Raw genomic sequence first — 72,089 nt, 5'->3', positions numbered from 1 at the left:
AATTACAGTAGCACAAAAACAGCCCCCTGATTTTGTGGCTTATGAGTCATAATCATTTATTTTCTTATTCAATATTAAGAAGTACCCTGAAAATTACTATTGTATTAAGAAAAAGAAAATGTACTTGTGTAATCTTTGAAAAAGGCAATGTCCAAAGCCACGTGACTGCTTCTGTTTTATGAGAGAAATCCAAAATGTCTCATAGGTCTCTTCCAGACACACTGGAATAGAGCCACTGTAAGAATATTAACAAAGAACAAGCACTGAGCCAAATGATTTAATTATCACTTGTTGACTTCTTCCATCTAAACTACATGAATCTTTATCCCAATGACACAAAGGCATCATTTCACTAAAGCTGAGGAATAACTGCTTACATATTTTCCTCCTGAATACTTAAATTTTGTCTTGTTCATTTGCATGGCTTTTGTTGTTTTGGTTTGTTCTTGTTGTTTTGTATGTTAATGGCCTTTAATTCTTGTCTATCAAAGTTGTGGCAAATATTTTCCTAGACTGCTGATTACCATTCTGTTTATGGTGTTTTTGTAAAATACAGAAATTAGTTTTTTAGAAAGTCATATCTATTAGTGTTTTTCTTTGTGAATTCTACTGATTGTATTAGTTGATTCAACAAATGCTTATTACATACCATATGCCAGATACTGCTCTATGTGATATGATGCAACAGTGATCCAAAACACCAAATACATTTGCCCTCATGGAGCTTGCACTCTTATAGAAGGAGAAAGACAATAAACAATTAAAGTACCTCCAACTTTTGTAGCTCCTGAATCCTGAATCAATTTGGGGGCTGTCTTTAAGAAAAAGAATACAGGACCTTGGAAAGGGACCATGGAAGTGAAGGGCTGCTGAGCATATCACATGAGAATGAGTGCTATGGAGACAAAGACAAGGAGAAAGATAGGAACTGCTAGGTCAGAAGTAGAGATCACAAAGGTTTCAAATTTGAACAAAGACCCAGAGAAGGGACAGAAGAACATAAAGAGGCTAACTGGGGAAGAGCATGGTGGGAGAAGCAAAGAGACAGTGCTACATCCCTACAGGGAGAGAATACCTGTAATGTTCCAGGAATGGAAAGGAGATGGATAGGCTGAAACAGAGAAAGCCAAAGAAAAATAATAAAAGATGAGTCACAGAGGTGCCAAATGAAATTATGGGAAATGGAGGGGAGATGATGTAGGGCCTTGCAGGCCCAGTCAATTTTCTTGACTTTTTCTCTCTGAGAGTGAGAGGAGGTCACTAGAGGTAAAATGATTTAACTTATGCTTTCACGTAGATTGATAGGTTAAGAATAAACCACAGGGAGAAAGAATGCAAATAGGGAGATAGATAAGGAGGATATTGCAATATTCCAGGCAAGAGATCATGGTGGTTGAGTATGCCTGGGGGATGTGAGGAAATATAATTTGTTTTTGAATATGTCTTGGAGACAGAACTATTAGGATTTTCTGGTAGAATGGATGTAGGTTGTAAACAAGGAGAGTCTATGGGTTTTGCTATAAATAAATAAGAAAATTTAAGTTTATTGAAATGAGAAATTCTTTTAGAGAATAAGCTTTTGGAGACAATACAAATGAGAAATTCCACTTGGGATATATTGTATTTGAGATGTCCATTGGATATATGAAGTAAGATTGTCATACACACAGGTGGAGCTCAGGAGAAAAGTCCAGAATGAATATATACCTTTGAACATCATCAGCGTTTACTTGGAATTTATAAGCCATAATATCAGATATGAGTCACATAAATCACTGTAACAATTAACACGAGGAATAAGTGTAGAAATGGAAAAAAAAACAATTGGAAGATTGAGTCCCTGAAAGATGCTAATGTTTAGGTTAGAAAAATGTGGGAGAACCAGCAAGAAAGAATGTGGCCTTCCAAAGATGCCCACATCCAAGCCTTTCAAAACCTGTCAATATATTTTGGAGGGATTGTTCTGGAGTATCCAAGTGGACTCAATGTAGTCAGAAGAGTGCTCATGAGAGGGAGGCAGGAGGATCAGAATCAAAGACAGAGATGTGATGACAGAAGCAGAGGTCAGTGGGGTTATGTAATTGCTAGAAATTACAAGTGCTAGAGACACAAGTCAAGGAATTCAAGTAGCCTATAGAAGCTGCAAAGGGCAAGGAAACAAATTCTCCCCTAGCACCTACAGAAGGCTTGCCACCTTCGTATTAGCTCAGTGAAACTTCTTTTGGAGTTTTGACCTCCAGAACTATAAGATAAATTTGTATTGCTTTAAACCACTAAGTTTGTTGTAATTTGCTACAGGAGAGATAGGAAGTAACTGCAGAGACTGTGAAAGGAATAGTTAGTAAAGTAAGTAGATAGGTAAGAGATTTTCATGTTCTGGAAACCAAATAAGAAGTTTTTCAAGAAGGGAGAATAATGGCCATTTGATCAACTATGTCAAATGCTTCTTAGAGGTCAAGTAAGATAAAGCCTGAGAAATGAACATTATTTTTAGCAACATGGAGGTCATGGGTGACCTTGACAGGAGTAGATATTGGTAGATGGACTAAAGAGAAAACCAAATCAGAATTGGTTTCAAGGGAAAGTGGAGGGTCGCCAGGATTGGCTGTGTATACCTGTGGTCCCAGATACTTCGGGGGCTGAGGTGGGAGGATGGCTTGACACCAGGATGCAGAGCTTACAGTGTGCCAAGATGGCACCACTGTACTCCAGCCTGGGGGATAGAGCCAGACCTTGTCTCAAACAATCAATCAATCAAAAAAGTAAAATATGGGAGACCGGAAGGAAAGAACTGGAGAAAGAATTGCTGTGGAGCAGTGACAGCTAGGTACTTTCTGTTTTTCCCCTTTTTGAATGAAAGTGCCTCTTATCTCCATACCATTGATTAATAAGAAATAACTATTAATACATACAATCATTAGAGTGAACCGGCAACCAACAGAATGGGAAAAAATTTTGCAATCTACCCATCTGACGAAGGGCAAATATCCAGAATCTACAAAGAACTAAAATAGATTTATAAGAAAAAAACAAACCCATTCAAAAGTGGGCAAAGAATATGAACAGACACTTTTCAAAAGAAGACATATATAAGGCCAACAAACATGTGAAAAAAAATGCTTATCATCACTGGTCATGAGAGAAATGCAAATCAAAACCACACTGAGATACCATCTCACACCAGTTAGAATGGCGATCATTAAAAAATCTGGAGACAACAGATGCTGGAAAGGATACGTAGAAATAGGAACACTTTTGGCTGGGCGTGGTGGCTCAAGCCTGTAATCCCAGCACTTTGGGAGGCTGAGGTGGGTGGATCATGAGGTCAACAGATCGAGACCATTCTGGTCAACATGGTGAAACCCCATCTCTACTAAAAATACAAAAAATTAGCTGGGCATGGTGGTGCATGCCTGTAATCCCAGCTACTCAGGAGGCTGAGGCAGGAGAATTGCCTGAACCCAGGAGGCGGAGGTTGTGGTGAGCCGAGATCACATCATTGCACTCCAGCCTGGGTAACAAGAGGGAAACTCCATCTCAAAAAAAAAAAAAAAAAAAAAATAGGAACACTTTTACACTGTTGGTGGGAGTATAAATTAATTCAACCATTGTGGAAGACAGTGTGGTGATTTCTCCAGGATCTAGACATAGAAATTCCATTTGACCCAGTAATCCCATTACTGGGTATATACCCAAAGGATTATGAATCACTGTATTATAAAGACATATGCTTCATCGAGGCACTATTTCTGTTCATCGAGGCACTATTTACAATAGCAAAGACCTGGAACCAACCCAAATGCCCATTGACGACAAGGAAAATAGCACATATACACCAGGGAATACTACACAGCCATAAAAAACTATCAGTTTGTGTTCTTTGTAGGGACATGGATGAACCTGGAAACCATCATTCTCAGCAAATTGACATAAGAACAGAAAAGCAAACACTGTGTGTTCTCGCTCATAGGCAGGTGCTGAACAATGAACAGGTGGACACAGGGAGGGGAGCATCACACACTGGTGTCTGTTGGGGTGGGCTAGGGGAGGGACAGTGGAGAGGGAGGGGGTAGTGTAACGTGCAGAAATGCCAGGTATAAGTGATGGGGTGATGGAGGCAGCAAACCACCTTGCCATGTATGTACCTATGCATCAATCCTGTATGATTTGCACATGTACCCCAGAACCTAAACTACAATAAAAAATATGTATACAATGACTTTGATGGTGTATTAGTCCATTCTCATGTTGCTATGAAGAAATACCCAACACTGGGTAATTTATAATGGAAGGAGGTTTAATTGACTCATAGTTCCTCAGAGTCCAGGATCTTGTGAGAACTCAATCACTATCATGTGAACAGATAGGAGAAAATGTCCCTATGATTCCATTATCTCCACCTGGTCCCTCCCATGAAATGTGGAGATTATGGGAAATTCAATTCAAGATGAGATTTGGGTGGGAGCACACCCAAACCATATCACATGGTTCTCAAGCTATTTATACTGATTGAAAAAGACCAATCTCAAAAATCATATACACTCTATGATTCCACTTAGGTTAACATTCCCAAAATGACAAAATGATAGAGACAAACAACAGGTGAATGTCTTTAGGAATTAGAGAGGGAAGTAGACAAGGAAAGGATGTGAACAATGAAAAGAAACCTTGTGATGAAACTGTTTTGTATTGACTATGGTTGTAGTTACACAAATTTACACATGATAAAGCTACATGGACCTAAATACACACACATGTGTGCACACACACACACACACACTCTACATGAATGCATGTAAAACTAGTGTAAATGGAATTAGGCCAACAGTTTATATCATTGTTAATTTCTGGTTGTGATATTATACTGTAGTTATGCTATCACTGGGGGACCCTAAGTAAAAATCAGTTTCATATAAATATACAATTATCTCAAAAAGTTTGAAAGAATGGTAGAAATACATCTAAAGTAAATTGACTAAATTTGCAAGTTAAATGGCAAGACTTCTTAAAGTGGACTTAAAAAAAAAAGTAGTCCATCTGTATATAGTTTACAAGAGACCTACCTAAAACATAAAGACACAAAAATGTGAATGTGAAGAAATGGAAAATTATATTGGAGGTGAATATAAGCAAAGCAAGATGGTGTTACTTCCTATAATGATGTTTAAGAAATATACTTTAAAGCCAAAGCATTATTAGCAAAAAAGAAGCTTACAGAAACATAATAAAAGCAGCCATTCACCAGTCTGGATATACATTTAGTACATATGAGGACTGTAAAGAGCAGGTACACAGGATATTATGAATATTTTTAATTCCACTGAACCATAGGCTTAAAAATGGTTAAGATAGTAGTATTATGTTTGATGTATTTTTTACCACGATAAAAAGAGCAATTATAAGGTTGATACATAAGAAATCTGTACTCAAAAATTAAAGCATTTTTATATTTTAAACATGTATGAAATTATTAAGAAATAATATATTTAGGCATAAAAGTCATACAGATCATGCTTCTGCTGATAGTTCAAAAAATTTTTAAAAAAGAAATAGCAAATAGTATCTCTATATATTTAGAAATTTTATTTACTTCATGCCTTTAATTTGAGACATGATGGAAAAATATTTTAGGTACACATGGAAAAGTCATGATCACTGCTGAGTAAGAACAATCTAACTGGAAAGCTATAATGTTTGTCAGCTAATGTCAAAGCTGAAGTTATGGAAATATGACAGCCTGCAGGACTGAAAGGAATGGAAAATTAGTGTTTTTCTTATTTTTCTTCAACAGAATCTATATCAACCTCCTCATAATCCTTTTTAAGGGCAGCCTGCTTCTCCCATCCCCTCACCCATGTCCCAGTGAACAGAGGAACGGTTGGCATAACTCAGGTCAAACTTGTGGTCCAGGCAAACCCAGGCCTCAGCAATGGCTATAGTGTTGCTCAGCATGCATGCAGCTCTCTTTACATTGGCCAGATCTTCAGCAGGTACCACAATGGGAGGCTGGCATTAATGCCAACTTTGAGGCCAGTGAAACACCAATCCACAAGCTGGATGGTCCATTTGGTCTTGATAGTGGAATAGTAGTAAGTATTGACATCTTTGGGAACCACGTTACCACAGTACAATAGGCAGTAAGCCATGTATTTACAATGGTGAGAGTCACATTTCACCATCTGGTTGGTTGGCTCAAAGCAAGCACTGGTGACCTCTGCTGTGCATGGTAAGCTTACTCAGCAGAGATGACAGGGCATCTGTGACCAGAGAACAGGATGCAGGAAGAGGAAACAGGTTGGTCTGGAATTCTGTCAGACTCCATGAAATCTGAGAGAAGCAGTGATGGAGGAGACATTCTAGCTAGCAAAGCAGCTGTGGAAATCTGCAGGGCTGGGTAAATGAAGAACTCCAGCTTAGTCTTTGTGCCATAATCAACAGAGAGAAGTGAACCCAGAACCAGTTTTTCCACCGAAGCTGTGGATAACCAAGAAGTCCTGAAGACTTGTGCACTGCTGAACCAGCTTGCGAATTTGGTCCAAGATGAGGTCAATGATCTTGCCAATGTTGTGATGCCCGTAAGCATACTCAGAGTGAAAGAGCTGGTGGTCGGTGCCAGTGCAAACTTCGTCAATGACTATGGGTTCCAGGTCTATAAACACTGCCCTGGACACAAGCTTGCCTGCTCACTGAAGAGATGTAGAAGAAATTGGTATTTGGCTATTGAGCTGGATGCTGTATTCCAGATAGTGGATCTCCCAGAAGGCATTGCCAATCTGGACACCAGTCTCATCAAGGTGGATGAAGATGCATTCACACATAGTGGCTACAGATAAGAAAGCAAAGGTCAGAAGTTCCCGGGTCTCTGTTGCCATACCTGACATGCTAAGAGTCAAATAGGTAACACACTGTATTTGGAAATTTTTAACAAAAAAAAAAAAAAGGGCATAAATAACTCATTTAATAACACTTTAAGAAGAAATGATAATGGAAATTAGAAAGTATTTATATCTGAATGATGGTGCAAATGCTATAAATCAAAATGTGTGGGATTTGGCTAAAACCACAATTATAAGGCAAGAGCCTTAATTGCATATGTTAGGAAAGAAGAAAAAAAAATCAATCAGCACAACTTCCAGTTTACACAGGCAGAAAAAGAATAATGAAACCATCCAAAGAAAGTAAAAAGAAGGAAAAAGCTAAACATGAGAACAGGAAATTTTTTAATGGAAAAAAACTAATAGCTACCCCATCCAGGGCTGAAGGGAAGAGGAAATGGAGAGCTGCTGTTCAAGGGGTACGTGGTTTAGTTACACAAGATGAACACCTTCTTGAGGGCTGCTGTACAATTGTACTTAATAATATTGCATTGTACACTTAAGATTTGTAGGAGAATAAATCTTAGGCTAAGTGTTCTTATCACATAAAAAATACAGAAACAATAGTGTAAAAAAAGCTCAAATTTAATTCTTTTAAATAAACTAATACAATAGACAAACCACTGGCAGAATAAGAGAGACTTTAATGAAAACTAGACCACATAATCACAAAATAACATTTTGCCAATTATTTTGAATTTTTTTTTAGAAAAAATATACTTTACAGAATAGATTCAAGAGTAAATAGAAAGTCTGAATAATCCTATTAAAATAAATGAAATTAAATCAGTAATCAGCAATTTAAGCATTGGTAGAAAACACAAAAACAAAACGACACTAACAAAGCAAAACGAACAATGACTGAAACAAGCAAAAACATGTATTCTAAATATATTTACAAGATAATCTCAATAATAAAAGGTTTGATAGTATCTACCTTATTCATATTGTTCTAAAGAAGAATAAAAAGACAGCTCTTCGACTATTTTATGCTTTGGTAAACTATGCTTTGATAAAATCTGTCAGGGATGTTAATGAAATAAAATTTCAGACCATTATCTTTTATAAACATAGATATAAAAGTAACAGCTTAAATATTACCAAATATAACAAAACTATGCACATTTAAATCATGACAAAGAATGATGAATTTTTTTCTTAAGAATGCAAGCATAACAATGTTAAAACATGCATTCGTGTAATTTAATCACAAAACAAATTAACAGTTTTAAAAACATGATTATTCCAATACATGCAGTACAATCATTCAGTAAACTCAGTATTCCTTTACAATATAAACTTAACAAATAGGAGTAAGAGACACTATTTAATATGATAAAAAGTTAGCTACCAAATATTACCCATATTAACCAAGATACTTTATAATAAAATATTAAAAACATGCCTTGAAATTGAGAACAACACCTCAATGCCTTCTTCTATTTATCATTGAATTGGAGTTCCTGCTATATGAAAAAGGTATGCAAAATAAATATGCAAGGATTAGGAAAAAATAAAACTGTCATGATTTGTAAAGGTTATGATTATGTTTATGAAAGTCCAAGAGATGTTACAGTGAATGATTGTTTAAAATTTAAAGAAATTCATATATACAAACAGCAAACAATTAAAAATATAATTTTTAAATATCACAATCACAGAAGCAATGAGAGTACTATAAATAGATGTAACTTCACAGAGGCAAGGGCTTTAATGACAAAGTCATAAATCCTTATTGAAAGACATTAAAGATTTAATTAAATGTAGAGATATATTAATTATAAATAAGATAGTATAACAAATATATGAGTTCTTCCTCCTATTTATCTATAATTTCAAAAAAAATCCCCAAGATTTTATCACTTTTATGGAGCATGATAAACTCAGCTTAAAATTTATATTAGACCATAAAGTACCTAAAATGGTTGAGACTTTTCAAAGAGCAAAAATTATAATGGTCTACTCATTCAAAATATGTCATGAAACTATAGTAAATAAAAGTTTAACTGAAAAAGTAATAGTCAGATCGTAAAATCTATTTACTGAACAGATTGAGCCGTGTATATGTGGGTCCTACCCATGTATATCTGGGTTCTAAAGCAAAATGACAGTAGGATACTTAACATTTGATACCATTTATAAAAAAATTTTAAACATGAAAATAATATTGTATATTGTGGTGGTTATATTTATGTATATTAAAAGTATAAAAACACAGGTGAATGGAAACACAAACTATAAAATAGCATTTATGAGGTGTGAGTGGTAAAGAAGAGTGTGGGGCAGGAAGGGCTTTTTTCTTAGTTGTAGAGTTTTTTAAAAAGTAGAGAAGACTGAGCCAAATGTAGAAAAATATTAATATCTCCTAGACATCAATGGGACCTATAGGTTTCAGTTATTCCTTTGTAATACTTTGTTATTAAAAATTATAAGAATACATGAAATATTTTGACTACTTTAGCATTCAGGTTCTATAGGATCACTGAAAACTACATAAGAATTATTTGGTTTCCGTGAATGTGTGAAATGCATTTGGATTTGGTGTCATTGATATACTGTATTCAGGAGGAAATAAATTTAATACACAGGAAACTGATAAGTGTATGATTTTTATGGAAATAAATATTAAAATTTTTACTTATGAAATCTTATTCTCCCATTTCCTTCCCCATTACTCAAATAGAGAAATATATACCTGAAATCACATATTAAGTATATGAGAAAATGATACAAAGCACAGATAACATCTCTGTGTGAGTTTTCAGTAATGCTGCACATGTAAAAAGTAAATAGTTATTCTTGAAAATAAAGTCAATTTAATATGCCTGATAAATACTGCCATATGCCATGGTCTAAAAATTTTTATTATTTAAAATGTTACAAAGGCATGATGACCAATTATAATCAATATTTCTCATATTACATTCCATTTGAGATTAGTAATGTGAGATTAGCTTTTTCTTCTGAGTCATTCTGCTTTACTTACTATCTCATCTTCCTTCAGCAGTAAGTATTCCAATTTGTCATGGTGTTACAGCAAAAATCTGAAAAATATAGACCTCTTAGCTCATCTTGAGGCCCTCAATTTTCTTGGATTTCACCAATTTTGTTTATTAGGTCATATGAGGTTTAATTCTTGATTAGCTGAGTTTATGATTTAATATTGATAGTGAGAGTGAAAATAATTTGGCCATTACATCACTCCATTAAAATGGAAAGCTCTATAAACACAGCCAGCTCTTATTAGCTCCTTCTAGTATTTGTTGCCATTAATCAGCATTGGAGATTGAGAGTTTTAGATCATTGTTTTTAAAATTGGCACTTGCTCAATTTCATAGTCTCTATGTCTTGAAAACACATAAAGCTGAGATATCTAAAGAACAAGACAACAGGGCACAGGATTTCCATCAAGCAGAGGGCACTAATTTGCACATATTTTTATTTTGCTAAATGATTACTACCAAGCATAGATTCAGGCTTTGTGCTAAGGTAATGTGAGAACTTTCAGGAAGGGCTATCTTAGGTCCAGAAGCTTCATGTGTAAGAAATTCAGTACTACGGATTAAATTAGTCTTGCAAGTCTATGTTCTCAAGAAGAGAACTATCATCAAAAGAAACTGAAGTGGTAATCATTTTATTTACATCATGTTCATATGCATATACTATGTGCTGCAATCTTCAAAATTATGTTTATTGCTAAAATTCTTCCAGCAAACCCAAATCTGGTATACATTTTGTTTTATTCTTAGATGTTTTACCTGTTTTTCTCGGCATGCACAACTTGAGGTAAACCTATTTCACCTTTTTTTTGTTTTTGTTTTGTTTTTTGAGTCGAAGTCTCACTCTGTTGCTCAAGCTGGAGTGCAGTGGCACAATCTTGGCTCACTGCAACCTCTACCTCCTGGGTTCAAGCAACTCTCCTGCCTCAGCCTCCCAAGTAGCTGGGACTACAGGCACACACCACCATGCCTGGCTAATTTTTGTAGTTTTAGTAGAGATGGGGTTTCACTTTGTTGACGAGGCTGGTCTCAAACTTCTGACCTTGTGATCCATCTGCTTTGGTCTCCCAAAGTGCTGGTATTGCAGGCGTGAGCCACTGTGCCCGGCCCCTGTTTCATCTTATGAGATTGAAAAAAACTCTTTTTGAGCATATGTCGAATTGGACAATTCAGAGCAATTAGTGTTCTTATTGTTTCAGTGGGCTGCTTTGAAATGTTTATGGTAGGCTACATTGTGAAGATAATGTGAAAGTACTTTTATATTTCAAGATAGCAAATACTTTGAATAAATCAGTCAAAATAATTTTTATTGGAATTTCTTGTTTTCATACACATTTTTGCCTTTCTGTTGATAACTAAACATTGAAGTATTGCTCATTTCTGCAGAATTTTAAGGTGTCTCAAGGAGCAGACTACTAGGATTAATAAAAATTTAAATGTATTTTCCTAGAACACCAGGAAAACATGTTAAGTTCTAATTCATTTGGAAATGTATTTGTTTTAAACTTTTTTTGGAGTGCCTATCCAAGGAATGACTAATTAAGTCCCCTTTATTAAACAATAAGTGACTTTTGTGATGTTATCATGGAAGCTACAGTGTAATCAGGATGACCAGGACCATATATAGGAAAAGTTGAAGAATCAGGCTAAACGGCAGCAAGAGTAATAAAGATTACATTCCACTAACAATATTAATGTCAGAAGTTAGGAGGCCACACAATGGGTTGGAGTGGTGAGAAAATCTATCAGTTTGAGCTACAGAAGTTTAAGAGAAAAAAAGGATTTTAAGATGAACTTTTAGAAGAGCACATTAAATAGGCTAGGGAAACTGAGAATAGAGGGAAGGGGAGCAATTAACAAGGATTTAGCTAAGAAGACAAGGTCAAAGAAAGGGGGGGGACAAAAGAAATTAAAAGGTTGAGTTACAGATTAGCCTTGGGGGAAAAAATGGACATGTATTCACGGAGAAATATGAAAAGGAGAAGACAGGTAAAAGTTTGAAATATTTGGAACATAAAATGTTTTAAAATAATCCTATCTGACATATTGTTTGCATCATATGAAGTTAAAGGTATCAGACTATTTTTTTATTTATACGCCAACACATTCATATGATTTAACATACTCAATCAGCATTTCCTACTTCCTAGCCTTTGTAGCTTACTTTCTTTTTCTCTGTAGTTTTTATCATAACCTCACATATTATATAGTCTTTTATTTCCTTTCCCTGCTAGAAAATTATTTTAGAAAGACAGAAATTTTTTGATGTTATTGTTATGAAAAACCATTGCAATGAGAACAATGCCTGGTGTTTAGGAGACACAATATTTATTAAGGGAATAAATAAGTTCATTTTTACTGTGTTTTTGCTCTTCATTATTTTTCCTTGCTTTCTAATTAAAGATGATTTTGGAATCATCAGAAAGTAAGACATGCATTCAATTGAGAATCAAGGATAATCAAAAGCAATATTGCTTCCAAGGAGGACCCAATTGAAATCAGGCAGTGTGCATGTACAGTGGGCAAGATTGCTGTATTTCTAGGATGAATGCTATGTTAGTTCATTTGCATTTCTTTCTATATATAGGAGCAGCTGAGGTTTAGTTGGGTCACAGTTCTGCAGGCTGTACTATCATGGCACCAGCATCTGCTTGGCTTCTGGTGAGGCCTAGGGAGTTTTTACTCATTGCAGAAGACAAAAGGGGAGCAAGTGTGTCACATGGCAAGAGAGAACAAGCAAGGAGTTAGGGGCAGGGAGCACCACATGCTTTTAAACAACTAGGTATCATGGGAACTCATTCCACTCATCACTGCAGGGAGGGCACCAACCCATTCATGAGGAATCTTCCCATCAGGCCCCACCTTCAACACTGAAGATTGCATTTCAACATGAGATTTGGAGGAAACAAATATCCAAGCTATATCATATGCTCTTTTTTAAATGCCATATTATAAAGTACTTCTTATAAAATTCCAGTGGTGGACCAAAAAAATTGAATTGGAGATAATTACTAGAGAAAGGAATTGATTCAAGTAAGGAACAGGAAGGGGCCAGGTAAGGTTTTCCAGCATAGCCAGGATGCTAACGAAGACGGTGGCTATCAGTTGACAATTGATCCTAGTAAGGAAAAAAGCTGTAGTGGGTCTGGGGAAGTGGGAAATTTGTTTGTAAAGGGGAAATACAAAGTTTACTATAGAGGGGATGGTGATCAGAGTTTGTGGGTTGACTCTGCTTCATAACCAGAGAAATAATATGCATCTCCTTTCTCTGAAAGAGCATTGCCTGGTTTTTAAGAAACTAGGCCCCAGTGAAGTAGGTGACATTCTTGTCCAGTCACCAAATACCTTCTTCTTCCTTCCCTGGTTTATGTGCATTTTTTTTTTTTTTTGGGGGGGGGGATGGAGTTTCGCTCTTGTTCCCCAGGCTGGAGTGCAATGGCGCGATCTCAGCTCATCGCAACCTCCGCCTCCTGGGTTCAGGTAATTCTCCTGCCTCAGCCTCCTGAGTAGCTGGGATTACAGGCGTGAACCACCATGCCCAGCTAATTTTTTGTATTTTTAGTAGAGACGGGGTTTCACCATGTTGACCAGGATGGTCTCGATCTTGACCTCGTGATCTACCTGCCTTGGCCTCCCAAAGTGCTGGGATTAAAGGCTTGAACCACTGCGTCCGGCCCGTGCATTTCTTTTTAAATTCTAATAATCTCTTTCCTACTCCATTAAGTGTACCTATATCTCTTTCTCTTTCTCTTTCTCTCTCTCTCTCTCTCTGCATATAGTACCTCCAAGAGTCCATGTATCACAAATTAAAAGGGTGAAGAAAAGGTTGCTGTTTTGTATTATAAGGATTTCAGTCTGACAAAAGGTTTAAATTGTTACTTGATATTTTCCTGTGGAAACATATTGAAGAAGATTCAGTCAAAATATTTGTTGGCATAATACTCATTTTAGGAAATCAGAGCATATCTGCTTCCTTTAAATGTCTTGAATCTCCCACCTTATTTGTTGGTATGTCATACAAACACAGATCTGTGATTTACTGTGAACTCAGTGAACTGGATACCTCTTAATATGATTTTTGTCTATTATAAAACATATGTTTAATTAACTTTAAATAATTCTTATGTTTTATCAGTTGGGAGTTCATTTGACAAAAAAAAAAAATGGCTGGGATGTGTGAAACATTGTGCTAAATAATCAGAAAAGTAACGTCTAATAGCCGCATGGTGGATTTTACCTTAACTTAGTAGAGGTAGTTATATCATCTTGGCAGTGTTATTCTGCAGTCTCAAACACCTTCCAGAAAGAAAGCAACAAGCATTAATTAAAAATTCCAGAGCAAAATTAATTTCAGACTTCAAAATTTTTTTAAAAAATCAATTTCCAAAATTTACCTTCTGCTAGTATTTTGAAGTATAAAATTTATTTACCTGATATTATTGCTAAAATAATGACATCTAGCATTTATAAAATATTATACATTTACCTTCTTCATCCAAATGCTTTCACATATACTCCTTAATTTTGCCATCAGGATTACTATTTTTGACAAAATATTTGACCAAGATTTTAAATACAAAAAAGGTGATAAGCACTTAATATTTATATTATTTTTTAATTCATCAAAAATGTAAATTATGTCCTCACCAGCAGAGTGTGAATCACTAATAGACATAAGACTATATTGTATTTATAATAAATTTTACAGGAATTGCTTTGTGTGCATTTAGACTGCAAGTGGGTACTACAATCACAGGAACTGTGTGAATCATTATGTTTCACAGTATGAGATGTTTTGCCTCAACTGTAAATGATGAGAGTTTTAGAATTAGACTTATTAAATGTGTAATTATATACAGAGATAGCAACATGGACTACCGAGGTTTGAGAAGATTTGTACTTATTTTGAACACTAGAGCACATGACTTCTAAGAAACAATTGGATTCATAATTTTTACAATAAATGGCCAATTTTAATTTGTGTTTTCCTGTGTGGGAAACACAAATTATTGAAAGCTTGCTAAAAAGTTATAGGTTGTGAGTGTTTATGATACCATCTGCTGTTGTAGCATATTCAGATATTTTAAAAATAACATTTAATATTGTAACAAGTGGCCTTTTGCATATGTGATTTATAAAGTTACATGTAGTGTATTCTTTTGAGATTCTCTTTAATACTAAAGGCTTTCTGTCCCCTAAAATGCAAATGATAGGTATTAATAGGGAGGGAGGGAGGGAGACTGACAGAGAGAGAGAGAGAGAGAGAGAGAGACTAAACCTAGCTTATAATTTCAGGGGGATCACAGATCTCTTGAATCTTTAAGTATCCATTGATCTCAGATGGTCTCCTATGACCTTCACATATTTGAATGTCAATAAACTGCTTAGATCCTGGGTGTGGAGAACTTACCTAAGGATGGTTATGTTATCTTGATATAAGAACCCTGCTTGAGCTACCCAATCATTTGACATTTTATAAATGAAATAAACTACTTAAATTGAAATCTTCACCAGCTCTTACATTTCTTTATGAAGGTTAAACTATTTGGGATTATAAGGAGGAATGATATTTAAAAGTTGACGTAATTAGGTATACTCTATTTTATTAGAACAATTTTTACTAATGTTAGAGTAAAAAAACAATTTTTACTCAACCATTTTTCCAGATTTTTTTTCTGTTGAGCTCACCATTATTTTGTCTTTAAATCTGAATTTGATAGAGGTGCATGAGGCATGCCATGTGTGAATGTCTTTCAACTAATAAATGACCATCCTCAAACTGAGCATGTCAATAGTCACTTTTCTGATGAGAGCAGGGACAGAAACTTACCTAGGTGTATAATTTGCTTGATTTAAATTACAGTACAAATAAGGCAAAGAAGTTAGCAGTAGCTTTGCCCTTCAGTTCTTGAGACCATGTCCATCTGATTACAAAAGACACAGCTCCTGCCTGTCATCCTCCCACTCCCTTTCTAGGCTTCTAGTCCCTCACTTTGCCTTAGAGGAGAGCCCTACTGGAGAGACAACTAGCATGGGATTGGAAGCCATTCTCCAGCTTTCTGCATCTGCTAAATGATGGAGAAGGGTTGCCTTTTTCAGTTCTTTCTAAAAGGGATCACCCATTTCTTTTAAGCATCTAATGTATTTCACACAGAATGGCTATAAAAACTAGCCAGTTACACGTATAACACAATTGCTTTCTCAACAATCACTGAAGACAGTTGAATTTACAGCCAAAAGACAATCACATTATATTGAACCACACTTTCATACTTCATTTCTTTCTCCTTCAAGCACTGCAGCTGTACTATCTCCTAGGAAGCTTTAAAAATATGCAAGAACATTTTAAACCTCCAGGAACACTCAGACTTCAAACTACTTTTTCTTCTTGTATAACATCTTTAAATAATTAATTATTTCTTTTGTTTCTTTTTTTAGTGTTCTGGTTTGGGAAATATTAAGATAACTGGAAATGGAAAAAAAAGGAGGAATTTATAATTTTTCAATTTCCATAAAATCAACATCCTTGCCTTCTAGAGTGGATTCTTAAGGAGGTCAATAGTACACTTGTGTGTTGTTGAAAATTGTTAGCACTTCTATCTAAAAGCCACAGGACAGTATTCCAAAGACTGTGAGCAACAACTCTAGGGCTCCCTGGGATCCTCAGTTGCTATTACCACCAGTGCACTTTTTTCAAAAATATTTTAAAGAAATAGTCATAAGCAGGAATCAAATGGTTTGGAACGAATCTGTTTTGTTGGAAGAACAGGTTTAATTAAGTTTTGAACTGTACAAATTAATCTGAACTTAAGTGAGGGCCTGAAAATTGATTAAAATGTGAGCACCTACTCAGAAAGTATTTGACCAGGAAATAATTCATGTCTTCAAGGTCAGTGACTCTACAAGTTGACAAGTGATTCAGATTAATACACATCTGGCTTTCAAGTTACAGCTATTGCTTGGTAGAAGCTTTGCCCCATCCCCCACCCTCAGTGCTGCTTGTCATCCACCTGATCTAGTTGTCACCTGTCACCTTTTTATCTGGACCTTTGCAGATTTGGCAGGGGGGGCGGGGGGGGGGACATTGCAATCAGTGCAATGTTTCATTTTCGTTGTTTCATTCAAGATTGAATCATGACATTATGATTTAAAAATAAGACAGAAAATAACTTTACCTAGATTAAATTTACCCTCTTAAATATATGTCCATCAAACAGAATGATTTATAAAATCGTTTCCTAAAATCCCACTTGATTTAATGATCTACCTAAATTTTTGCAGTGTCTTTTATTTTTTCTTAACATGCACTCATGTGCATGTACACACACAGGCACACACATAGATACTCCAAGCATTTGGAAACTCTTCTCTATATTATCTAGTAATACAAGCTTTGGGGTGAAGCCATACTGTAAGAGAATATTGAAATAATTAGAGAAATGTTCTGTGCGAGTAAGTGAAAAGACTCACTGTTCATTCTAAGAAGAGGGGAAATTGCAAAAATAAAAAGTCTCATCATTGATTTCAAAGGATAACTTAAAACAGGATTAATCTTTCTACCCTCATTTAAAAAATAAGAAATTGTGGTCTTAAAAGGCTCTGCTCTACATTCTTTCATAGTTCACATGAAGTGGCAATGGGATGATTTAAGATGTTTTTATTTCTTCTTGATTTAATGTCAAGTATAATTTAGTAGACAATTATATGAAATACCTTTGATAATTTTCTACACCAAATTAGGCCTTGATAAACCTTCTCTTACACTGGTGTCATTATTCTTGTAAAGTAATATACACATTCTCTTTCTCCTTCTCTATTAATGCTCGTTTTTTTTCAAATATTAACTATGCCACATAACTTCTAAGTAATGTTTTTCAGATTTTAATAATAATTTTTTTATAGAGGCAGCATATTTTTTGCAAAAAATCTTTACTAAATACCTAGAGAAGTTAGAGTTTAGCAGAGCAGGACTTTTCTTTATATTTTTTAAATTAAAAATATTGAACTAACTGTTTGTATCCTTCAACAGCTTTTTACACTCAAAAGAGAAAAGTTTTAATATGATAATAATTAGCATTTTCTCTAGAGTTAAAATACATAGTAGTATAGTTTTCTAGTCATATGTTCTTCTCGCCTTGACTTTCCAAAACCAAGAAACAAAAAACACACCAAAACAAAAAACCCTGATAAATTGTAATGATTAGCCAACTTCTATCTCAGAAATCGATATAATGGCATGAAGCACAAAAGTGGTAAGAGAATCTGCTTACAAAATGACTTTACATAGCTATGTTGTCTCACAGCACTCTGTGATTTTTCCCTATAAACTTTCATAATAATTTTTTTGCTCACTCCCACCCACCATTTCTTGTTTTTATACCCTTTGGTAAATACAGAAAGGAAAATACATATAGTACAGTGAAAATAGAATACAATTGTTTTTCAGGAAACCTACCTTGGATAACAGTTCTGTAACAAGTCTATGGCTTTGTCAAAGTCTTTTTCCATCTCCAACTCTCATCTTTCTTATGGGTAACACTAACTTTCTTTGAACTACGAGTTCAAATCCATGTGCCAAGGATTGTGCAAAGTTCTTTTGTAAATTATCTCATACACATTCCCCATAATTTTATAAGTTAGGCATTATTATTATCTTTATGTGTTGTAGATTGAGCTGTGTCCCCCAAAAAGATATGTTAAAGTCCTTAACCCTGGTACTTGTACATGTGATTTTATTTGGAAACAGGGTCTTTGCAAATTTTAATCAAGTTAACCTGAGGTCATCCTACCTTGTGTTGGGTTCTAATCAAATGATAGGTGCTCTTATAAAATGAAAAAAATTTGAACACAGACACACATACATGCACTGACAGTAGTGTGTGAAGATGGACACAAAGACTGGAGTTATGCTCCCAACAACCCTCAGGAGCTAAAAGAGAGGCCTGGAATAGATTCTCCCTCTGAGTCCCCAAGAAGAAACTGACCCTATTGACTTTGAACTTCTAGACCCCAGGACAGTTTGTGGATATTTATTACAGATGCCGTAGGACAGTGCTCCCCAATCTTTTTGGCACCAGGGTAGAAAATTTTTCCATGGACAAGGCACGGGAAGAAAGGATCATCAGGCATTAGATCCCTCACATGTGTGGTTCAGAATAGGGTTTTCTTTCCTATGAAAATCTAATGCTACTGCTAATCTGACAGGAGGCAGAGCTCAGGTGGTAATGCTCCTGTGCAGCCCTGTTCCTTAACAGGCCACAGACCAGGAACTTGGTCCTGCAGTGGGGACTCCTGCCCTAAGAGACTAAGGCAAGAGATGAGGAAATTGACAGAGAAGTTAAGTTACTTGTGAGAATCCTGCAAGTGAACTAGTGAACCAGAATCCAGACAAAACAGTCTGACTCACACTCAAACTACCATCTTCCCATCCTGACCTAATGAGAGATCAGAAACTTTTCCATGCCAATACTTGGATCATGAGGTTATAATAGAAATGTATTATAGCACTAAAAATCAATCCCAAGCCTCTCCTGCATTTCCTTTTCAATAAATGTGCCATCATACATGTGCAATGTAAGCAAGAAAACTAGGTATTGTTAAAAACGTGGGCTCTGAATGAAGGGACCCCCAAACAGGCTTTGTGTGAACAACATAGCTGTTTATTTCCCCTGGGTATGGGTGTGCTGAGTCCAAAAATGGAGTCAGCAGAGGGTGGAGGGATAGGAGTTGGTTTTATAGGTTCGAGGTAAACAGTGGAAAGTTACCAGAGTTACAGTTTAGGGAGATTTTTTGCAAGCTGGAAGGGGGTCATAGGGTGTGGAGTCATGAGATTGACCAAGGTCAGTTACAAAGTCCAATGGCCTTGTCAATTGAGGCCAGAATAAGAAACAATAGAATCATGTCTCAGGTTAGTTAGGCGCCACAGGGGTTGATCGTTCTTCCTTCCAGCACTTCAGGTTTTCTAATTCCAAAAGGCCCTCCAGAGGTGTATGTGCGGGTCCGGGGGTTGCCATGCCATCCACTGCTTGGTCAGACCTGACTGGTGTCATTTTTGACAACTTCCACTGCAACTTTCCATCTTCCTCCCATACATCTCATTCATCATCAAGCCCTAACAATTGTTTCTTAAATATCTGAAATGTTTCTACTCCTCTCCATCTCCACACCCCACCATTATTATTCCAAATAAAACATTTTTTTTTTTACCTTCTCTGCTGAAGTAGCCTCCTAATTGGTCACTCTCTATTCACTCTTGATCTTTTCTAACCCATTTCCTATTTTTTTTTTTTAAGACGGAGTCTCACTCTGTCACCCAAGCTGAAGTGTAGTGGCACAGTTTGGCTCACTGCAACTTCTGCCTCCTGGGTTCAATCAATTCTCCTGCCTCAGCTGCCCAAGTAGCTGGGATTACAGGAGTTTGTGGCCATGCACAGCTAATTTTTATATTATTAGTAAATACGGGGTTTCATTATGTTGGCCAGGTTGGTTTCGAACTCCTGACCTCAAGTGATCCATCTGCCTTGACTTCCCAAAGTGCTGGGATTACAAGCATGAGCCACCGTGCCTAGTCTCTAACCCATTTTCTACAGTTAAAAATAAAGTGATCTTTCTAAAAGCCAAACTAATTGTGACATTCTTTTTAAAATCCTTCAAAGTCTCCAATTGCTGTTGGGGGAAAGACCAAAATCCTTATGCTCTTGAAAAGCCCCGTAGGATCTGGTTCCTTCCAGTTTTCCCATTTTCCTTCACTTTTCTCTATGCTTTGTTCACCAGCCATCCTGGACTTTCTCTAATTCCATAAATTTGTAACTATCCATTCATCTTTAAGACTTGAGTAGTGTGTGTGTGTGTGTGTGTGTGTGTGTGTGTCACTCTTCCCTAGGTTTTTATCATTTAACTTCTATCCTTAGGATCTCTGCTTGAAAGTCAATTTCTCAGGCCAGGCACGGTGGCTCATGCCTGTAATCCCAGAACTTTGGGAGGCTGAAGCAGGTAGATCACCTGAGGTCAGGAGTTCAAGATCACCCTGGCCAACATGCCAGGGACCAGCATGGCCCCATCTCTACTAAAAATAGAAAAGAGTTAGCTTGATCTGGTGGCAGTTTCCTGTAATCCCAGCTACTCAGGAGGCTAAATAGGAGAATCACTTGAGCCAGGGTGGTAGAGGTTGTGGTGAGCCAAGATCACCATTGCACTCCAGCCTGGCTGAAGAGAAATTCCATCTCAAAAAAAGAAAAAAAAAAGAAAATCAATTTCACATTAGAGTTTTCCTATTCTCCCAAGATTGTGTTAGATTTCTTGTGCTCTGTAATAATCTTTCCTAGAATTCTATAATTTATCTTGACAGCACTTAATTACAGTTAGTACTGTTTTATCTATCATCTATCTACCTACCTATCTGTTCATCCATCTGTCCATTCATCCGTCCTTCTATCATTTATCTATATGTTCATTTATCTATCTCTATTTATCTATCTATCATCTATCCATCCATTCATTCATCCATCCACTTACCCACCCACCAACCTGCCTACCTACCCACCTACCTACCTGCCTGCCTACCTGCTTATACATCTACCTAGGGTGATTGTTAATGTTTGCCTCCCTCTTAGATCATAAATGCCATGGAGTTCTCAAACCTAACATATAGTATGTATTTGAGAAATATTTTTTGAGTGAGTGAAAAAATAAATGAATATAATCTGATAAAATAAGAAACTTGATCTGTTCAATTTTATTTTGAATATCATGATTGAGGAATGTGTAATTCAAAGATTTATGAAGTACCTAGCAGAAAAGCATTTATCTTTGCTATCCCTTTGATGGTATGACTAGGGTGTAAACAGCATAGAAATACTATTTTTTATATGCACAATGACTGAGAATTTTCAAACCAGAGAAAATGCCCTCCATTTCCAATGATATATATTGATAGATAAGAAAATACAAATCTTTAAAGTAGCATATTAGATAATTTTGCCCTTTTTGGCATGTCATATAAATGAAATAATTCAATATGTGTTATTTGTTTTCTGCCTCCTTTAACTTAGCAAAATGCATTTAAGGTTTATCCACGATACTGTGTATGAATCAATTTTTTTCTATAATTGCTAAGTCATTCCATTGTAGATATGTAAATTCTGTTGAGTCATTTGGTATTTCACATACATGTCTTGTGTCAATATAGGTTTACAATTTATAATACTTGAATAAATAACAAGAATTTAGATTGAATGTGTATACTTAATGTTATAAAAAACTACCAAATTATTTTCCAAAGTGATTGCCCTTTTACTTTTCTACCAGAAAAGAGTCCCTATTACCGGACATACTCCATAGCAATCAACAATGTCAATCTTTGAACTCTTAGCCATGGTAATACATATATGTACTGATTTATCATTGTGGTTATCATTTGGATTTTCCTAATGGCTAACGAAGCTGAATATTTTTTCAAATACTTATAGGAAAACCTGTCTGTTAAAAAATTTGTCCATAAAAATAATTTTTTCAGATATAAACAAATAGAATATTAGAATACTCATAATTCTGTTTACCCATATGAGAAGTCTAATAAGAAAAACCATAAGCCACCCCATGAGATGCAGAAAAGACATATGATAAAATTTATTCTTTATTGGTTATTTAAAAAATAACAAAATAGAAAAATATAATGATTTTTTTTTTGAGACAGAGTCTCACTGTTGCCCAGGCTGGAATGCAGCGATGATCACAGTTCATTGTGGCCTTGATTTTCTGGGCTCAGGTGATCCTTCTGCCTCAGCCTCTGGGGTAGCTGGGATTAGAGGTGTGTGCCACAATGCCTGGCTAATTTTCTGTGTTTTTAGTAGAGGCAGGGTTTTGCTATATTGCTCAGGCTGGTCTAAAATTCCTGGGCTCAAACAATCTGCCTGCCTTGGCTTGCCAAGGGACCAGAGGTGTGAGCCAGCATGTTTGGCCTATAATTATTTTTTAATGTACAAATTCTTTTAAAAATAATCTCTATTTTCTCATATAAATAAATCATAGGGATTCAGGGGTATTTCTCCTTATATGTTTCTTACCCTCAAAGCAGCATTATACTTGATAGTGAATAATGAGCTTATACATTAAAGTCAGGAAAAATGACAGGATGCCCATTCTCACCACTATTTTTTAACATTGTTTTGAAATTTCTGTTATGAAGTGTGATTGGAAAGATTAGGTGGTGGAGAGACAATGGTTTTTGTTTTGAGGGTTTTTTTTTCTTTATTCCTTTACATGGTGTTTAAATTTATTACTTTAAAAAAATAAAACACTATCACCACAAACAGACATTCCTATATTATAAAGTTTACATTACATAGCATGGCCTATATTAAAAAAGAATTAGAGTCTGACCCACTTCTTGAACTTGTTAAATTCTGTTACTCTGGTCTATTGAAAGCAGAAGATTGTAGATTTCGGGGTAGGAGTTAGGCAAAAGTATAAATAAGCTAGGTTGGAGATTTCAGAATGAGAGGCAGGCATAAGTTTTGGTCAATATCATTGTGGAATTTGGAACCGAGTGAAATAAATCATTAAGATTCAGGGTCAACAGAGTCCACCAAGCTTTGAACAAAGGAAGTATCTAGTAAGTACTTCCTACATATCAGGCACAACTAATTTTGGCTAATTCTATAAATTTTCTTAAAAGATTGGACTAGTCATCTTTATTTTATACTGGAAAAATATAGAGAGAAAATAAGTAATCTAGGAAGGCTTGGACTTGAACCCATGTCAGTCTAACTCTAAAGATTACACTCTTAACTACTGAAGTATACTTCTACTTATTTGGATGTTCCTCAAGATAAGCAGCAGCTCTAAACTTCAGGGGCATCTATCAGATTAATTCTCTTGGTTTATCTTTCTTATGTGGACACTATCACTATTTTGAATGCCACTTTCAAACTCAGATTTTCCCAGTAATTTACAGGAACTACACTAATTTTTTAAAGCATTTTTTGGAATTTTTGCCTATAGGTGTGTTTTTCAAACTGGATTAGAACCCAGTAATAGATCATGGAATCAATCTAGTGGATTGTGATTAGCATATATTTTTCTTCTTTTTTCTTTTCTTCACTCAGACCCAAAACATCAGCACTTATTAGGTGAGCTGCTGCTGACAAAAAATATTGTCATCCTGATAGTGTATTTTAAATGTAATAATGCAGAATAGGAATATAGGGATAAATAGAAAATATTAGAGTTTATTAAACATAGTGATGACAAATATTTTGTGAGACATTACTTTCAGGTATACATACAAACATACATACACCATGATGTATGGATTGCAATGTAAAATATATTGTTATGTTGAAAGATTTAAAAGCCACTGGTCTATGGGACATCTTGCCTTCCTATTAAGTGCTATTTTGTTTCCTGGTTTTCATTTCAAGTAAATAAGTCTTGTCTCCCTAATAAATATAAACCCAATTTTAAGCATAAAGGTAAAATGGCATACGTCTCTGAGTTTCTTATTGCACCTAACCAGATGCTTGGCACATAACAGGTTCTCAACAATTATTATAATAACTGTAAATGTAGGTGAAGAGGCTAGGATAGCATTGGGGAGCAGAGGGCAGCTGGCCAAATCAGTAGCTGAGTTCTCCTAGCTCTGGCTTCCAAAACGCTAGACCAAGACAGGATTGAGAGACAGCAAACAACAAGATACAAGGTGTCAGATAGGAGCAATGATTATTTTATATGGTTTGTTTTTTTCCTGAAGTATTAGATGATCTGTGCAGAAAATATGTACTACAAAGAAAATAATAAAGGGGAAAAAGACACCTATAATCCTAAAACTGAAAGATAACCACAATTATTTATAACATTTAAAGCCTATTAACATTTGCTACATTTTTGCCCTTTCCTGTAGTATTACTCTGATTGTACCCAGTGCCTGTGCCTCACCATATAATAAATTCTCTTCATAATTATAGTTTCATTGGTTATATTCTAGCTCTGTTTCACAGCTTATTGAAGCATTCTCTTACCGTCAAAAATGTTAGACTTTTTTCTAATTTGTAATATTATAAATTATGACTTAACTAACAGCTTTATGTAAAACTTTTCCTGACTTTATTTCCTTAGATTCTAAAAAATAAAATAAATTTTAAAATGACCTTTTAAAGGCTCTTGATATATATTTGAGGTCTTCGATTATTCACTATGATCAAATTTTAAATGGCAAGGCATTGTGTTCTAGGACACCCCACTTAAAGGGCCATTGTACTTTTAATATGGGTTGATTTTTGGTGACTTTAATTACCCATATGCATTATCTCTTTTGCTACCTGAAAATATCCCTTGAGTTTAATCTAAAAATGTCCCAGTTGACCTACAGAGCAATTACCATTTCCCTTATGAATGTTTGCAAAGCCAGAATTTTAACTGTAAATGAGGTTTGTGCATCTATGTTTGAATTGTATATGACCTCGGATTTAGGGTACTGATGGGATAAAGACATATCCTTTGTTCAAAAATAATATACTGTCTTTATTTTTTGGTTGTATGTAGTGAAGAATATTGCTTTTCTATATTTATCAACAGTGCCTCCACAATGTGAGTGGGTGGAATGGAGGATTAATAAGAAAACCTTGAAGCCAACCTATTTTTATGTGTTTTCTAGTTTATTAGAATAGAATCCTATTTTCATTCTATTCCTCTAACAGTTTATTTTTTTCCTCAAGCAGACAAATCTTTGCTGTCTAGAAACAAAATTTATACATTGCTCCAGTTATGATAAACCTTCTGACATAGGGGGAGATAGTTTTGGTGATAGATTAGACATTTTCTGTAGCCTAGCATTTGATCACAACCATCAAATCTGGCAGCATATACTGATCTGCCATGATGGTAATTAAGAAATACATATTTCACCAAGTTATATTAAGTTCACTCAGTTCTTCTGTTTTTTTTTTTTTTTTTTTCCCTCTCCGGGTTCCATTAAAAATCAAATTAAAAGAATACTGTGAGAGAATGTACAAGTTAACCTATTCTACCTCTCCTGCTTTTCTGTATCTCAGGACATTTTTCAGGACTTCTTGCTATCTCAGGGACTCAGCCAAAAGCATCACAGTAGGTTTAGTCAAGTGCAGTGCTATGGGCTGAATGTCTGTATCCCCTCAAATTCATGTTGAAGCCCTAACCCTAAATGCAACTGTATTTGGAGATGGAACCTCTAAGGAAGTAATTAATGTTAAATGAGGTCACAAAGGTGGGGCCCTGATTCAATAGGATTAATATCATTGTAAGAGACACCAGAGAGCCTGTGTGTGCACTTTCTTTCTATGTCTATCTCTTTCTCTCTCTCTCTCTCTCTCTCTCTCTCTCTCTCTCTCTCTCTCTCTCTCTTTCTCTCTCTCTCTCTCTCTCTCTCTCTCTCTCTCTCTCTCTCTCTCTCTCTCTCTCTTTCTCCCCCTGTTTTTCTCTCTGTATCTTATCACTCTGTGTGTCTTTCTGGTGTCATTCTCTATCCTGCACATGTACCAAGGAAAAGCCATGTGAGCACATATGGAGAAGGTGGCAGTCTACAAGCCAGGAAGAGAGCCCTCACCAGAAACTAAATTGGCAAGAAACTTGATCTTGGACTTCTAGCCCCTAGAACTGTAAGAAAATATTTTTGTGTTTTTTTAAGTTACCCAGTCTGTGGTATTTAGTTATGGCAGCCCAAGCCCAATACAGGAAGGTGGTAGCCAACAGGACGATAGGGAGGTCTGCTTACTTCTCATCATTCCCTTCTGCATCCTGTGTTGTCTCTGCAAGTGCTTCTCTTTCATAACTTCAGTCCCTCAAAGAAGCCATTCACTTTGAGATCCCACTTCTGATCAAGATGTTTCCAACATGGCTCTGGCTCCCACACATTGTCCCTCCTGCCCTAGAGATGGTAATGGCTTCCTGCTATTGCCAATCTATATTTGCCTTACTCACCTCTTTGTTTTTAAGTAATTGCATCATCTATTGTTGTAGTCCATTTTGTGCTGCTATAACAAACATACCTAAGACTGGGTAATTTATAAAGAAGAGATATTTTCTCACAGTTCTGGAGGCTGAAAGTCCAAGATCAAGGTGGCAGCAGATTCAGTTGTCTTGCAAGGGCTGCTCTGTGCTTTCAAATAGTGCCTCGTTGCTACATCCTTCAGAAAAGAGAAATGCTGTGTCCTCACATGACAGAAGGTGGAAGAGTAAGTGGGCTAAATGTTACTTGCAGCCTCTTTTATATAGGGGTCTTAATTCCATTCATGCAGGAAGAAGCCCTTACGACCCAATCACCTCTTAAAGGCCATACCTCTTAATAGTAACACATTGACAAAGTTTCAATGCCAGAATTTTGGAGGGGACATATTCAAACCATATAATCTGGGAAACAATTTTCTTTTCTTTTTTCGAGATCGAGTTTCACTTTTGTTGTCTAGTCAGGAGTGCAATGACATGATTTCTGCTCACAGTAACCTCTGCCTCCTGGGTTCAAGTGATTCTCCTGCCTCAGCCTCCTAAATAGCTGGGATTACAGACATGTGCCACCATGCCTAGCTAATTTTGTATTTGTAGTAGAGATGTGGTTTCTCCATGTTGGTCAGGCTGGTCTCGAACTCCAGATCTCAGATGATCCACCCACCTCAGCCTTCCAAAGTGCTGGGATCACTGTGTCCAGCCTGGGAAACAATTTTCTATAGTAAATCTTGCTGGCTGAAGAACCTAGAGTATGGCTTCAGCTTTCTTGGATAGAATTGATTGCTACAGAGGAATTTTACTTAACAAGGCTTAATCGTTCAGGGTTTAGTGAGTTTTTCAGGTAATAATTGTTGGAGAGTTCATGTAACCACTCTAACTTGTCAAGTTAGTAATGTGAAACCTGTTCTACCATCATTTTCTACTAAAGTCTTCCTCTTTTATTGTCTTAACTTATAATGCATTGAAATGGCAAAGCTGCAAGTTAAAAGTTTCTTCCAGTGTATTCCACATTGCTGCATTCACTTTTTATTTCATTCATGTTTCTTTCTTCCTCCCCTATCTTACTCAACAACTTATTTTTTGTTATGAATATCTTTCAGTTTGGATGAAAAAAATGATTGAAGTGAAATGACCCATGATCAAATTTAACACTAGGAGACTCAGAGAAATCATGAACTCACACACTGATTTTGTCACTGATTGCTTCAGTAAAATCTTTAATGGCTCTTTAGATGATGTGTTGGATGATGAGTTCTGATTCCCACAGATAATTGAGTCCTATACCCCTAGGTTTGATTTCTCTTTTCTTTTTTTTTTTTTTTTGGTCCACACTTTAAATTGTGCCTAGAAAATTCTCTGGATAGAATTTGATTACAGATATCTATTATATTCTGATGAACACATATCAGTTCAGTCTTCCAAAGCATTTTATAACAGAGTGAAGCTGACCTTGTAATACAGTAGCACACTTATCAGGCCATTAAAGTGTCCCTCTTATGTAATAGTAGCTGGTTGCAGTTGACCAAAAGAAACTTTGATGGACTTTCACTTGGAAACTTGTGCAAATATATTCTTCATTTTGATTTCTTTTCATAGGAACTTCAGTTTTCCATAGCATGTTTCAAAAGAGGAATGCAAGTAAACATGATATGATATTTTACTTAGGACCTATCTAATGTCTCACAGAGAAGATTTTCTATAGAGTTCAACCATAAATACAAATAAAGCATGCTCTTTACACAATTCATTGTCATACTTCGGTATTTATGAAAGACCCCATGGAGGTATGATGTGCTTTCTTTCCAACTGCTGTGTATTTTCAACCTCCACCAAAAAGTATAATAAATAAATCTTAATATGCCAATGATTTAATTGAGCCTATAGAAATAATCTAATTTATAACCTTAGAAAATATATTTTGACCTAAAATTATCAGCATTTATTAATAAATTGTGTGTTCCTCTCTATATTTTAATCTAATAAATAAGATTCTTTTCTGATCCAAAACTGGAATTAACTTTTGCCTGTTCTCAGTAACCTCTTCCAACCCATATGTAACACCATTTGTTGTCACAAAGACCTTCTAAGCTTAACTCTATTAGAATTTGTAAAAGTACAGAATTTTTCTCTTCTCAGACTTGGTAAGAAATTCCCAAATTATAAGTGCCTTCATCACCATTATGATTATCAAATAATACTGCTCTCCCCCAAGTGCCTCAGGTTGCTGGAGACTACTAAATTGCATTAAGCCCTTTCTGCCCCATTTTAGCAAGATAATTTACCCAAGTGTATGCAGTATATCAAGAGAAAGAGAGAGTTAAATATCACTTCCAGAAAATGTGTTCTGATGTGCTCCATCACAACTAGCGTTTTACAATAATTCAAGTGTACTTTATGTTTTGTTCTGAACTAAAACTGAACTTGGGAGGAAATTTCATTTTCAATACTGTAAACTTACTGTGAAAGAAATGGGAAATAGTGTCCCAGACAGTGTCAGAATGACTTCTTTCCCTTCTCACTGCAATTAGAGTTCTAGCCCCAGGTGGCAGGTAGGTACAGATGAAGGTGACTTGCTTTTGACTGGCAGGCTCATGAAGCAGCTAGATAGGGGATTCTTGGGACTGAGTGGAGGATTTGTTTACCTTCAAGGCTGGTTTTGGAAACCCTAGCTTCCTGACTAAACAAAAATGTGGATTCTCTTTCATATAGGTTAGAATAAAATGTTGTGTTGGCAAGCATCTGAAGGACAACCTCCTAAACAGCCAGCATCTCTTGTATAGTTTCTATAACTGACATTGGTTTAATTTTGGTTAACAAGTTTTTATGAGAATTTTATAACTTAGTGTTTACACTTTCAGGACTTGATGCTCTTTTTGCCTGCTTAGAGAGCTTCCTTCCAACTGATGCTGTGGCCCAAACAACAAAACATATGGCATAAGAATATGCTCATTTTCCTGAAATTAATATGTGATTTTCTGACCAAATCACAAATTGCAGGACTGAAAGCATAATCTGTCCTTATTTAAAAATAAAAGAATATGAGTATCAAAGGATATGAATTTAGCATTAAGGGAAATAAAATATTATTATACAGCAGTTAAATAAATTATTATTATACAGCATTTCAATGCAAAAGTAGTTTCCTTCTATCTAGTATTATCATTTAAATCATAATAGAATGAAAGTCTTAGAAATCACAGATGAAACAAACAAATGGGAAAATATTTCATGCCCATGGATTGTAAGAATCAATACTGTTAAAATGTTCATACTGCCCAAAGAAATCTACAGATTCAAGGCTATTCCTATTAAGCAACCAGCATCCTTTTTTATAGAACCAGAAAAAAACTATTATAATATTTATATGGAACCAAAGAAGACCCAGAATAAGCAAAGCAATTCTAAGCAAAAAGGACAAAGCTGGAGGCATTACATACCTGATTTCAAACTATACCATAAGTCTATATAACCAAAATTGCATGGCACTGGTACAAAAACTGTCCTATAGATCAATGGCACAGAATAGAGAGCCCTGAAACAAAGTTGCACAGCTACAGCCATCTGATCTACAGCCGTCAAAATGAGTAAGTGGGAAAATGACTCCCTATTCAAGAAATGGTGCTGGAATAGCTGGCTAGCCATATGCAGAAGAATAAAGTAGGCCACTAACTTTCACCATATTAAAAAATTAACTCAAGATGGATTAAAGATTTAAATGTAAGACGTCAAACTATTAGAATCCAGAAGAAAACCTAGGAAACACAATTCTGGGCATTGGCCATGGGAATTTATGACTAAGTCCTCCAAAGCAATTGCTACAAAAATAAAAATTGACAAGTGGAATATAATTAAACTAAAAGCCTCTGTACACACACACACACATGCACACACACACACACACACACACACACAAACTATTAACAGAGTAAACAGACAACCCACAAAATGGGAGAAAATATTTGCAAATATTTGCCAACTGTGCATTTCATAGAAGCCAAATATCTGGAATCAATAAGGAACTTAAACAATTGAACAATAAAAAATATAACCTCATTAAAAATGGGCAAAAGATACGAACAGATATTTATCAAAAGATGACATATGAGCAGCCAACAAACATTAAAAAATGCTCAACATCGCTAATCTTCAGAGCAATGCAAATCAAAACCATGGTGAGTTACCATCTCACACCAGTCAGAATTGCTATTATCAAAAAGTCAAACAACAGCAGAGGCTGGCAAGGCTGCAGAGAAAAGAGAATATTTTTACACTACTGGAGTGAATGTAAATTAGTTCAGCCACTGTGGAAGGCAGTTTGGAGATTTCCCAAAGAACTTAGAACCAATATTCAATTTAGCAATCCCATTACTGGTATATAGCCAAAATAAATTATTCGACCAAAAAGACACATGCACTCATATGTTCATCACAGCACTATTCATGATAACAAGGATGTAGAATCAAAGTAGATGCCCATCAACAGAGGATTGGATGAGGAAAATGTAGTACATATACACCATGGACTATTATGCATCCATGAAAAAGAATGAAATTACATCCTTTGCAGAAACATGAATGCAGCTGGAGACCATTATCCTAAGCAAATTAACATAGAAATAATAATAATAAACAACATGTTCTCACTTGTATGTGGGAGCTAAACAGTAGATACTCATGATCATAAAGCTGGCAACAATAGACACTACTAGAGGGGTTTAGAAGGGAAGGACGGAGAAGGGCAAGTTTTGAAGCCCTAACTATTCAGTACTGTGCTTGGTACTTGGGTGACAGGATCAATTATACCCCAAACCTCAGCATCACATAGTATACCCAGGAAACAAACCTGAATCTGAAATGGAAGTTGTAATTATGTTTATATAGCTATATCTATCTGTCCACCTACCTACCTACCTACCTACCTATCTATCTATATACAACTATAGCCTTATAGTCTTAACTTTAGCTTCTTTACTAACTCGTCCAGATCCTACTTTAAGTAACTTCTAGACCTGGCTAGTAATCTCGGAGACTGTCCATTTTCACAGTCTACTGAAGAATAAACTTGGCAGCTAAGCCCTCTTCTCTGAATTTCAGGCAGTCGTATCTAATGACTTACTAGAAAGCTCTTCTTAGATGCTCTTTGGACAACTGAAACTTAGCCCATAAAAAACTGAAGTCATTATTTCCCCTATGAAAACCAGTTTCTACTCCAGCATTCCTTAGTTCAGTGAATGTGATCCTACAATACATTCACATTATATTACATTGTACATTACATTTGTCCAAGAAAGAGAGAATCCTGGGGATTGTCCTAGACTTTGTTATTCTCCCATATGATCAATTTTATATACCTTCCATTTCTCCTCTCTACTGCTACTTAGTTCAAGGTTTCAACATATCTTGAATAAAAAGTATGTCAAGACCCATGAGTGTATGTACTTGTGTGTATGTGCAAGCAGGCACACATTAGTGTCACACACCAACATTATTTGTAATAGTGTAACAATAGAGGATTAGTTACATAAATCATTCATTGATAATATTCCATATAACACTGTGCAGACATTAAAATATTCATAAGTATATATTTTCAGATGTAAAGTTCTGCAGAAAGGGGTGTGTAGTATGGTTTCCTTTGTAACTTAAAATGTATATACATGTATATTTGAGTAAACCTGATTTTTTTGAGTAGGAGAAGAATATAACCTGAAAGTGAATAAGTTTACATTGGAGATAGGAAGGAAAGATTGGATGAGGAAGAAGGATTTTCTGTTTCTTTTCTTTGTTTTAGGTGATGCTTGTATTTTCTCTTTCATGCAGTTCTTTAAAAATCTATTTTTGTGGGGGGAGCTGGGGAGGGATAGCCTGGGGAGAAATGCCAAATGTGGGTGAAGGGGAGGAAGGCAGCAAAACACACTGCCATGTGTGTACCTATGCAACTATCTTGCATGTTCTGCATATGTACCCCAAAACCTAGAATGCAATTTAAAAAATCTATTTTTATAATTCCAGTGAACTTCTTCATATTATGATAACTTCTCAGGATTAAGAAACAAGGAAAAAAATTTAAACTCAAGGAAGAAAAGTATAGAAGTAAAACCCTTTAATGGTGTGAATAAGATAAGAAGGTAGCTGCGAAGTGCTGAAGCAGGATATTTCCCTGACCCCTTTGTGGAACTCACCCCAGGAGTGCCTCGTTTACTCAGCCCACTGATCTCTCCCAGTGAGAGAACACTCGAGTGAATGAGTGCTGGAACCGGCTGGCCACTCGGACACCAGCAGGATCAAACTCCACTCACTGGAACCCACTGTGTTCCACCCCTCGTGGGAGGGAGAGCGTAGGTGAGCAGGTACAGGAACCAGCTGGATGCTTTAGCACTGGCAGGATTGAATTCCGTGCAGGCCTGCAGCAGTATCTAGGCAGGAGTACCCGCAAATCCTGAAGTCCCAAAAGGCATGTTATGGTGCTCATTTAGCTCTGCTGTCTGCAGATGGCTTAAGCATTAACAGTTTAGTGAACCCTTTGCCTTTTCTCGTGAGCTAGCTGTCTTCCAGCAGCAAGGACAAAGGGCCTTTTGTGTCTGCATTTGTGGCTCCTGAGCTCTTGCCTGGTGTCTGGGAAAAATAAGGTAGCACAAATGAATTGAAAGATGGCAAATGCAGGGCATTTTATTGCCAAAGAAAGTGGCTCTCAGCAGGAAGGGGAACTGAGAAGGGGACAGAGCGGGAAGGTACCCATCCCCTGAAGTCCGGTTGTCTCCAGCTGAATTCTTCTCCAAGGTTACATCATCAAGCTGTCCCTCTGAAGTCAAGCCACTTCTCCCCCATGCCCAGCCATAGTCCCATCTACAAGCTGAGTCAGGGGTTTTTATAGGCACATGATGGAGCAGGGTGGGGCCATGGGTGGTTTAGGAAAAGGCAACATTCAAGCCAGAAAACAGGGATATATGTTTTCACTTTGGGCCATGGATTCAGGCTTCTTGGCTTGAGGGTGAGGTTTCTCAAGAGACCAGCCCTTTTCTGCCTAGAATTTATCTGCCCCCATCACTATAAGTACTACCATCTCAGAGATACTGAAATCGCATCAAAATGCTGGTCCCTTTCCTAGAGTCTCCCAAAATGGGCCCTTTCTAGGCTTTCATAGAATCTAGATTTGATCTATCCTCCAAAGAAAAAACGTGAATTGGAAATGCTGAAGTCTGGCTGTGCTAATATGTGGCTGAGCACTGATAAACCCTGGGTAAGGAGAGCTCAAGGGAGGGAGTGATATTTACTTGGAGTGACTTCCTGAGAACAGTTAGATCCCTAAGATATCCATTTGTATGTATTGAAACATTCAGAAAAACACCTAGAAAAAGTACCTACTTACTTCCTCAGTACATAGCCATGAACACTAATCTGTTGCTCTGTGCTGTTCTGTGGACTTTACATGTTCATAATTCTAATAACAACTTGTACATTAAGTATTACTAACATTTCAATTTTGCAGATGAAAAATCTAAAGTTTAGAGAGGCTAGGTTACTTGCCATGGTTAGATAGTAAGTATCAGAACCAGGATTTGAACCTTGGCTATCTCACCCCAGAGCCTAGGTTGTTAACTATGACTGTTAGTAAAAGAAAGGTCTGGACTACACATGTGAATGAAGGCAGGGTCCAGGCAGATAAGTGAATGCAAAGGACCAGTTGTAAGGTATCAAACAGGAAGTGGAGAGAACTATGTGAACCAGAGAGCTTAGAACAGATCTGGTGCTGTCACAGCACCTGATTTTCTAAAATGGCTGTTTCTATATATTCAGGCCTTCCTCTCCTCTTTGGGCAAGTGCTGATTTTCTTGAGTCCTTTGACACAGAGTAGTCAGGTGGCTGGCTATTTCCTTGGTACCCATTGTTCTCAGCCTGAAGATTTCATGCCTTCTGAGCTCTATGTATTTTGATGTAACCGTTTTGATTTAGAGCTCTATGTATTTTGATGTAAACTATTTTTACGTAGTTTACATGTCAGAAAAAGTATACAATTCACTTGTGTTTTATGTGGAGGTAATTTTGACAACTTTATAAAGTAGGTCCATACTTTTTAAATCTGTCTAAAAATGTGTAGTTACTGTTGTACTGCTAGGAAAATGTCTGCCTACCTGCCAGACTAGTACTTAGAGAACATATATAACTAATAATAATATTTAAGTAGAGATATATCATCTGATCACCTTTATTTTCTCAAATATGGTAAATGGAGACTATTATATGAGCAATATATAAGGTTACAGCTCAAACTGAAAATGGGACTTCGCTTCTCTTTCCCCTGACTTTTAAAAATAAAAATGTTACTAAGCACTTATTGAACTAGACACTTCATCCATATTAGTTCATTTAACCCTCATAAAAACCTTATGAATAGATACCATTTCATATCATTAATATGAGAAAACCAAGACTCTGAGAGGTAATTATGTACTTTAAAAAAAAAATCACTGAGTAAGTAGAAGTATGGGGATTTCAACCAAGTTGTGTGTGATTCTAACATCACTGCCTGAATTTCAATTCTCCTCTTTTTTTCTCTCCTAACCCTTTTAACTTTCATCTTTATTGCATAACTCTCCATTAGGTGTTTTCAGTTGTTTCTAAGTTGGTATCATTGCCATTCGTGCATGTACACTCCATTGTCAATGACTCTAGTCATGTTCAGAACAAACCTCACAGTCACCTCATGTTCCATACCCTCCCCAGCCTGTCGATGAGGCCAGAAACCCTGGAGTCATTCCTTGACAGATTCATCTCTTACCTCATCCCATATACAATCCATCTTAAAGCCCTACTGATTTTACCTCCTAAACATTGTTCAATTACAAATGGCTCTTTCTGTTTCAATTGGTACCATTCTAGACACAGCTACTGTAAGCTGTAACTTGTACTTCTGCTGTAGTTCTTATCCTCTATGGCCTGGCATCTCTTGATCTGCTGACTTCATTCTCCATGGAGGGAGAACCAGGAAGATCATTTCTACACAAATATTGATCAAACCAAAAAGCCAATCACCATTATTCTAGTTAAATACTATTTAACTAGATATATCTCTAGTTAAAAACTATTATTAGTTATATCTGTTCTCAAATCCTTGCTTAAAAAAATTCAGTAATGGTTTTATCTTTGTCATTTTAAATACAGAGATCAAAATATTTAACAAGATCTAAAATGCCTACCTCAACTGACATCTGAGGACCTCTCATGACTTAGCATACCACAAAACCCATTTCTCTTTTCATTCTAGATTCAAAGAGAGGTAGAACAAGCCAAGATCCCCCTGCCATTGGGTCTTCGCACATTTTGAGGTCTAATAAACTCCCTCCTACTTCTCTTGCATGGTCACTACCCACTCTTTCTTCTTCCCTCACTTTAATATTTATACTTGGGGAAAGCCTCTCCCAGCCTTCCCAGCTAGATTTCCCCCAATGTTGATGATGTAACACTTCACTCCTTAGACTCAGAACTTAGTTTTACATATACTTAGGTAATATAATCTGAGGACAGATCCTAAGCATCATGCTTTGGAGCCATTTTTGTACATTATTGTATACCCCAAACCTATCTCAATTCTGGGAAAAAGTAGTGACTTAGTGTTTCTTGAAATGAATGAATGAATGAGTGAATGATGTTTTTGTTTATGTTATTTCCCCCTGTGCAAATCTAAAATGGTCTTCCTTTCATTCAGAAACTATTTTAAAAAGATTTATGAAGTTTGCTCAAACAATTTCAGTGAGCATTATCTTCCTTCTTTGAATATCAAAAAAATTATAATGTTGTTGACCTTTACTTGTTCTTTCTGTTTCTAGGATATAGGACTCTTAAAATCTAGGGTCAAACTGGGCACTTTTGCTGATTCACCTTCTCCACTGTCTCCCTCCCTCCAATGCTTGTTTCTTGTGCCACAAATAAAATGCTGCTAGTTTAGATTTGGTACTAAATAAATACTAATTCATGTGAGGTTTTATGAAACTCATTAGGAAATTCACAGATAAAGTGTGAGAGAAATAACTTTGGCAAATTAATGTCATTCTCCTTTTTTTCCACAATTTTATATGGCCCTGACTCTGGAAGCTTAAAAAAACATATAGCAAAACATAAAATATGTTGAAAAGAAAAACAGGAAACATAAGACAAATGCCAACAAAAATTAAAGATAGAAACATGAAAGTCACATGGAATGAAACCTAAGAGAAGACTATTAGAAAATAAAAGTAATAGTTTGTATTGATTATAAAACAATCTGCCAGGCACAGTAGTGCGTGCCTATAGTCCCAGCTACTCAAGAAGCTGAGAGAGGATCCATTGAACCCAGTTCACACCCTGGGTAACACAGCAAAACCACCTCTCAACAACAACAATAAAATAAACAAAAACAAAGAAAGAATAGATAAACCCAGTGTATCTTTCACATTATAAACCTATATGCACTGAATAACATGGGAATATTATTAACAAGGCAAAATCTGATGGAAATACAAAGTGAAACTGAACAACAAAATCCTATGAAACTTTAAAACTCTCAGAACTATCCATGAACACCAACAAATGTATAGGAACACAAATATACATGTGAAATACATACTCACACAACACTGAAGACAACAAATAGAGACCTCATAGTATTTATAGAAGTTTTCATATATTTGGGTCAAATAAAATTTGATTGTCTTGTGAAAACTAGATACCATTAAAGCCACATTATATGAAAGGAAACAAAGCAAACTAATGAGAGCATAATGAAAGGTTAATCACTACAAAACTGTATATATTAATTTTTCCAATGAATCTAAAGTTAAAAATAAAATCATGAAACAACTGTATGAAAGGTATCAGCAAATTATGCTAAATGCAACAAAGTGGTACTCAAAAGAAAATTTATGGTATTTGAAGGTTTTTAAATTAAAATAAATGCATTTAGGTAAGATACATATAAGATAAAATATGCCTATAATTGGACTAATGTTGCTTTTTGTTATATTTCTTTGGATTTTTTACACACACACATACAGCAAATATAGCAAAAAGCTAACAACTATTTGAATCTAGGTACTAAGTATATTCATGTTCTTTCATATACTTAGCCTTTCAACTTTTTGTCAGTCTTTCAACTTTTTTAAAATTGCATTTTAGGTTTTGGGGTACATGTGAAGAACATGTAAGATTGTTGCATAGGTACACACATGGCAGTGTGGTTTGCTGCCTTCCTCCCCATCACCTATATCTGGCATTTCTCCCCATGTTATCCCTCCCCAACTCCCCACTCCCCACTCCCCATGTCCCTCCCCTATTTCCCCCCAACAGATCCCAGTGTGTGATGCTCCCCTGCCTGTGTCCATGTGTTCTCATTGTTCAACACCTGCCTGCGAGAACATGTGGTGTTTGATTTTTCATTCTTGTGTCAATTTGCTGAGAATGATGTTTTCCAGGTTCATCCATGTCCCTACAAAGGACACAAACTCATCATTTTTGATGACTGTATAGTATTCCATGGTGTATATTTGCCACATTTTCCTTGTGCAGTCTATCATTGATGGGCATTTGGGTTGGTTCCAGGTCTTTGCTATTGTAAACAGTGCCACAATGAACATTTGTGTGCATGGGTTCTTATAACAGAACAATCTACAATCTTTTGGATATACACCCAGTAATGGGATTGCTGGATCAAATGGAATTTCTATTTCTAGGTCCTTGAGGAAGCACCACACTGTCTTCCATAACGATTGAACTAATTTACACTCCTACCAACAGTGTAAAAGTGTTTCTCTTTCTCCACATCCTCTCCAGCATCTGTTATCTTCTATAGTCCCAGCTACTCAAGAAGCTGAGAGAGGATCCATTGAAATCCATGATTTTTTTAATGACCACCATTCTAACTGGCATGAGATGGTATCTCAATGTAGTTTTGATTTGCATTTCTCTAATGACCCGTGATGATGAGCATTTTTTCATACGTTGGCCTCATATATTTCTTCTTTTGAAAAATGTCTGTTCATATCCTTCACCCACTCTTGAATGGGCTTGTTTTTTCTTGTAAATCTGTTTTAGTTCTTTGTAGACTCTGGATATTAGCCCTTTGTCAGATGGGTAATGGATCTTTTTATGATAAGTTACTTCAGATGAAGTTGAATTTCTTCTAACTTTCTTCCAAGGACCAATACCCTGTATCATAAATCAAATGTATTTGAAGTACTTATTTCAATACTCTTAATAGTTATTTATAGCATGAAAAACCATATAGTAAATTGTATTTTTAGTCCCCTATATGGTACGTAACAAAATTCAGTTTGCTTTTTTCCTGGACATTATGTTTTCAGAATCAACTCATACTGATAAATGTATAGAGACCTCATTCACTCATTTTATCTGCTATATAATTCATTCCGTTTATTCAGTCTATTTACCTCCTATTAGACCTTTAGATGGTTTTTAGTTGTTTGTGATTACAGACAAGACTGAGGAAGGCCATCTTTACTCTCATCTTCTTGTTTACCTGTGAAAGAATTTCCCTAAACCTAAAATTGGATTTATACCTAAGAAGTGATATTATTAAGTTATGAGTTATATATACAAAGATGTTCAGTGCAGGGTTATTTAAAAAGCAACAAATTAGAAACAAAGTGGGTATCCACATGTTAATAAGTTAAGGTACATGCCAGGGTGATAGTAAAAATAGTAAACAATAACAAAAATAAACAACAGTGCACCCCTGGTGCTGACTAAATAGAATGCATTAATCAGAGTGGCCATGGGCTGTACAAAATTGGCACAAGTATGATGCTGACTACTGGTTTGATTTCAGCCATGGATACATCATTTTAGGAAGCTGCTTTTAAATTTGGGACTGACTTTTATGAATTACACTTGAAGGATATCCGTAATATTCTGTTTAAAGGAAACAGAGTAAGTTATGTAATTCTATCTATAAATTTAACATGAATTTTTTTGGTTAAAATTAGAAAGAAACAAAAAATTTACAGTTTACATGGCAGAGTTGTGGTATATACACTTTTCTGTAGTTTTTTGCAATATTTAGTCATATTTAATTCATAAATTTGCATTAATATTGTTAATTTATCAATTGTATATCCTTCATTGTATTTTATTATTTGTCTTAATCCTTCCTTTAATCAGCTTGTCTCTTTTCCTTCGTGTCTCACCAAAGGTTTGACAAAGTAGAGAGGAAAGGAGAAAAACATAGTTTTTAGAGTTTTGAATTTTAGAAGTTTAACATTCAGGAAAAAAATGGAAATAACTCAAGAAATGGAGAAGAAATCTGGGAGAACACATGAAAGTTAGAAGATGCTACTCTGACCACTTCCCCCGGCAGAGAGAAAAGAAAAGAAGAGTTAAAGAATGAGCAGTAAGATTTTGATAGAATTGAGTAAGCAAGAAAGGTACTCAGAATCCCTTCCTTTAGCCATCCTGGGTCAAAGTCAGACTAAACCCAGGGTAGGGTAATGTCAGACGAAAGATGGTTTTGAGTATCTAAAAGATGTGAGAACTGGGGCGCCTCTCCAAAGAAGAATTGGTTGTACATCATGTCAAGGCAGATGAGTCTGAGTTAGTTTCAAAAGTTAGGATACCCAGGATGGTGCTGTAGTGGTGTAAGGATTCCTGTACTCCCAAGGGAATATCATAATACATCTTATCCATCCAAGAATGGCATGTACTGAATACTCGGAGTCATCTGACCTGCAGAGGCTCCACAGGGAGGGACCTCTACAAATCCACAACCCAGACAAATTATACAAGAATCACCTCAGTAGATACCACAATGGAAAGATAAGAACAAGAACAAGATAACACATGTGCTCCTCCCTAAGCCTTGGCATTTTGTGAGCTCCCAACTGTAGACTCAACTCTGAGGAAGAAAGTGGGTGAGATGGAGGGAAAGAACTGCTCACATACTATGAGAGCACCTACTATAAGTTATAGAAAAACAAAATTACAGTATATGTATATTTGAGTTTGTAGAGTAAAATTTGTATCTGTCACCACCTGGATCTTTCTCTCCTTTCACTTTCTCTAGATACCAAATTTTACTGTTGCATATCCCATAGGGACCTTTTATGGAATAGGTAGAGATTTTCACTTTTTTTTTTCCTAGAAGCTTATATGTGACAGTGAACTTTATTTTTAACAGCAGCATGCCCTTCAGTAATTAAAAATAACAAAGAAAATAAAAATTGACATTTTCCTCCACACATACAAATAGTAGGTACAAATTAAAGCTTAAGTTATTTTTTGAAGGTTACACATTTCTAATATATCTCTTTTATTAACTACAGCAATCATTCATATTTTCTGTATTTAAATTTATAGTTATTTTATCAAATAAAATAGATGAAAGCATTTTTTAAATAAAAAGAGAATTTTGTCAAATGCTTTTTTTGGACCTCTTCTTTTTGTACTCCCATTTCTCAGCAACCAAAGCAACTATTAGCTCTGCATATGCTTGTTAATGGCTGGATGCAGTCTTTCAGAATTTTCTTTCTAGGACAGCAAGGCAAAATCAATGGCAGTTTCATCTCTCTTGAAGATTGATGCAGCCTTGCAATGCTTAGCAAAACCATGTGATCTTTTAATCAATCACTGAAATAAATCATGCAACTGGTATCAGGAACCAAAGTCATTTCACACTCACCTTCCCTATTGCTTAGAATCAAAGGAAATGAAATCTAAATTAGACTTGTCAAGCCAAACTGTGCAGCCTCCACTCTCAAAGGAATTGAAATTTTGTCACTGTTCAAAAGACTTGTCTTGCAATAAGAAAATACGAAGGTTGGCATATTTGTCTATAAATATGAAAGTGATGGAGACTCTCCTATGGTCCTGGCTCATAAAGAGGCTAAGCCAGAATATTGTTGCATAAAACCATAACTTCTAATCACTGGCATATAAACAGTAGCTGTATCGTTTAATAGATTCTGGAAAGATTTTGCAGAGATCTTATGATTCGCTACCCTGCCTCACATAAGATTTAATGAAACATTTGTACATAGAAGATTATCTTTTTACTCTTATCCTAAGGAAAATGTAAATTATAGCCTCTAAAAATGTAATTTATAGCCTCACCCTCTTCATTTCTAGGAATCTCTTCCACATAAAATCAACTCTTTATTTAATCCACGTAAAGGGAAAGATGAGTGAACCAGAGAGTATAGATTCATAAATAATTTAAAAAGTAATTCAACCTTGCCCTGCAGAATTGTGGGAGAATTGCATACTGAAGAAAAATATAATGATACTGTAATAATGTTTTGAAGAGCTTCTATTAGCTGACCCACCCCAAATCCAAGTGCGTATTACAGGAGTGGCCATATTCAGTGTTTTTCTCAAATTCAGGACAAAAATAGCATCTTAAATCACCCCTTTGGTCTCTAATTGAACATGTAGCCTCTCTCTGAACACTTTGTTCATTGCCTAGAATCTAATTAGATTTGTAAGTACAGGAAGAAGCAGAAATATATAGTTGACTAATGGAAAACATAAACAGTATTGGGAAGCTAACTCAACCATAATCATGGCTACGGATGAGGGGAATCAGTGGCCATTCTTATCCCTGGATCCACACAGGTATGGTTCACTTGAATTTAATTCTGGCTGCTCTAAATACCCAAGAGCATGCATTGTAGTAGTTGAGGCACACAGTAGTAGTTCCAAAGCGGTGCTTTATGAGGGGAGGTGGTGGTTTCACAATTAATAGACTCTCTCGAGCAATAATTAGGGGTAGATCCAAATGAAAATCCAGTTCCCTGGAAAAGGAAAGTTTCAGCAGTATCAGAGTTAGCCCAATGTGCAGTAGAAGCCAGGACATATGAGAAAACTAGACAAACAAGTGGAAAAGCTGTGGTTCTCTGGACAAAAGATTGTCCAGGCCATCACCTTAAGCACACCAGATACCTTAAGATCAATCAGATCCCACTAGCTGGTCACCTGGAAGCTACTGTTATACTCTCTACTTCAGTCAAAATTGACTCAGAAACTTGACAAATATGAGCCTTTAGGTTGAGGCCTCAGGGCTGAAGAGATAGCTGAGCTGAGAAAGTCATGAGCACCCATTTTGTATGTTAGCCACATGTTTGGGATCCTCTCCCACCCCAGTACTGTGCCTCCAGGTGCTCAGAGGATGTATGACATGGTAAACCGCAAGATTCCTTCTAGGAAGAATTTCTCTCTCTGATCAGAGTTTAAGATCATATCATCTGTTATTTTTAAGTCTAAGTCTGAAGATGATTTATTGTCATTGCAAAGCATATGCTGCTTGTATTTTATAAAGGGAAACTGGGCGAGATGTATCGTTTGAAAGACATTCTTCTGGGCTATGTTTAATCAAACTCCAGCACTCACAGTGTTGTTCTTGGCAGAATTTCAAAATAGAGGCCACTCTGAGGACAGGACATAAAACCATATTATAGTAAGCAGTATTTAAGCAAGATACCAATATGACAATGCTGATTGCAGTGACTTTGGAATACAGGACTGTAAGGTCACACCATGTTCAAAAATTAGGTCAGAAAATTTTTGATAAGTTATGTTTAAGGGTAATATCACCTAGAAACAGATAACTCAGGTCTTATGATTCCATGGTCCTGTTTTATTACTAAATGTAAAATATCTCATTAAGAAGATATTTAACCAATGCAAGTGTGTACATTTTCTTTAGTGAAATAAAAGAAAATCAAAAGCAGGTGATGTATGGAGAATACTATAAACTATATCAAAAGTAGATATTTACATACTGGAAGATGCATATCTACAGCTCTTATGCCAGGGATCAGAGACAGGCCACACAGCAGTATGAATTCTAACAGTACTGATTTTGCTTCAAAATTAATAAGTGGTCTCCTCCGGTGGTGAAGTTTATTACCGCCTCTCTTTCCAGTTTGTTGAACAGGATCAGTCAGCATTCAAAAAGGTGGTCTTCCTGTCTTCACGTGGCTGTGTCTATCTACTAAGAATGGAGAGGAGTCTAGTCTGAAACATTACTCTTGTTGGAGATTTATTTTCTTTGGAGGTATGACATAATGTTTTTCTTTGGACGTATGACATAGTATACAACTACAGCATTGTTGGAAGATATTTTGGAATTTCAAGAGCACACCACCGAAAACCTCATACCTTTCAGAGCATGGTCTGTGTTCTTTACAGTTCTGTGCAGATTCTGAAATAGAAAGCTAAAATTACAGACTTGGATTCTGTGTTTGCTCTCAAGCCTTGTGACATAAAGACATTAAATTTTCTTCCCAAGTAACAATAAAATGTTTCTTTCATTTGATTATCTAGTGTGGCTGAGACTACATCTTGTGCTGGATTAGAAAGAATGATTTATCCATTAACACCTTTTACTCATATAGTAAGAAAACAAAATCCTGTTAAATCCATGAGTCTGTACCTCAGGGATCCTTTTGTTTTGGATAAATAGATGCCTCTGAGCCAGTTTAATTTTCCTTTAGTGGTAGGGAGCTTAATGTAAGGACTAGGCTTTGAACTTATAGAAAGCTGAGATGCTATGTCTGCACCTGCTTCAGTTAAATAATCTCTAAGCCATATTGAGTGTAACTCTGGACAAACCAGTTAAGAATGGACTATTTTGAAGTAACACCAGAAATTTATGGTATTTATGGCAAAAGGGTGATAAAAGATGATTTTTGCACAACAGAAGAGATATGAGGAAAAAGTTTCACGTGAGTGAGAAAGTCTACAGGTTTTGCTACTTCAGTAACGGCCAAAATCTTCTAAATTTTGGCCAAAGACCCTGAGCAGGGTACTGCTTGCTTGGGCCAGACAGCAGAGCCACCTGCCAGGTGCCCATTCTTTCTTGTTCAAAAGAAAAAAAATGAACCTAGGAGGAAAAAAAAAAAAAAAAAAACCACAGGATTGAAAGGCACCACAAAGATCCAGTTTAACCATCCATCTAATTCTCGTATCTCTGTTGCAATATCTCTTCTGCATGGTCATCCAGTATCAGAGAATTTATTCTCTCCCAAAGCAGTTCACTTCATACTTGTAAAGCTCCAACTCTTAGAAAGATCTTGCTTGTCAAGACTTTAATCTTGTTTATAGCTGCTTCTACTCACTCTTGCCAGTTCTACTACTTGGGTTCATACTAAATAAATGTAATCCCCCCTGATTATGTCAATTCCTCAGATATTGGTGGACAGCTATCCTGGTATCCCTGAGGCCTTATTTGTTGTTTTCTTCAGTGGTAAATACTGCCAACTCTTGATCGTTTTTCTTCTAACATAGTGTTGAAATCTTTGCTAGTATATTTGCTTTCTTTTGAATATATCTGAGTTTGTTTACAAGTTTTTTAAATTGCAGTATTAGGTCCAGAACCCATTATAAGACTGTCATAGGGGCCGGATGCAGTGGCTTAAGCCTGTAATCCCAGCACTTTGGGAGGCCGAGGTGGGTGGATCACGAGGTCAAGAGATCGAGACCATCCTGGTCAACCTGGTGAAACCCCATCTCTACTAAAAATATACAAAAAATTAGCTGGGCATGGTGGCACGTGCCTGTAATCCCAGATACTCGGGAGGCTGCGGCAGGAGAACTGCCTGAACCCAGGAGGCAGAGGTTGCGGTGAGCCGAAATTGCGCCATTGCACTCCAGCCTGGGTAACAGGAGCGAAACTTCATCTCAGGAAAAAAAAAAAAAAAAGACTGTAATAATCCAAAAGCAGAGGGGAGCTTGACTTTTGCTCCTTTTATGAGATTCAGTGCTTCCCTCAGTGCAGATTAAGTTCACTGTTTTTGGCAGCCTCAAAATTCCATTGACTTTTCTAGAGCTGCGTGTTCAGCAAAAGTTCTGCATCCCCTTTTATACATATGGTCTATTGATGACAGATTTTTTCCCATTCTGTACTTGGACAGTTGTTTTAGACTCAAATACAGGAATTTGTATTTTTCTGGGTTAAGTTTTAGCATATTAAAATCAGACCGATTCTCAGGTCTCTCAGAATCCTTTTGTATCCAAATGTAGTCAATTAACATATTATCGCTCTGCACTCCAATTTTCTTAGCAATAGGAATAGAGACTACCACATTCCCATGAATGAGATCCACATGGGAATGCATATTCACATGGAAAATGCTCAGAATGGAGTAAATATATGAATACTCAATAAAAAATTATTATAACTTCACAAGCACAGCTAGTTCACAAAAAATCTTTTAACTTTGAGGTATATTCATTGATATCATGAAATAAGCTCCAACATATTAGAATAAAATATTTTAGTCAAAATTATATTATTGGTAGGGTTTAATGAAAATGACTTGAGTAACATGATATAAGTGAAAATTAGAGGTCCCAAAGAAAAAAATATAATTACAGGTCCCAAAGAAAAAAAATATAAATTTTTAACCTGTATACATTTCTGAGTAAAGGGCTGTATAATTGTACAAGTTGAGGCTCATTTTAAATTGCCTCCTAAAATGTGCATTCCTACCTCCTAGAGCCATTTGCTACTAGCAAACTCTAGATCCACCAAAATGATAAATCACTTTGCATCTCCTCTATGTGAAATCATTACCCAAATCTGTACGGGTGGGTCCAAGTTGTTAATGACAAAGCACCATGTGTGTGAGAAAGTTGAAACTGTCCTTACTGTCTATCCTTCACCAAAAGAATTAGTAGAAGAGCAAAGAGGAAAATGCTGTTGGTTTGTAATATTCTCAGATCTAGATTTACATCTTAGCATAAGAATATTTTACCTGTTTGACCTTGGAAAAATTTTTAGCCCTTCATTTCCTCAATTTTCTCTTTCATGGGAATGGGATGATGTAACTTCTAGAGTTATATCACTTTGAAACTTCGAACTAACACCCATAATATACCAAATATGATTAATACCAGCAGTGACTGCAATCACTTACATAAATGGATGATGACATGAATCAACAAGAGTTTATTTGATGCTAATCAATTTTCCGTGAACAGAATTTGAAAATTAGCCATGTCAACAACACAATCCAGTTAAGAGAAAACAGTGAAAGGAGAATCAGAAAAGACCATATAAGATGGTGATTACGTGCTTTGGAATCAGTGTGGAAATAGGATCTTAAAATAAAAACTTTTCATTTATTAGTTGAAAACATAGGATAGAAGAAAGTCAGAAGTGTTTATAGAATAGTCTGGTGTTCTTGCATATAATTTCAATGAAACACAGGAGTATTAAAACTCTATAACTTCACTCAATCTTTATTAAATGACTGTTACATGCCAGGTAACCTAGACTCTAAGAAGACAATGCCCTTGGTGGTCATAAAACGTGTCTCATTGCACTCTTTCAGTGTCTAAGCACTCTTTGTAAACCATGGAATCATAAATTGAAACTATAATCTTTCTCCATACAGCACATTAAACATGAAATGGAACCCAACATTAAATTTCTAAGGTTCGTTCTTTGAATGGCTTTTTATCTCAATAGTCAGTGAAGTCTTTGTTTGCTTTGTAGAATGGAAGTATGATTATGGAGAATTAAAATACATTGACCAAATGCAAAGAATTAAGCAAAATTTAGTCTCTGTACCATATTATTGAGTCATACAATCTCATATAAAAATAGATATGAATTTACTTTAATTTGGAAGTAAATGTTTACAGAAAATCTAAAGGAATCTTTTATCACATTCTCCTTTGAAATCAATTATGAATTTTCAAGTTTTAAGTATTATAATTTGGTTCTTTATATATTGTTACTGTTTAAATGATACATCTGATATTTACCAGAGTTTTTTGTTTTGGCATCTCTAAAATTTTTTATCGATAAACATTCTAAATATTACAGAATTTTTAACAACATTTTGAAATAAATCATTCATTGAGAAAATATCAAAAATCTTGAATACTTCACTTTTAAAAAGAAAATTCAAGTAGGCTTAGAGACCTCTCCTCAAATAGACTAGGGTAGCACACTATTCACTGTGTCCTAGTAAGAACACAATGTTACAAATCACTGTGAAATGAATTTTGCCACAGTGATCCAATCTTAAGACTCCCAAACACTGGCTGAGGAAATTAGTGGTATAGAAAAACTATCGCTGAGTAATAACTGGATAATTAGCTGTTGGGTATAAAGCAATCAAGGATTATCCACAAAGTAAATCATATCTGGAGAAGAATGGCTTATGTTATTAACCATTGAAAGTTGTTTTTATTAAGTTATTCCTGAAAAAGAAATTGTCCAAATACAGGAGGACTGTCATGCCAAGAAAAAGAGGGCATATTGTTTTAAAATGAGCGTGCTCTCTTGTATGTGTACAAGCATACTTTAGAGGTCATTAAGTATATTCCAAACACAGAGATGCTTTACTGAGAACACTGTGCTTCCAGCCTCAAATTCAGGTCTCACAGCTGGAAACTTGTACAAGAGATGACTTTACCTGTGGTGATGAGCTGAATGAGAAACAAACTCCTAAACACCAGTCTTTATGGTTGAGAAATTTTCTCTTTCAACCACACCATCAGCAACCCTGTCCCTTAACCTGTTAATAAGAATGAAGAAGCCCACTAGCACAAGTCGCAGAGGGGGAGATGATACTTACAAAGCAGACAGTCACAGTTAGAAAAGTCATTGTCCTCATCAGAAGTGTGGAGAAGGCAAAGCAGCTAGAAACCCAAAGCAATAAACAATGACGGATCAATTTCTATGCACATGAGAAGCTAAGCCAACTCTCTGGGTTAGGATGAGTTTATATGAGGAGCAACTTAGAAATAGAATTAGGAAGGTTTCCAAGAAAAGTAATAAAAGTATCTCATGTGCTTACAGGGCAGCATTTCCAAGCAAGATGGGTCATGAGAGAGGCTCCATCAAAATAAATTTTTTAAATCAGTTTGGCTAATGCTGAGTATTTTATCCATCTCATGGAGAGTCACAGAGCTTAACTTTTTAAAATAAAATTTACTATTTCATATAAAACCCATTTTTATATTTAGCTAGGTCCAGGGAGGGCAGATGATTTTATTCTCATGAGCAAAGAGAGATGTCAAATGACTGATCCAAATGACCGGGGCAAGGTGGTGGCAATACCTGCCCCAGAAATTCAGAGCTATTGTCTAGGGCACTTGGAGCTGTATCAGCTCAATGCAGAGAACCTTGAAAGAAATTATAAAAGTCTTTTTTATTTTTTCATCCTTGCTGAAATATAGTTGATAGAATAAGTAGCTTTAAAAGAAACATTAAGAGTCAGGAGACGTAGATCCCATTACCAGTTCCACCATTGACTAGCTGCGTGGGACCGTGGGAAATGACATACCTACCCTCTCTAGGCTTTGGATCCATTGAGTGAGGTGACCCTTGTTGTAGGTCCTCCAGCAGGCCTCTTGCTTCCTTTGATACTAGAATCCCTTCTATGAGGATGCATGGCCTTGTATCCTCACAGGAGATAAAGGAGACTGGTTTGAATAGAACCAACTCTCCTTCCCCTTCTTCTCTCTCCTCTGATCACAAGGGTGTCACTGGCCATTGACTGAGAACACCCTTCTTCCTGCACTCACCCAGTCACAATGGTTTATTCAGCAATTGACATAGGACACCAACTGGGCCAGGGTTCTCCCAGGAAAAAAAAAATCTCTTTCTCCTGGGGTTATTAAGCTGATGAGATATGAGTGTGAGCCCAGGGGAATCCATGTTTTTTCTTTTCTCACCATGTGGAGAGAGAGATTCTGAGAGATGGAGAAAGAGTCTGAGTGACATCAGATATCAGCTTCTTTTATGCATGATGCACCTGTATCCTGGAACTTAGAAGTCACATGAGTCAATCAATTGTTTTTAATTAAAAATTAGCTTCAGCTAGATTTTTGTGCATTGGAATACAAAGATTATCAATAAAGTCTATTCTAGCTTGAACTTTGATGATATTAGGAGATATTAATGTTACTTAAAAGCAGAATGTATCATTTCTTAGAAAGCTTATCTATGGAATGAAGGGGAGGAAATTTTACACTTGATTTTCTTAATTATTCAGTCATTGAAAATTCACAGTGGGAGAAATGAATAAAACACTTGTTCCTGTGCTGAATTTGTAGAAATTATAAGTAGCTTCAAGATATTCATTTGGAGCACTTTCTTCAGGCCTTCCATATTCATGTTCATCTTGAGTCTGAATATGTAAAGTGGAGCAAGCTTTGTGTATGCTGCCTGAAGACATGGGGAAAAGTCAAATTAAATAGTTTGAGTATTTCAGGCCCCATACTAATTATAGAGAAGGGTAGAGAGTACTTCATTTTCAGGGGGAGAAGGCAGGAGAACATGTGGCTTGCACAGATAGATCCCCAAGGACACGTGCAAACAGATTAAGCAAAAGATAGGATATTATCACAGAAGGTCCCTTTAAATTCCATGATTCTTTGCATCAGACTTCCACCGTCTAAGTTAGTACCTAGTACAGAATCATGACTGTAATAGATACTAAATAATAAATATTTATCGATGATAAAGATAAGAAGGCCTGGCAAGACCTCTTTCTCCTTTAGAGATAAGAAAATTGAGCCAGCGGACAGGATGTTTGCAATCATTCCAAGACTCCATAGGGAAGAAAAGAGAAACAGAGAAGGAATTTACAACCTTCCACATTCTCACAATGTTTAGTCCTTCCCCTCAGCAGTCTTTGAGCCTTTTATTAAGCCCTCTAAATGTAAAATTTTCTAACCATTGTTTTGAGAATTTAGAATCTGCCTGTAAATTTCTAGAGACTTTGATAGGTTCTTTTTGTTTTCATTGACCTTCTTCAAATTTAGGGTCCCAGCTCATTTCTCTTAACTTAGCTTTTAAAGATTTTCAAGCCTATGCAATATATAATCTTTGACTTTTCTGTCTCTTAGGGTTTTAACTTCCTTTCCTTTACAATTCTTAGATGAAGATTAAAGCATATATCTCAAGATACAGATGTACTGTAAGACTCCATACACTTCATATAAATCTTCTTTACTGAATATTTTGAGGCAATTTACTTGCAATGTTTTCTATGCATTTTTTTATTGTAAACAAATAAATAATATAAAACATAGAATTGGGGAATGTGTAATGTGCAATGCTCATTTATAGGCTGTAGTAGAATAAACATGTTTCACGGGTGTACAGTGAGGGAAACACTGAGTATATGTGCACATGCACCTGCCTTAACCAATACTACTTAGAAGATGAACTACATGATCCTGCTCAATTTATAGGATAATAAATAAAGCAAAAGAGACACTCTGGATCCCAGAGGGATTCTTTTTCCAAAGCAATCAGACATCTGGAGTCTTGGTCTGATAAAAATCAATGACTCTTTCAGGGCAGTATATCTTTAGATGTGGGTTTGGGAAGGAGTGTATAATGAGAGAGCAATTGGTGAGGGTAGAAAGCAAATATTTAAAAAATGAGAAAAACTATAATCTTATCTTCCTGTAATAACATATGCCAACATGTAGGCTATGGCATAATTATATGTATATATTTGTATTATTATGAATTCTAGAAATAATAAGAACAATTTCTTATCTTACTCTTGTGGGTAGATTATATAACTTCCCTTATATATGTGCCAGTGTTTTATGGTTCAAATGGAAAAGAATCATCTCATTTTCTGCAGTAATAAGTAGTAATGAACAATCTATACATGGGTGCTTGAAAAACACCATATGACTCTTTGAATTATGAGTTCATAAAATATTACTATCTAATGGAAACCAGTTTTAAAATGGGGTGGGGCAGAATTTGTTCCAGCATTATCACAGATGACTTGACCTTTTTAGTATTGATCATTCTATGCCTGCATTTCCCACTCAAAAATGCTTCAGCAAGCATCCCCTTAAATATATTTAGAAAAGAAAACTATCCATTATCCCTTCAAAATACACATAAATAAATTAAAATAAGCTCTGTTTATTCTTATTTAGTGTATATTGCTATTTAGGTCAGAAGCAAGCCACGGTTTGCAATGTAACCAAAGATTATTTAAAAATACATGTAGTTGTCCTTATAACAATCCCTATAGGAGCTCTGGAATGTTCTAAACTTCCCAACTATAACAAAGATAATAAAAAATAAGATATATACATATAAATTCAAACTATGTAATGATAACCATAAATGATATATGACTGATAATAAATCATATAATTCTCATATAATTCATTTTTCTGAAAGTTAATCCTGGACTTTCAAGTCTTTTAAACATTTAAAACAACACAAAAATATCAGGAAAAGAGAACAAAGTGAGATTGGCCATGGAAACAACTTACCATTAAGCATTTACATTCAAACATTAGGAAATAATTACTACTGAGGCAGCTGCTTTTAAAACATATCCCATTTGAGCTATTGTGCACAGGTCTACATGGGATTTGACAGGTAGAAAAAAGATTTATTGATTCCTATTGGAAGGATTGCTACAGATTTGCTGCTTCAACAGGCTTTCAAACTAGGTTTGAGTTTGACGGAACAAACTGAACCCTGGAATCCTTTCCTGTCATTGTAACCCCCAACGTGACAAGTAGAATGAGCCAGGGTTAAGGAAGGCTTTAAACTGCACGTGCAACAGCTGCTGTGTGCTGTTGCGGAAACTCAAAAGGAAAAATGCTTTAGGGAGAAAAAGTGGCTGTTAATGAGTCTTCAAACACCCTAGTAGTTTCTATCAACAACAGTGCTTATTAGTGTGAATGTGTTCCTAGAAGAATTGCTAACTCCCCAGTACAATGGGCTTTACATTCATGACCTCATCCTTTGAGAGCACAGAGATCTGGAAATTTAAGGGGCTGGTGAGATCTATCAGGTTAAAAACTACCGTCTACTCTGGCTTGACTAGGTGTCTGAAATTTTGCTTTGATTATTGTAAATAACTTACCTCCAGTAGAGGACCCCTTGACTTTTGTGAGAAAAACATCTACCCGAAAGATCAAGACTGGAAAGATAAAATATATATTTTTAAGACATGTAACAGAGAGATCTATGAAACACCTTAAGAGAGAAAAAATGTTAAATCAATTAATTTAATGGAATCATAGAATTGGAAGTTTCTTTAGAACCCATCTTCTTTATTTTAGAGATCAGGCCATTCAGCTGCTTAGTGACTAAACCAGAATTTCTAAAATCTCAGCCCAGTGTGTGTCTTTCCCTTCCTGATTCAGAGTTAGCATAAGAATACACAGTAGCAGGATTGACTTGGATCCAGTGAAAAGTCAGGATGGCTTGGAAATCAGAAATCATGGACCATCTACTAGGAGCTAGTGTGTTCTCAGACTTGACAGAGCAGTATGACCTCTGCTTTTGGTTCCCTCAGTGTATCCAGCATTCAAGCTCTTGCTACATTTTCAGAGAGAGTAAGTAAGGAAATGTGTATCAACAATCTTAAGGAAAAAAAAAAACACTTATCAACAATTGGTTAAGCTACTTATACAGAGGTCACCCAATTAAGCTATCACTAGCTGTCTGCCCAGCCTGAGATCCCATTAATCCACCAGCTGTGTCCCATGGAAACTTCTTCCTGCATTTGCTATATTTCCAGAAGGACTTCAGGAAATATTAGAAAAGTCCCCCTGGGCCATGCCATATCAAGCAAGCTTTTACAGGTCGGTCGCTCGCTCTCTCTCTCTCTCTCTCTCTCTCTCTCTCAATATCTCTCTCTCTCTCTCTCTCTCTCTCTCTCTCTCTCTCTCTCTCTCTCTCTCTCTCTCTCTCGGCCTCTGACTAATTACTGACCAAGGCTTCAGTGTGGTGTGGTAGAACCTGCCTGTTTGGTTATTTATCTAAACTTCTGGTCTTTTAAGGCTGATATTGTTTCCTTAGGTGAAACACAGAGAGTGGCTTTCAGAACCTATTTTTCTTAGAGAATGTCTGTGGGAAAGGACCGAGCAGAATTAAAATGTTTCATTTAAAGCAGTTTTTAGAATGAGGGACAAAGAGAGTCAAAAGCAGAGTTGAGAGAGGGAGTGGTGTGGCCCCAGAAAGTGGTTGCTCTGTGGCCCGCAGGGAATAGAGAGTGTAAAAAGCTTTTTGTACACATTGCCTCATCTATAAAAACCAGAAACACTTGGCATCTCTCTAAGTAACAAATGGATCTAAGGGCTGGAGAGAAGGGTTGTTGGCAGGAAATAGTCTCCAGGGCTATGTGCACTACAGACTGTGCATTTCCCTATAGTGCATAGATCATAGATTACAAAGCTGTATTCGCCTACCTTTTATACCTACATTTTGCAGGTTCTGGTTTGTTTCATGATCACAATTTCTGGGGGTAAGAGAATAAATACAGATAATTGAGATAAAGAGAAACTGTAGATTTTGCTTTTGAGGTTCAGGGAAGACGAAAGAGGTGTGAATAAATATGAAGAGAAACAAGATAGAGAAGATAGAGTCTTCAACCTTGGGAAGGCTCCTCTCTCACCTTTCAGGACTTTTGTTTTAAAGGAAAACATGTGTTCTATACAATTTAAAATTGACCTGTAGGTTTGAACCCTCCTCCAGCCTCCCCGTGTCTGAAACTCAAAGAATGTGCCCGTACACAGCAGAGTACAATGCAAGATTCCTACACTCTACCTGATTTGTTTTTTTTAATCCCAAATCGAATTCTACCAGAGTACTGAGTTCACTGATGAACTAATAAATCTTCCAGATGAAGGGACCCTCAGAGGATGTTGCAGCCACAGTCTGAGTTAAATTTTAAGCATCTGCTTTGTCCCAGAGAATCCCTTGCTCTGCTTTGTCTCTCCCTTTGAAACATGGAGGCAGCAGATTTACTCAGTGCCACAGAAACTGTCTACAAAATAAGACATTGCCATTTCTTGTCCTATCAGTTAGCAAAAGTAAACTGCCTTTCAAGAGTCCTGCTGACTACCTATTGACTATCTCTTGACCCTGCCCCCGACCAGATACCAAAACAGCAAACAATCAAACCCTTAAGTGTTTTAAACAGTTAACAACCAGCAAAACTTCATAATCCTTTTTTCTCAATCCTGTTACCCATTAGCATTAAAAAAAAATTCTAGATTGTAATTTCTGGCAAGGTTTACTTGCGAGTAAAATGGACACTTAGTGGATATGACATTAAAGGCACTCAAAAATTTTGATCCCAATCTTTGAGTCATTAACAGTGTTTACAACAGTTGTGCTCCTTCCCGAGTAAATGGAACACTTTATTGTTATTTGATTTTAGTTACTCTTACAGCTGCCATTGTGAAGTCTTTGAAATTTTAATTGCTATAGCGTCTTAGTGGATTCTTAATAGTCTTGAAAATATTTAGAATCCTATCCCAGGCATAAAAATAAACTACTCAAAACCTTCTGTCAAGTTTATGCTCAAAGCTATTGTATCCTTTGGGTTATTTTCACAGGTACGATTTTTTAGGCGTTTCTTTCTAACACTGTTGAATTTCTGAGCCTTAAATGTGTCAATGGCCATCCGTAGCTCTACTCCAACCATCCTTCCAGTTGCAGTTGTTAATACTCATCTCCCACATTCAGGACCTCGGCTAACTCCTCTGAGCCCTTTGCCTGGTCTCCGGCAGACTCAATTACAAAGAGCAGGCTGAATCTTTTAATCTGGTCTTTTTGTTAGAAAAAGTAATAGGGCATCGACAATAATGCATCTCATGTTTTAGTAACAATGGTTTACCCCAGGGAGTATTAACATCACTAACGTCACTGTGTACCTTAGCATCTACTTTTCCTCGCATTTTATAATGTCTTCCCCTACCATGGGCAGCATCCCAGAGCCGCCTAGCTGACGTTAGTTAGGGTAGAGACTCTCTCCCTAAAGGCTGGCCAAGCCGTCTCTTCCTTTCATTAGCGGTGTAATCCTGTTCCCGCCGGAGCCTGGCACGGAAGTGTAATCTTCCCGCGGGGGCCCTGCTGTCGTCTAGCCTACCTGAGAGCTGAGACCAAATGAAATATAAAATATTAACGATAAGAGAAAACAAAGGATGCTGCTTCCAGGACGACTCCTGTGCCTGAGTCTGGGGTCTGTCTCACTCATCCCTGGGCCTCTCCGTCTGGCCCAGACCTTCGCCCCTCCACGGGATCCACAAGTTGAATCGCAGCTCTCCAAGGTGAACTGCTCTGGCCGAGAGCCAGACTCCTCACCGCCGCCCGGTTTTCCCTGCTGGGGAGCGCAGAATGACCACCAGGAGGCCAGGAACCAAACGCTTAAATGTTGCATTTATTAAGGAAATGTTAAATAAGAAAAAAACAAAAAGTCAAAACTGTGTCACGGATGTCAAGAGCACTTTTGTGGCGTAAACCGTGCAGTCACGAGCTACGAGTTCTATTTTAGGTCTTTGTCCTAGGGCCAGCAGGAACGCCAGGCACCTCCCAAAAGACCCAGTGGGAAATGCACTAAAAGAAACAACGCACCCCGTTCAAATTCGCAGGCTTCCCCTCCCCCCACCCTTTTCCCACAATGACAAAACTCTAACCCCTCAGGCAGGCAAACAGGCCACGGGGGCAGAAAAAGACTCATCAAATATTTGTATTCAAGCAAACAAACACAGAACCTTTTAAAACGGCACGTTACAATCAAAGGTATTTATCGCCTCTCCCCTCCAGGGAGGGAGAAGAGTGAGAGCGCATCCCGACACGGATTTGTGCGACCCCATCATGTCTGCTGCGTGGTTTTTAACAGGTCATTTTTCCGGTCACAAGGCGATCAGTGCCTCTGGTTTCTCCCCTGCCCGCCCTCTCCACCTGCCCCCAGAGCTTGGCCCACCTGCGGGTGGAAAAGGACCTTCGCCCCGTCGGTCTCCCCGCATTCCAAGCAAGTAGCAGCTTCCAAAGTTCTGCGCCCTAATCACCCTCTTCTTGTCACTTTCTGCTGAGTCCAGAAGTCTGGGCGCTCTCCTCCGACAGCCAGGCATGAGGACTTTCAGAGGGCGAGGGAGAAACCGGTCGCTTCTCTCAGAAAGGCGGAAGTCAAGAGAAATAATCGACTCCGACAGGTTTGCTTCGCCCAGTCTCTGATGGAGAGGGGCACAGCCGGGCTGGCAAAGTGGGCAGGCGTGGGAGCGATTGCCGCGGGGGCGGAGGGCGGGTCAGTAAGGCCCCACGACCACCGCCTCCACCTCCTTAGACGGTCTCCTTTCCTTCACGAGGAAGTTGATCATGCCCTCGGACTTGATGAGCAGATTGCAGCCGAGGAAGAAGATGCCGAAGACCACGGTGAGCGACAGCACGCACATGACGGCGATCTGCACCACGCGCATGATGTACAGGCTGCGCTCGTCCGGGCCTCCCTCGGCGAAGCCGTCGTCGGTCACCACCGACGCCTGGGTGCAGCAGCGCATGGCGCGCTCCAGCGCCTCGCTGCTGTTGGCCAGGAACAGGCCCGCCACGTCGGTCTGGTTGCCCAGGGCCAGATTCATCGCAGGAGCCGGTGGGCGCCGCGGATCCGAGGGGTGAGAAGGAACCGGCGCTGTAGGAACAGGTGCCGGGCTGAGCGCTCACTCGCAGACTTGCGCGCGCGAGGGCTCTTCGCTCTGCTTTCGAAAGTCCTGGACCGTGGGAGTTTCTCAGGAGCCTCTCCGACGCGCGCAGCTGCTGGGCTCTTCTAACGCCGTCCGCTCCAGCCCAGGCGGTGCTCGTTCCCGGCGCTTGCTCGACTGGGGGCTGTTGGAACTTGGCGGGGCTGGGCCAGCCCCGCCGTGGGAGGTGCGGGCGCGGCGGCTGCAGCGGCGGGGCGGCTGCACTGAGCGAACAGCGGCCCCTTCCGGCCGCACCGCTGCGCTGCGCGCTGCTCTCGGGCGGTGGAGGAAGCAAAGGGGCGAACCTGGTCTTCCTTTTTATTGCTTGCTTCTTTTGCAAACTCTAAAGGCCAGGCAGAGGTCACAGTACTATTCCGGCTTGATGGATGATTAAATAGTTTGGGGGGGGGGTGCGGTCAGCTGAAAGTTTCAGAGGAACTGGGACACACCAGCTCTGCGTGTCCTTTGCTGCTGCCCCCCTGCCCTCTGGGCGGATGGAAAGTGGCGATAAATTGCAGGTGCCAGATGGTACCGGCCGAGGCCACCCGCCCGCCGCCTGCTCTTGACTCCATCTCGCCTGAGTTGGATTTCTAGTGTAGTGGGTGTGATCTGAGAATGTTTCTTACAAAGTAATGAATTTGGCAAGACAGAAAGGCATGGAAGAAGGCAGAAACGAAGGAAGGAAAAGTAAAAAGGAAGGGAGGGAGAAAGAAGAGCTCTACACCCAACCTCCTTTATAAAAACGATTGGGAGACAGTGCAAAGCAGGTTTTCTCGTGAGGTTTGAGGCCAAGGGAAGGGGGTTAGAGGAAGGAGGAGTTACTCTGTGGCCCTTGGGTGGAGGTGGTTGCCGGGAGCAGGGTCACCTCTCTAGTAAAGGAGGTGAACAGAGTGACCACTTGCTTGTAATTTTAATTGCAGATGAGTGTTTGGATGTACTTCCAGTATTTTGACCGCTGGCAGTAAATCAGTTGTTTAAGGGAATTGCTCACCAACATCCATCATCTAGAACGCTGGCCAAATGCTGGGAACCCTCCGCATTTTCCATAAGCTGATGCATTTAGCCCTTAGTCATTTTAAACTAAAAACAGATGTTTTTATGGGCCTGGTCGAAGTTCCAGCCATTGTGATTTTACTGTAGGTTTCAATGAAATTGTATAAACCTGTCAGATTTTCTTAACTCTTAAAGAATACTGCATGTTCCCACGCCTTCTTTTTTATTTTCTTTCCCATCCCTCTTCTTCCCCATTACTCCCTGCCTTCCTCCCTCTTTATTTCAACTGTAACAGCTGAAAACCAGTAACTTGAACTTTTGATGGCATACTCTTACTTTCTATTAAATGTTCTCACCACAAAGAATCAATAAAAATTTGAGATAATAGCTATGCTACTCCGATTTAATCATTCCACAATGTATATGTGTATCAAAATATCACTTTGTACCTCATAAATATGTACAATTATTTATCAATTAAAATTAAAATGAAACTAGAAAACAGTAGCTGTCTTGCCATTTTAACTCTATTCTTAATTTCATTCTGTTTGCTTCATAAGTCCTCTTATTTCTGTCTCTTAAAACATCATTTATTCCATCTTCAGAGTGTTGCTTAAATGTTTTTGCTCTGCTTCATGACTATCATAAAATAGAACTAAATGCCTTCTGGTTGAGTTTTCAATCTTTTGATGTTTATTGTATATTAGTTGCAATAAGTTTGAGTTTTAAGTAGCTGTTGTTATTTTTATTTTATTTTATTTTAGAGGGAGTCTTGCTCTGTCACCCAGCCTGGAGTGCACTGGTCAATCTCAGCTCACTGCAACCTTCACCTCCTGGGTTCAAGTGATTTTCCTGCCTCAGCCTCCCCAGTAGCTGGGACTACAGGTGTATGCCACCACGCCTGGCTAATTTTTTGTAGTTTTAGTAGCGATGGAGTTTCACCGTGTTAGCTAGGATGGTCTGGATCTCCTGACCTTGTGATTCACCTCCCTTGGCCTCCCAAAGTGCTGGGATTACAGGCGTGAGCCACCGTACCCAGTCAGCTGTTGTTATTTTGAGCGGGATGTTTAACAGCTGAAAACTCAGGCTTGGGCTTCTTCCACAATTCACTGCATATTGTTCTAGTTTCCCACAATTTAATTAGAACTAAAGAATGCCTCACTCTCAATTTCTTCTTTGAACAAATTTATTAATAATTGATTAGTAAGAATTTACTTAAATCTCACCATACAATCAGTCTGTCTTAGTTCATGTGGGTAGTCCTTAAGAAAAATAAAACATAGGCCAGGCGCAGTGGCTCAAGCCTGTAATCCCAGCACTTTGGGAGGCTGAGGTGGGTGGATCATGAGGTCAAGAGATCGAGACTATCCTGGTCAACATGGTGAAACCCCGTCTCTAGTAAAAATACAAAAAAAAAAATAGCTGGGTGTGGTGGCGTGTGCCTGTAATCCCAGCTACTCAGGAGGCTGAGGCAGGAGAATTGCCTGAACCCAGGAGGCGGAGGTTGCGGTGAGCCGAGATCGTGCCATTGCACTCCAGCCTGGGTAACAAGAGCAAAACTCTGTCTCAAAAAAAAAAAGAATAATAAAACATAATGTATACATGGAAAAAGTTGCAACAAATTTAAGACAATATAAAATAATCTTAAAATAAATGGTAGAGAAAAGTAATAGAAGTTTAGAAAAGTCAAAGGTGAGAAAATAGAGGCCCACCTCTAGGAATGTCAAGTTGTACAGAACTGTGTGTTCAATAGAAGTTAGGTGTAAGCAAATGGAGAGGGACTAACCCCTCCTTATGTGACAAAAACCAAGAGTTACTTTTTAGTACATTTGTAAGGTCCAGTATGGCAAGATGCTAAATATGTTAGTTGAATCACGAACAGAATTTGAGTATATTTATTGCTGTTAAGAGTATTGCTGTTTTAATCAGGTCAGTGTTAAAATGGTCAAAACTTGAAGTCCAGGAGGGGTCTTATATTTAATCAGATCTTTGGGAGGGAAAGCACACTTTTAAAAGACATAAAGCAACACTATGACTTTGTTTCTTTTCTAAATTGTTGACCAAGGTAATAGGTATTTTCCCCATTAGCTAGTTCAGCTCTCTGGTTTTGTTCAACACAATCTTAGAATTGTTTCTCTTATTTTCCCTCCAATCTGATTTGGTTGAATAAAATTACTTGGAATATTTAGATCGAAATTAATTATAAACTTAGTCATACAGAAATTATATTTTTTATTCATTCATCAATTGACTTAACGGGATCTGTGTTGCTAGAAAAATCTTTATCTTTTACAGAAACCTTTTATTTATCTTTTCCTTTTGTATTTTCAGCAAACAGTTTCCTCTCAGTTTTACTCCTATGATTCACCCGTTTATTAGGAGAATCTTACAAGTGTGAAAAAAGAAATCTTTAAGAAATGTTGACATTGAAAATCTTAATTTCCAGAAAAATTGATGAATATATGGGATGGGGGGAACATACTGGTAATTCACTTTAAAGCAAAGGTGATACTGAGAAAGACTGCTGTATTTATTTAACTAGTGTCCTCTTCTACTTCATTGTAAATAGGTAGGTGTGATTTTATGAGAGTTAAAGGCTCAGTGTTTTATAACATACATGTTACACAGGACAGAAACACTTGCCTACTCTTTCTGGAACTATATCTTTGGCTTATAATGCATTCTGTAAGGGTATTCCAGGCAGATATGGTTGGTTGCTGTAATCTATAGTTTGAATAGCCTTGAAGTAGGACCAGATGATGTCAAAGGATTTTTTATTTACTCTTTTTGTACATTATGAAAATATTAAGCATTATGTATTAAAGTATTATACATTATGAAAACATGATATTTTTAAAAAGGAAATGTCAAACATTGAAAGGATATTTATTGCTTACAGACAAGCTTTTTAAAAAATAAATTACATTCTATTATACAATGTAAGTAGGAGTAAGAATAAGAACTCCAATTCAGAAGCCATTCATAATAGTAAATTCCATAGCTGAAACAAGAAAAAAGCCAGAAATAACCAAAACATATTATTGAGCCACCAAAGCAAATATTATAAAAGCTAAATACCTAAGCTGATATATTTTGCCCTTGGATTATCCCCCTCCCCAAATTCTTTCTCAGAACCTACACACTCATTTTTTACAGTTTTAACTCACTTCTTTGTCTGTTTTTCTTAATGACAAGATATCAGTATCAACATGTGGGCTAAAGAAGAGGAAATGGCTAGGGGGTAGTTGATTTTACAACCACAAATAGTAACAATGGAAGAGAAAAACAGAATGTTAAACAGCATACACAGATTTTCTCAGAGCATTAAGTAATAGTTTGGAGACATTTAATATAGAGACAAGCAGTCTAAATGGCAAGTAGACTATATAAAGACATGGCTTTGAATCCTGTTGTCTTCACTTACTTTCCATGTAATCTTGGGCAAGTTCTTTTTGTTTGTTTGTTTTATTTTATTTTATTTTTTGAGATGGAGTCTCACTCTGTCACCCAGGCTGGGGTGCAGTGGCACAATCTTGGTTTACTGCAACCTCTGCCTCCCAGGTTCAAGTGGCTCTACTGCCTTAGCCTCCCAAGGAGCTGGGATTACAGACATGCACCACCACTCCCGGCTAATTTTTTGTATTTTTAGTAGAGACGGGGTTTTGCCATGTTGGTCTTGAACCCCCAGCCTCAGGTGATCAGCCCGCCTCGGCCTCCCAAAGTGCTAGGATTACAGGCATGAGCCATTGCACCCAACCTTTTTAAAACAAAACAAAACAAAAAACCAAACCTCTATGTACCTCATTTACTTATCTGTGAAATGGGGATAATATTTCACAGAATTTTGAGAGGATTGATCCATTCTATGGAAATAACTGGAAAACAGTACCTAGCACATAGCACCATCTCAAATAAAGATATATTGCAATAGTTTCTAAGGTCGCATCAATATGCATGTCATTAAATGAAAAAAGCCATTGAATTTTATTCAATGTTTTTCTTTTAAGAAGGCTGGAAAGTGAGTGAAACATTTTAGAAAGATTGCCATATAAAATAGTTGACCTTGGTGAGTAAAAAATGCTAAGGATATGGAGAAACTGGAACACTTGCGCATTTCTGGTGGGCTTGTAAAATGGTACAGCATGGTGAAAAACACCATGGTGATTCCTCAAAAAATTAAACATAAAATTACCATGTAATCCAGCAATTCCACTTCTAGGTATATACACTTCAACATTGAAATCATGTACTTAAACAGATATATGTATACTAATGTCCATAACAGCATTGTTCACAATGGTCAAAATGTGGAAGCAACCCAAATGTCCATCCACAAATGAAATGATAAACAAAATGTAGTATTTACATGAATGGAATATTATTCAGCCTTAAAAAGGAATGAAAAAAAAATTTTTTTTTGAGATGGAGTTTCATTCTTGTTGCCCAGGGTGGAGAACAAGGGCAGAATCTCAGCTCACCACAACCTCTGCCTCCAGGGTTCAAGTGATTTTCCTGCCTCAACCTCCTGAGTAGCTCGGATTACAGGCATGTGCCACCACACCCAGCTTATTTTGTGTTTTTAGTAGAGACAGGGTTTATTGGTGTTGGTCAGGCTGGTCTCGAACTCTTGACTTAAGGTGATCCTCCTACCTCGGCCTCCCGAAGTGCTGGGATTACAGGCATGAGCCACCACTCCCAGCCTTGACATTTTATATATGTTGCAACATGTATGAACCTTGAAGACATGCTAAATGAAATAAGCCAGATAAAAAAGAATAATATGGTATGATTTCAATTTTACATGGCATACCTACATTGCTCAATTCAGAAAGCATGATAGTTACTATGGGTTGGGAAGAGGGGTAACAGTAGCTATGAGTGCAGAGTTTCAGTTTGGAATGATAAAGAATTTCTGGAGATGAATAGGGAGACGGTTGCACAAAAATATGGATTTACTAAATGCCGCTGAATTGTACAGATAAAAAATTGTTAAAATAGTAAGTTTTAAGTTCTATGTTCTTCACTACAATAAAATAAATATTTTAAATTACATTTGACATAAATATTTACATTTTTGAAAATACAGAAAACTTAGAAAATAATCCCCCAAATTTATTACTCTGGTAGCTCAAAGATACTCACCCTCGGAATGTAGACTATTTTTTTTTCCTTTTTACTATACTTATTTGAACATAGACATGACTATGTAGTAAACACAATTTTATACCTTGCTTTTCTTTTTTGATACTATATTTGCCCATGGCATTAAAAACTTACATGCACATTTTGAGTATAGTATTCCATTATGTGAACATAGCATTATTTATTTATTAAACCGTAACTGAGCAGTTATATGTTGATCTCAAATATTGTTATGGAACTAATTACACACAAAGAACATTTTTTACTTATATTTTCTATATTTAAATTACACTTTTAGAATGAATTTACAAAACTGAAATTTTTAGTAAAAACTATTACTTTTACAGAAAGCTAAAAGCAACCAAATTGTTTGCCAAAAAAGGTGTTACCGGTCATGCGCGTTGGTTCATGCCTGTAATCCCAGCACTTTGGGAGGCGGGGGAGGGCGGATCATGAGGTCAAGAGATCCAGGGAGACCATTCTGGCCAACATGGTGAAACTCCGTCTCTACTAAAAATACAAAAATTAGTTGGGCGTGGTGGTACGTGCCTATAGTCCCAGCTACTCTGGAGGATGAGGCAGGAGAATCACTTGAACCTAAAGGCGGAGGTTGCAGTCAGTTGAGATCAGGCCACTGCATTACACTCTGGTGACGGTGCGAGACCCCGTCTCAATTAAAAAAAAAAAATGGTGTTACCAATTTTTGCTCCTAGTTGTAAAGCATGCAAATACCCATTTTATCATAATCTTTAGAGCATTAGTTCTCAACTTTGGCTACATGTTTAAATCACCTAAAGATGTTTTGACATTTTTGATACCCAAACCAAACCTACAATGATTAAATCAGAATTTCTGGAGGTAGGGGCCAAATGTCAACATTTCTTAAAATTTTCCAAATGATTCAATAGACTGGACTGATTGAAAACCATTTCTTTCAATAATGCTTTCCAAGCTTGCCTTATCTTAAGATCAACTAGGATGGGGATGGAAGGTAAGTGGTTTCTGCCTCCTCCTATTGCCAATTAATTGAATTAGAGTTCCCCAAACTTGCTTCCTGGGTCCATATACTAAGATTTTGCTCTAGTGGGTTTAAGGGGATTCCTATAAGTTTGTATTTTTACTGTGTAACCCCAGAAAGACTGTTCTTGAGCATCAAGAATTATAGTTGCAAGTTTGACAGGGAAAAGGTGGTACCTTGTTTGAAGTTGCATATTATTACTGTAGTGGAAAATTTTTCTATAAATTTATTGTAGGACTGTATATACTGCTTTGTAAACTTTATGTTCAGGTTCTTTGTCTATTTCTCAACTGATATTTTGTCATTCATATTGATTTATAATGTCTTCTTTTATCACATATATTAACCCTTTTGTATGACATATTTGTAAATTTATTTCCAGCTCATTTACCTTTTAAATTAGGCTGTATTCTTCTTTGACATATGGAATTTTCTTACCTATGTAGATACATCAACATTTTCATTGGTGATTTCTTTGCTTTTAAACTTAGAAAGTTCATCCTCATCCAGAATTTAATTATTATTTTTTTTGTTTTGTTTTGTTTTTTTGAGACGGAGTTTCGCTCTTGTTACCCAGGCTGGAGCGCAATGGTGCAACCTCGGCTCACCGCAACCTCCGCCTCCTGGGTTCAGGCAATTCTCCTGCCTCAGCTTCCTGAGTAGCTGGGATTACAGGCACATGCCACCATGCCCAGGTAATTTTTTTTTATTTTTAGTAGAGATAGGGTTTCACCATGTTGACCAAGATGGTCTTGATCTCTTGACCTTGTGATCCACCCGCCTTGGCCTCCCAAAGTGCTGGGATTACAGGCTTGAGCCACTGCGCCCAGCCCAGACCTTAATTATTATTTATACATTTTCTTTTTATTAAAAAAACATTTTTGGTATTTGCCTTGCTTTACATTTACCACAATGGTATTTGTGTGTAAGATAAGTTTGCCCCCACCCTAACAGTCCATCAATAGTTTAATAATAATTCTGACATAATTTTTGAATTCAGAACTTAAATGAGGGATTTCAAGTATCTTTTTTATATATAACTTTTTTACATATAACTGGGACAGGCACAGTGATTGACTCCTGTAATCCCAGCACTTTGGGAGACAAAGGCAGGAAGATTGCTTGAGTCCAGAAGTCCTAGATCAGCAACATCGTGAGACCCCATCTCTACAAAAAAATTAAAAAGCTTTAGCTGGGCATAGTGATGCATGCCTGTAGTCCCAGCTACTCAGGAGGCTGAGGTATGAGGATTGCTTGAGTCCAGGTGTTTGAGGCTACAGTGATCTGTGATCATGACACTGCCCTCCAGCCTGGGGGACAGAGCAAGACCCTGTCTTAAAAAATGAACAAAAAAGAGAATATATCACTGTCCTTTCAATGGAATTTTGTAAACTTTAAGCTCCTAAAATGTAGAAACTGTGTCTGTCTATTTTATCTTTTGATTTTAGTATTTATAATTTTATGGTACTCAAAATTATTATGTAATAAGGGTTGGTCAAAGGAAAAATAACAGAGGTTGTGGCGATGGCAGTAAAAAGTAAACCAAGTGCATGCCTGTTCCTCTTTTATTTAAATATATTCCCTGGATCTCTTATCTGTGGTATCTGATGGCAGTGAACCTCTTTCCTTTTTTTGTCTTCTTCCTCTAACATGGATCATAGGAAACAAGACAGTGAACCTCTTTCCGTGGGAGGAGGGTGAAGACTGTCCTTGTGTTACCAAGGCACTGAGTCAGGGCTTTCTTTACATGCCAGGCATGTGAAATAACCTTGTGAGTAGTAGCTACAGTGTGCCCATCTGTTAATACCTCTTTAATGTCATTGAAATGAAAGGCCAAGGGAGGCATGTAATAGTTCACCCAAGCTTGATTTAAAAATTCTGACCACTAAGCATGCAGAGAAGTTTTCTAAATGATACATCATAGACCTATAGCATCCTATTTTTAGATGTGCTGCATAGACAATTTTTGCCTCCACGGAGTTTTTGTCATTATTTCACTCTGATTTTCTGCATACTCTTTAAAGTCTGCATGATTTAGACTTTAGAGTGAAAAAGCCACTGAACTGCTTATAGCCTTCCATGTCCCTGATGTATCCCTTCCCATCCTAAGAAACAAGGGTTGCACCAGCTTCATTATGGGGAAAAGCAGGTGGCTGCAAGAAGGCACAAAACTTGTAGTTTCTCCAGCTTATCAGATTCACTTCAATTAATCGGAGGTGGGATTTTATCTGTTTCCATAAGACAAGTTTGTGTTATTTTATTCCAATATTTATTTAAAAAATATAAAGGGGAAATCATCCCAGAAGCAAAGGAGGAAAACAAAATCACTCCAATAGCATGTTCAATTTAGACTTGTATATTTACGCTTATGAAGATTTACAACTTCTGCAAATGTATGGACACAAAGGAGAGAAACAACGAAGGTCACCTATTTTCAGATGACAAGCAAGGGTTGCAGCATTTCTGTGTGTATACACTGATCAGAGTGGCAGCAATATTCCAGCATTTACTGTATGCATACCTGTGATTCTGCAGTTGACAAATATTATAAGTCAATGTGATGGATGTCGTTGGCCAAGTCACCTACCAACATCATTCTGCTCAGTTTCCTTATCTGCCAACCATTTCTCTTTTCTGTATAATGTTTGTATGGCAATTAATTAGTTCCTATTTATTCAGGAAATATTTGCAGAGCATCTTATGTGTATAACATTCTAGAGGGGTGAAGATCTAAGGGACACAGTCTCTGCCTTCCAGAAATTAAGGAAGCAGACCAGCAAAAAAAAAAAAAAAAGCAATCATTGTAGCCTGTGATAAATTGTATGGGAAATATATGAAGAGCATCTAATCCAGACTGGGGCATTGGGAGAGTGGTAATAAGGACATGATACATGAGCTGAGTCATGAAGGATAAATAGGAGAGCATCTAGCCAGGCAAAGCATGCCAAATGCATCAAGGCATGAGAGAACATGCATTTTACTTTTTTACATGCAAGTAGTTCTGTATTTTTGGAGTATTGATTATTATGAGTTTGGGAACAATTAAGGAATTTGAAGGGTTCAGATCATGAGAGCTTTTTTTTGTCATCTTACAGAATCTGGATTTCCACTTGAAAGCCACGGGGAGACATTGAAGGGTTCTAAGCAGCAGACTAAAAAAGTCAGATTTGCATTTTAAAAAGGACTTCTGCAGGCAATGCAAAGAAATATTAAGGTAAGTGAAACCTCTGAGAACAGTATAAAGTCTTGTACATTACATATTAAATAAATCATACCAGAGGTGCCTGGTGTTCAAAGGAAGGAGGTGGCTTCTCATTTCTAGAAACTCATTTCGTAATTCACTGACAGCAGTATTCAGAACGTGAATATCCATGTTTTGTTTTCAATTTCTTCAATTGTACTGGACACCTTAAAAGAGGACATCGTCAACATGGCAAACCAGACTGAAATGCATTTCCACCTGTTGAGCCTCAGTTCTTTCTCTGTGAAGAAGGCTCTTGTTGTAGTCTGTCTCCACATTCACCATGTCACATTCACACACGCTGAGCAGTAACTCTCAGTCCTTTCTAGGGTGTTCTTTTAGGCACTATTTTTTTTCCTCAGCCACCTAGAGCTATAGTACACTGCTCCAAATGAAGGTTTTGTGATGCTTCACAAAATAATTATTTTTCAGGCTGCTGAGTGACCCAGTTTCACCTTAATAGTCACCAACCAACTCTATGTCCTACCCAGATAATGATGTTTTTGGTGGGTCTTGAATCCAGCTGGTGGTCTGACTGCATTCCACAACATCATTGCTGGAGAGCCTGCTTTGAATTTAATCTCTATGGAGCTGATGGAGTGACATTGTTGATTCCAAATTCTGTAAGATGCATCTCTGATACATCCAGAGCTATTTCCAGTGTTAGAAGACCCAGACGGTTAAAAACTCTAAGAAAATAAAAATGGAGCCTGCTATGGTTTGACTATGTCCCCATCAAAATTCAGGTGTTGCTAATGTGATAATATTAAGAGGTGAGGCCTTTTACAGGTTATTAGGCCATAAGCACTCCTCCCTTATCAGTGGGATTAGGTGCCCTTGTAAAGGAACCTGATGAAGGGAGTTTGTCGTCTCTTGCCATTCCCTCTTCTGCTATGTGAGAACATAGCAGAGCATCTTAATCTTGGACTTCCTGAGTTTCCGAACTCTGATAAATAAATTTTATCACTTTAAGTGAAGCAGCTCAGAGACAAAAAGTGAAATACGTATGTTCTCACTTATAAATGGGAACTAACTAGTGTGTACACAGGGACATAGGGTGTGGAATAATAGACACTGGAGACAAGTAGGATGGGAGAGTTAGGGGGCTGAGGGGTGAGAAGTTACCTATTAAATAAAATGTACACTATTTAGGTGATGGCTACACTAAAAGCCCAGACTTCACAACTACACAACATATCCATGTAACAAAACTGCACATATGCTTCCTAAATATATTAAAAAACAATAATAAAAATAAAATAAAGGGCACATGTAAGCATACTTTCTTTATAAAAAAAATACATTTTTTGTTCTCTATATATTACCCGGTCTGTGGTATTTCATTATGGTAGCACAAAACAGACTAAGAGCCTCAGTCTACCTTTTCAGTAATTGACTCTTAAATGTTAAACATCTCTTGATGTTCCTTGTAGTAGAAAGATTGTTTGGATAGCACTCAGACATATAAAGAAAAGAAGACGGTTTGTGGGGCATGTTTATTGTTCGTAATGCAAGGTTATATCTAACTTTACAGTATATCCAAGGTTATATTTCACTGTTGTAGTCAGCAATTACTATATACAAGTGGAATGACTAATCCCCAACCTTTTTTAAATTGATACAACTTTTTTTTTAAATTGATACAGGCAAAATCAAGGCAACCCACCATTTTGGAGAGAGACTTTAAATTAAGGATATGTTAGGTAAGATCAGGTGTATACAAATGGTTCCTAGGACACATTGGTCCTCAAGAAAGATATTTAAGAGTAAATAAATTGTGTTTACAATAGCGTATCAAAACTATTGCAAAGTAAAATTTCTTAGCATGCCTAGTTGGGTTATGTCACTCAAAAGAGGAAGCTTCACTGAGGTGGGAGGATCACTTGAGTCCAGGAGTTTGAGGCTACAAGGAGCTATAATCACACCCCTGCACTCCAGCCTGGGCAAAGCAAGGCCCTGTTTCACACACACACACACACACACACACACACACACACACCACAACACAAAACAGTGGCAGCTTCAGCAGTGCAACATTCAATTATGCTGATCCAAAGCAGGCAAGCTTGCCAATGTGTTTTTTATTCTGTCTAGAAGACAAAGTGTCTGGGTGCACAAAATTTATTTGTTCAGTTCCTGTGACAGGAGTCTCTCTCTTAAGATGGCTGCCTCTGGATAATATTCTAATGGCATAAAAGTTATCTATCTTTTCCATTAACACTGGAATTTTTTTATATACTTTAAGATCTGAGGTACATGTGTAGAACGTGCAGGTTTGTTACATAGGTATACAAGTGCCATGGTGGTTTGCTGCACACATCAACCCATCATCTACATTAGGTATTTCTCCTAATGCTATCCCTACCCTAGGGACCCACACCCCAGACAGGCCCTGGTGTGTGATGTTCCCCTCCCTGTGTCCATGTGTTCTCATTGTTCAACTCCCACTTATGAGTGAGAACATGTTGTGTTTGGTTTTCTGTTTTTGTGTTAGTTTGCTGAAAATGATGATTTCCAGCTTCATCCATGTCCCTACAAAAGATATGAACTCATCCTTTTTTATGGCTGCATAGTATTTCATGGAGAATACATGCCACATTTTATTTATCCAGTCTATAATTGATGGGCATTTGGGTTGGTTCCAAGTCTTTGCTATTGTGAACAGTGCTGCAATAAACATATGTGTGAGATGTCTTTAGAGTAGAATGATTTATAATCCTTTGGGTATATACCCAAATGGGATTGCTGAGTCAAATGGTATTTCTAGTTCTAGATCCTTGAGGAACTGCCACACTGTCTTCCACAATGATTGAATTAATTTACACTCCCACCAACAGTGTAAAAGCATCTTATTTCTCCACATCCTCTCTAGCATCTATTGTTTCCTGACTTTTTAACAATCACTATTCTAACTGTCATGAGATGGTATCTCATTGTGGTTTTGATTTGCATTTCTCTAGTGATCAATGATGATGAGCTTTTTTTCATATGTCTGTTGGCTGCATAAGTGTCTTCTTTTGAGAAATGTCTGTTCATATCCTTTGCCCACTTTTTGATGGGGTTGTTTTTCTCTTGTAACTTTGTTTAAGTTATTTGTAGATTCTGGATATTAGCCCTTTGTCAGATGGATAGATTGCAAAAATTTTCTCCCATTCTGTAGGATGCCTATTCACTCTGATGATAGTTTCTTTCATTGTGCAGAGGCTCTTTAGATGAATTAGATCCTATTTGTCTATTTTGGCTTTTGTTGCCATTGCTTTTGATGTTTTAGTTATAAAGTTTTGCCCATGCCTATGGTCTGAATGGTATTGCCTAGGTTTTCTTCTAATGTTTTTATGGTTTTCAGTCTTAGGTCTAAGTCTTTAATCTATCTTGAGTTAATTTTTGTTATCTGGCACAAGGAAGGGGTCCAGTTTCAGTTTTCTGTATATGGCTAGCCAGTTTTCTCAACACCATTTATTAAATAAGGAATCCTTTCCCCATTGTTTGTCTTTGTCAGGTTTGTCAAAGATCAGATGATTGTAGATGTGTGGTATTAATTCTGAGTCTTCTGTTCTGTTCCATTTGTCTATAAATCTGTTTTGGAACCTGTACCATGCTGAGTTCAAGTCCTGAATATTCTTGTTACTTTTCTGTCTCATTGATCTGTCTAATATTGACAGTGGGATGTTTAAGTCTCCCACTGTTATTGTGTGGGAGTCTAAGTATCTTTGTAGGTGTCTCAGAACTTGCTTTATGAATCAGTGTGTTCCTTTATTGGGTGCGTATATATTTAGGATAGTTAGCTCTTCTTGTTGTATTGTTCCCTTTACCATTATGTAATGTCCTTCTTTGTCTCTTTCAAACTTTGTTGGTTTAAAGTCTGTTTTATCAGAGACTAGGATTGTAACCCCTTTTTTTTTCCTTTCCATTTGTTTGATAAATATTCCTCCATCCCTTTATTTTGAGCCTATGTGTGTCTTTGCACATGAGATGAGTTTCCTGGATATAGCACACCAGTGGATCTTGACTCTATCCAATTTGCCAGTCTGTATCTTTTAATTGGGGCATTTAGCCCATTTACATTTAAGGTTAATATTGTTATGTGTGAATTTGATCCAGTCATTATGATCTTGGCTGGTTATTTTGTTCATTAGTTGATGCAGTTTCTTCATAGTGTCAATGGATTTTACAATTCAGTTTGTTTTTGCAGTGGCTGGTATCAATTTTTCCTTTGCATGTTTAGTGCTTCCTTCAGTAGCTCTTGTAAGGCAGGCCTTGTGGTGACAAAATCTCCTCAGCATTTGCTTGTCTGTAAAGGATTTTATTTCTCCTTTGCTTATGAAGGTTTGTTTGGCTGGAAATGAAATTCTGGGTTGAAAATTCTTTTCTTTAAGAACATTGAG

The 72,089-nt window shown here is 37.1% G+C and overlaps 1 protein-coding gene, 1 non-coding gene and 1 pseudogene across 2 annotated transcripts; all 3 read right to left on the bottom strand.

Annotated features, from left to right (window-relative positions):
* Positions 1 to 5,774: 5,774 nt before the first annotated feature.
* LOC100387978 (tubulin alpha-1A chain pseudogene) lies at positions 5,775 to 6,818 on the bottom strand (annotated as a pseudogene).
* Positions 6,819 to 23,971: 17,153 nt separating this feature from the next.
* On the bottom strand, positions 23,972 to 24,042 carry LOC118155117 (small nucleolar RNA SNORD56). The gene has a single exon (XR_004745340.1). It is a non-coding gene; the product is annotated as a small nucleolar RNA SNORD56 (small nucleolar RNA).
* Positions 24,043 to 55,995: 31,953 nt separating this feature from the next.
* Positions 55,996 to 57,450, bottom strand: RPRM (reprimo, TP53 dependent G2 arrest mediator homolog). Its single transcript, XM_008998879.5, has one exon. It carries the CDS (start codon positions 57,209 to 57,211, stop codon positions 56,882 to 56,884), a length of 330 nt encoding a protein of 109 aa, XP_008997127.1. The 5' UTR covers positions 57,212 to 57,450; the 3' UTR covers positions 55,996 to 56,881.
* Between the last annotated feature and the right edge of the window lie 14,639 nt (positions 57,451 to 72,089).

Source organism: Callithrix jacchus, chromosome 6 (assembly GCF_049354715.1).
Source record: "Callithrix jacchus isolate 240 chromosome 6, calJac240_pri, whole genome shotgun sequence".
Lineage (NCBI taxonomy): Eukaryota > Metazoa > Chordata > Mammalia > Primates > Cebidae > Callithrix > Callithrix jacchus.
This window is presented reverse-complemented; position numbering and strand designations above follow the sequence as displayed.

Bases quoted from the DNA above. Each gene is read 5' to 3' on its own strand.
- RPRM (XM_008998879.5), bottom strand. From the start codon at position 57,211: ATGAATCTGGCCCTGGGCAACCAGACCGACGTGGCGGGCCTGTTCCTG.